This window comes from Sus scrofa, chromosome 8 (assembly GCF_054392235.1).
Source record: "Sus scrofa isolate SSC_HxYL_T2T_F1_AM1 chromosome 8, Sscrofa_HxYL_maternal_Yorkshire_Landrace_v2.0, whole genome shotgun sequence".
In the NCBI taxonomy this organism is placed as follows: domain Eukaryota; kingdom Metazoa; phylum Chordata; class Mammalia; order Artiodactyla; family Suidae; genus Sus; species Sus scrofa.
Window position 1 is genome coordinate 73,502,794 of NC_139390.1, and position 72,089 is coordinate 73,574,882.

At 36.2% G+C, this 72,089-nt stretch overlaps 3 protein-coding genes across 4 annotated transcripts; all 3 read left to right on the forward strand.

The window, feature by feature from the left end:
• Positions 1-1,884: 1,884 nt before the first annotated feature.
• On the forward strand, positions 1,885-11,865 carry CSN3 (casein kappa). Its single transcript, NM_001004026.1, is given in 5 exon segments — positions 1,885-1,951; positions 4,581-4,642; positions 7,825-7,857; positions 9,262-9,772; positions 11,687-11,865. Coding segments are annotated over 3 exon segments (567 nt in total). The 5' UTR covers positions 1,885-1,951; positions 4,581-4,585; the 3' UTR covers positions 9,739-9,772; positions 11,687-11,865.
• A 4,009-nt stretch (positions 11,866-15,874) lies between these two features.
• LOC146400850 (uncharacterized) lies at positions 15,875-20,045 on the forward strand. The gene is made up of 3 exons (XM_084973766.1): positions 15,875-15,963; positions 16,740-16,809; positions 18,141-20,045. The coding sequence occupies exons 2-3, from the start codon at positions 16,756-16,758 to the stop codon at positions 19,815-19,817; spliced, it is 1,731 nt and encodes a 576-aa protein (XP_084829892.1). The 5' UTR covers positions 15,875-15,963; positions 16,740-16,755; the 3' UTR covers positions 19,818-20,045.
• A 44,546-nt stretch (positions 20,046-64,591) lies between these two features.
• On the forward strand, positions 64,592-66,770 carry CABS1 (calcium binding protein, spermatid associated 1). Of its 2 annotated transcripts, none has more exons than XR_014812658.1 (2): positions 64,592-65,975; positions 66,610-66,770. XR_014812658.1 is itself a non-coding variant. In XM_084972444.1 (2 exons), the coding sequence occupies exon 1, from the start codon at positions 64,655-64,657 to the stop codon at positions 65,855-65,857; it is 1,203 nt and encodes a 400-aa protein (XP_084828570.1). In that variant the 5' UTR covers positions 64,596-64,654; the 3' UTR covers positions 65,858-65,903; positions 66,610-66,770. The 2 variants fall into 2 exon arrangements, 1 of the variants encoding a protein (XP_084828570.1); XM_084972444.1 differs by having other exon boundaries at positions 64,596-65,903.
• The last annotated feature ends 5,319 nt before the right edge of the window (positions 66,771-72,089 follow it).

Sequence of the window (72,089 nt, forward strand, 5' to 3'; positions counted from 1 at the left end):
TATATTCCATGGGGCATATTCAGTGTCACTAGTATTCAAGTAAATGTTAGACTAGCAGTTCCACAAGAGCAAAATCTTCACCTGCTTTGGTTACTAGTTTATCTGTAATTCCTGGAACAGTACCTGAAATAATTTAGGGGCCACAAAATAATATCCAGTTTTGCAAAGTTCCCAAGAGACCCAAATTAGTGTTTGAAGTGGACAGGAGACCCCCATTGTAGAAATGTTTTTTTTTTGATATGAAGGATTCCTAGCATTCCAGGTGAAAAATATTATCCTATCAAAACAATGTCATTGAAGATGTCCTGAGTCTCTGTACCTGTGAGTTAAAGAAAGACTTGACTAAAATTAATCTCATTCTACGGCTCTAAATGAATGGCTGAGAAATGACAATGTGGAAGAGAACACCTTTATAATTCAGGGCCTGCCCCTAAACCATAATCTTCCAACAACCACTTGACCCAGAGGATCAAAGGAAAATAATGTGTCTAAACAGTGCGAATAGAATAGGTGGTCTTATTACTTTAGCAGTTGTTTTAGCAGTTTTGAAACTCTGCCATCTTTCTCTGACCGGCAGAAGTCAACTCTTCTGAGAAATAGAAAATCTCAATTTACTCTCTACAAACTGAATAAGTATTTTAGGGTTCTGAACATCATTCCTAACTTTCCAAAACATGAAATGCTTCTAAGAAAAAGAGGACTACAATACAATGCTGTTATTATTTCTTGTTTGTATTCTGGCAGTCCTACATTTGTTCCTGTAAATACCTCAATCTGGCCAGGATTTCACAGCTAATGTGAAGTCACAGTTAACATTTTTTTTTCCCAGAGAAATGTAAGCAAAAGAAAATATTATTTTCTGAATTATCTAGGCAAATTATTTGGTTAATTGTATTTTATCAAAATATTCCCCATATTAGTGGTGTGATAATACATGCTGTAAGTCAGAAGGTGATGACTCTGAAACAGAAAAATTATTCGAATTCAATAATTTAATTTCACACATCCAGAATGGTTCAACTTTATATATCGAAATTTTAAAATGTAAGGGCAAGTTTGGTTACGTAGAAGTTAATCAACCAGCAAGTATATATTGAATGATTGTACCATGAACTTACTGAAGAATAAAATGCAAATGGACTCCTACTTTATATTGATTAAAGTATTTCCTATTTGGATTTGACTTATAAGAAGTAGTTCTTGACATAAAAGAGATAGTCAGTTTTCCAATTTTTAAATATCAAGGGTTGTGATTCTGGAAGGAAGGTGACCAAACACAGCCCATCACATACATAGAATCATTTGATATCTAGGTTCTTAAATTAAAAAGAAATGTTTGAAATATAAATGTCCTGGCTAACTATTTTTCATTTTAATAATAGCTTTAAATCCAAATAGGTGGAACTAGTTGATTGAGTGCAATTATTATTTTTAAAACCCCTATCTTTTCATAAAACATAAAAATTCATTCTTTAAAAAGTGTGAATAGGAGTTCCTGCTGTGGTACAATGGGATTCTCAGCATCTCTGTGACGCAGGTTCGATCCCCATCCCAGCACAGTGGGTTAAGGGTCTGGTGTTGCCACAGCTGTGGCATAGGTTGTAATTGCAGCTCGGATCTGATCCCTGGCCCAGGAACTTCATATGCCGTGGGGCGTTCAAAAAAGAAAAAAAAAAAAGTGTGAATAGTCTCTTTTCAAACTTTATGAATGACAACTCTATTTCCCCTCTGCATTTGATTAACTAAGACTGATGCAAAGATGGCTCTGCTATCGTCAAATCTTTCTTTTCTGTCATCTTCCTATTGGGTTAATTTAGGAGGAAGATAAACCATATGACGCAAGGCACTAATACCCTTTAATTAGTCTCCAGTTATTTACCTTGGGTCTTCTCTACAGTCAAGAGGCCAACTCAACCCACTGCCAAGCAAGAATTGACGGGCACAAGGAAAGGTAATCATCCTGAAATATCCAGAGAGAATGATTTTTTCACAGTAGTTAGTAGTAACATCCCCAAACTTATTTTAGAAGCATACTTTCTCTCTTTTAGCTTTCATTATTAAGCTTGAAAATGCCTTGGCATCATTTTGATACTAGTTTCTACCTTAACTTTAGACTCTATATAATGTTATGGTCAAATTTATTTTTAATTTTACTTTGGGTTAAAGTCAAGGTTTGACACTAGCTAAACTACCGAGGACAATGTAAATGCTAAAGAAAAGGTATTTGAGACAATGAACCTATTCCTACAGACAAATATGTGAGGCAAACATGTCAGGAAGATGAAGTGCATAATAATTTGGATCGATCCCTTAATTAATTAAAAAATTTATTTCTATCTAAAGATTATAATTTTATTTGTTATAGTATGGCTTAAAAAAAGACTTACGTATATTCAGGAAAGCTGAATTCTTCTGATTCGCATTTTTTTTCTGTCTTACTGAAGGATGAAGACAAATTCAAGCATTCATTGGTTTAAGTAATCAATAAATAAAATATGGTTTTATATCTCATTTCTATTTTTGCTAAAAAGATAGGAACTGCTATCATTTTACAGATAGTGTGTGTGTATTATATTATAATTTTGGGTGAATTGAAAAGGAGTCTGTGACTCACCATAGGAATATTATTGTTCAGTCTACAATCCTAAAAGTTAACTAGCAATTACAGTAAAATATTGTTTTCTATATTCACTATACTATATGATAATCCTCAAACTTGCTAAGAGACTAGTCTTAATTATTCCAGCTACCAAGAAGAAATGATAATTGTGACATGACAGAAGTGTTCATTATCACTTAAATGACAATTATAATATATTAAAATATCAAATCAATATGTTGTACACCTTAAATTTACACAATGTTATATTCAAATCTATTTTTTTTTTAGAGCTGCACCTGTGGCATTTGGAGGTTCCCAGGCTAGGGACCTAATTTGAGCTATTGCTGCTGGCCTATTCCAGAGCCACAGCAAAGCCAGATCTGAACCGTGTCTGCAAGTTACACCACAGCTAACAGTAACGCCGGATCTTAACCCACTGAGCAAGGCCTGGGATCCAACCTGCAACCTCATGGTTCCTAGATGGATTCGTTTCCACTGTGCCAGGAAGGGAACTCCTCAAATCTACTTCAATTAAGGAAAAAGTTAATGGCAAGTGAAAAATTAATAAGGAACTACATTCCTCTCAACAAAAATTGAGTTCACTGTAGGTTGTTCAAATTTGATCTTACATGCGTTCTTTTCCATCCAATGATATCCCATCAGAGGTTCTAAAGTAAGTTTAGTAGACTGCCTTTCTAATTATTCTGACCTGAGAATTGAAGGCAAATTGAATCTGGTGTGCTCCTCTCACCAAGCCTGAACTTAAACTCTGTGACCCTTTTTTTATAAAACTCAGTTGGTAGGTCTCAAGTATAAACAGGTATGGCAATAACAATAGCTGCAATAAGATGCAGTTAGCATTTACTTCACAAATACAATATGTGCTTAGATATTAAAAGTCTGAAGTGTTACATGTATCTTTCCAAAGACAATTTATTTTAAAAAGCAAATAAGCTAGTGAGACTACCTATACTCCTTTAGCAAGTTAAGCCTAAGTTATTTCTTTATATTTTTCAGCCCAAGCCCTGAAATTATCATATATATATAATTTTCAAATATATATTTCATTAAAAATGATGAAGTTAATCACATCATTTACGATTAATGAAGGATGTGATTTCATAATACTCGCATCTCCTCCATCTTCTATGTTCCTGTTAGATCAATCCTGAAACTACAGAATTTTAGAAATTTTAGTTCAAACTGTTATTTATAGGTAAGAATAGCAGGGCCCAGATAAAGGAAGTTACTTGGCCAAAGTTACACAAGTAGAGATAGAACTCAGTTTTCCAAAGCAATGTGTAGTCACATGTCTCTAATCTGAAACCACTCAGCCCTTTTCCATCATTTAGAAAGTCATGCCTAATTCTTCAATCTGGCATTTAAGGCCTCTGCTTTCTCTGTCCTAAACTTTCTTTCCAACTTTGTCTTTCCCTTCTCTCCATTCAAATTCCCAGGGATATTCCCAAGGCTTTCTCCTCTACTTGAAGATTCCCTCCATTAACCTCTGCATGGGCAAGTGCCACCTCCATGATATCTCTTACACAAATAATTTTTTGACTTCTTAACTGAAAACCTCTATCTGTAGAAAACACTCTTGTGACATTTTCTACTTTCTTTCCTCAAACAGTGATTTGTATATGTTGCAATTCCCTTTTTACTTGGCAAGACCAATTTACCTTGATAATCTCAACACACAACACAGGGCTTTGTCCCTAGTAGGTTCTTGGTGCATGTTAAATGAATATATGATTAACTTTGTAACGGTACTTTCAGTAATATAACCAAAATTAAATTCATACATTTTATACTGTTTGGTTTTTTAAAGCTTTTAATAAAACAGATTTCCACATGGGCTAAATCTATCCTTAAATCTGGCTTTTTTTTCCCTTAAAGCAAAGAAAACGTTGTTCCAAATCACTCCTAAATTATTAGCAACTTATCCTTTTAATTTAAAGATTTCAATTTTTATTTTTAGGTGCAATGATGAAGAGTTCTTTCCTAATTGTGCCTATCCTGGCATTAACACTGCCTTTTTTGGTAAGTTAATTTTATCTAATCAATTTGCATCAAAATTTTAAGAAAATTTTACATAAGGGCTCTAATTATATAAATTTCTAAATACGGTTATATTTTATAGAACAAAATAGCTACATGCTAACTATACTTCCCTAAATTATAATTTATTTTTACATTTATTTCTCTTATAAAATTAAAGACATGTTCTTATGGATATCCTTCTGATTTCTAGGAATTAAGAAATCACACTTTATTCTGTATAGAAAAACCTTTAAATTCTCATACAACAGAGAAAATACATTTTGGGAGAAACAATCCTGAAAATATTTTTAAATTATAATATGCTCTAAAAATAATTCACAAAAAAATAAATACAGGAATCATAGTCCAGGATCAGAAATGTTTTTAATAAATTCCTGTCTCACACAGATTGCAATCTCTTTAGAGACTTAAGAGATTAGAAGTCTGTTTAAGCTTTTTTTTAACCAATTTCAAATACCTTAACACATCTATCTCTAACAGTCAAACATATCATACCTTTTATTATAATCTTCCCATTATGACTGATTCCTTCCCAGGTATTTTATCTATAAACAACCCTATGATTTTTAGGCATTTTCTTGAATTACATGCTGCATATTAAGGCTAGCAGAATAAGGAAAGGATTTTTTTTAATTGAATGGTTTTCCTTATTGTTTTGGCTATTACTCTGTTTTATTTTCATCCTCATTCGGGATTCTAGGCACTTACTTGCCAGCAGTAAGAACAGCAAGAACGACCTCCTCTTAGACTATAAAATTTGGGAGGGCACTAGTCCTTGTTTCAAAAATTCATTTATTATTAAATTTAGACTTGCTGTTAATGTAATATTCTATTAGGTAAATTCTTGGAGTCAAACTTTTTAAAAATTTGAGTTATATAACTTTCATATTTATTTTCTTTATGCTTTGAAATTTGATTGTGGCCACCTGCACATTTAGAACTTGGGTTTTCACTTTGAGTGAGAGGGATTAAAGTTTAAATCAGAAAATGAGCCACAACTACCTGACCTGGAGTAACCTCTTCTTGAGCTCCTTGAGCCTGTTCTAGCCCCAAACCCTCCTTCCTGTTTTCACAATGCGACAAGCCCCAGAGACATAAATAAATAGTTCAAAAGAAGAATGAAAGTTTATAGATTATCACTCAATCTTATGAGTAGTCAAAATTATACAAATTAAAACAGCCATGTGAGAGAATCTTTTACATGCTGCATGTATCCCTTCTCTCCATAATAAAAATAGTTAAGATAATACTCATCACTAGCAATTAAGAGATGAACTGCACAATCTGATAGCCCATTGGTAGCATAATAAATTGGCATAAATTTTCTGTATATTGGTTTAATAATTTCTATCAAAGAATTTTTGTCCCCCCAAAATCAGTTTTGAAAAACTATCTTGAAAAATCAATGAATACTCTTTAAAATGCCATTGATATCCAGATTTTATTTATCTATTTATAATATTTTTTGAAAAAAGCTTTAATGGTTAACAATAAAGTGAAGAACAAACATTTCATGACATAATCACTGGTTATTTTTCAACTATGAATACACAAGTATAAAAACTATAAGATAATGGAGAAGTGATGTGAGAAATTATGCTTCTTAAAAAAAGCAAAATGCAAGTTACTAAACTATACCAGGAATACATAATATATAGAGACTGATATTCAAATATCTAGATTATCACGAACTTTGGGTGTAGGCAAACTTTATATAATATTCATATAACTTTTAAAAATTTAAACCAGTGACTTAGTAAATTTAGAGAAAAATACATCTTTGTCTCAAAATACTCTGTATTTTATTATTTTTTCAAATTTCTGATTTTCTATACCTACACCTTCCAATAGGTTTATAGAATCTTTTATGTCTAAGAACTATGTGTGAAAAGTCCTAAACTCGAACTATTATTTTTAAATATTTATCATTATGACCTCATCACAAAAGTTTATAAAACTTTTGAGTTTTAAAGTATTATGTATACATGCCTATGGAAATTGCTTTTTCACTCCTGAATTGTGTGCGCGTTGCAACCCAGAATTAAGAAAGAACTATAGGAGTTCCCATCGTGGAGCAGTGGTTAATGAATCCGACTAGGAACCATGAGGTTGCGGGTTTGGTCCCTGGCCTTGCTCAGTGGGTGAAGGATCGGGCATTGCTGTGAGCTGTGGTGTAGGTTGCAGATGTGGCTCAGATCCCGCGTTGCTGTGGCTCTGGCGTTGGCTGGTGGCTACAGCTCCGATTAGACCCCTAGCCTGGGAACCTCCATATGCTGTGGGAGTGGCCCAAAGAAATAACAAAAAGACAAAAAAAAAAAAAAAAAAAAAAAAAAGAAAGAAAGAACTACAAAAACATGAAACTTGAGGAGTTCCCATCGTGGCTCAGTGGTTAACGAATCCAACTAAGAACCATGAGGCTGCAGGTTCAATCCCTAGCCTTGCTCAGTGGGTTAAGGATCTGGCATTGCCGTGAGCTGTGGTGTAGATCAAAGACGCGGCTCCCGCATTGCTATGGCTCTGGCATAGGCCAGCGACTACAGCTCTGATTAGACCCCTAGCCTGGGAACCTGTATGCTATGAGTGTGGCTCTAGAAAAGACAAAACAAAAAAAAAACCAAACGTGAAACTTGACTTTTTTAGAAAAGCTACTATTTATTTAACATTTACATATTGATGTTATGCTAGAGGCAACTTTCTAATCTAAGAAATCCTCAGAAATCATCTTAGTGGTAGAACAGAAAAAGAAAAATATGCTCAATGCTCTTATTTTTAACACTGTACATTTAATACAAACTGAATATAAGTAGTGCCTATTTTTCATTTAAGCAAGCATCATGTATATTTGTTGGCACAGGGGTCAAATGATCATATTTCAACTTTGAATTTTTCTCCCTAGACAATGATTTTTAAAGACAGCTTAACCACGGAGCTTATTATTACTATTTTAGTTATATTTCTGTCACTTCTTGAATGGTTCACAGACTTTATAGACTTGATAGCCATGGGAAATGTTTTATAATAGTTTATCATACTAAAATAAAAACAAAGAAAACATGTTTTGTCTTTAATAAAGAAGATATTTTTAAAATTAAAAAAAAGTCTAGACTCTGCCTTTTTTTTTTTTTTAACTTATTTCTTATTCTTTCTCTGAACATTACCAGGGTGCAGAGGAGCAAAACCAGGAAAAACTAACGGTAAGTTTAATTGTTTCTAGTAGAGATAGGAACTTCAAAGTATAATATTCTACAAAGTTTAACAAGATTAAAATGCTTTCTGTCTAAAAATTAAGTAAATACTTAAACTCCATAAAATAATCTAATAACCTTTGTAAAAAACATCACTTCAGCAGCCAATCATATACATTGACCTCAATGTGCATCTGAAAATCTCAGTATCATTTTGTGTCCCCAGTCATATCTTTTGGGTTTCATGTGTTTAGCAACATGAAAAAACTCAGAATGTGGTACTGGGAAAAAATCAAAACAAGGTAAAGTTTAATATTTCTATTGCCTACTTTTAAAGACTTGGGAAAAGCTCCCTTTTGGATCCATCTTTGAGTACTTCTCACACACTTGTGTTTACTTCCTCCTTTTGTTTCCTGGATCTATTTGAATGAATACTTTTTTTCTTTTTTTTTTTTTTTTTTTTTGCTTTTTAGGGCCACACCCATGGCATATGGAAGTCCCCAGCTTAGGGGTCGAATCAGAGCTACAGCTGCTGTCCTACACCACAGGAAAGCCAGATCGGAGCCACATCTGTGACCTACACCATAGCTCATGCCAATGCCAGATCCTTAACCCACTGAGTGAGACTAGGGATCAAACCCAGGTCCTCATGGATACTAGTTGGGATTGTTACTGCTGAGACATGATAGGAACTCCGAATAAATACGTTTAAAAATATCTCCTTTCATGAAAAAGGCTTGCTTTGCAGTATAATTTTGTGGATTTGTTTCTGTTTATATGGAAAGATCCATCAACATATTTTTATAACTGCACATAATCAACAGAATGGAGGCAAGTAAAAATACAAAACTTCCTAATTTATCTTTAATGGATAAAAACTAAGCTGAAAAAAAATCCAAGCATAAATCCAGGAATCCTCCTGCAGAACTTTTTTTTTTTTAACTATTCTGCTGTAATTAGTCTTGGAAAAAAATGTGTCCTCAGCCCAATCGCTAGATAAATAAAATTTCTAAATTACAAACATGTGAGAATACATATATATAAAAAACATACACTTTTTTTTTCAGTGTGTGCAGTACGTGTGTGTACTCTATGTCAAAGCTTTCTATGAGATTCTTATAGCTGTTTTACTTATATGTGCAATTTTTATATACGCCGAGCTCTGGGCAATGCAGTTTACATTACTGATTATCTCATCTAAGTTTTTTGAAACTAATATTATTTGTAATATTTGATGAAAATCAAGAAATAGAGGGGAAATGTACAAATCCGTGTCTTGTAAAATAATGTGGTTTTCCAATGTTTACTTAATGTCAAATACTGTAACACCGTATTTCAAAAAATTCTGATTTAAGACATCTCTACATTCTAGCCTACAATAATACCATTCTGCATAATTTATTCTTTTTGCAGCGCTGTGAGAGTGATAAAAGATTATTCAATGAAGAAAAAGTCAAATATATCCCAATTTATTACATGCTGAATAGGTTTCCTAGTTATGGATTTTTCTACCAACATAGATCAGCTGTATCACCTAATAGACAATTTATACCTTACCCATATTATGCAAGGCCAGTTGTAGCTGGGCCACATGCTCAAAAACCTCAATGGCAAGACCAGCCAAATGTCTACCCACCTACAGTGGCACGTCGCCCACGCCTACATGCATCATTTATTGCCATTCCCCCAAAGAAAAATCAGGATAAAACGGCCATCCCTGCTATCAATTCCATTGCTACTGTTGAGCCTACAATTGTACCTGCCACTGAACCAATAGTGAACGCTGAACCAATAGTGAACGCTGTAGTAACTCCAGAAGCTTCCTCAGAATTCCTCATCACAAGCGCACCTGAGACCACCACTGTCCAAGTCACTTCACCCGTGGTCTAAAAACTCTAAGGAGACATCGAAGAAGACAATACAGGTAAATGAGCAAAAGACAAAAATGAATAATAGACAACATTCATGGCTTTATCAATACCACCATAAAATCAAGATAGTATAGATGGATAAATTAAGTCTATTACTGGAACAGGCAAAATGGGCCAATTTTAACAAATTTGGTGGTGCCCTCCCATAGATACACTCGATTCTTTTCCAACAGGAAATTTAAAAATAATCTTATTTTACAAAATGAAAAAAATTGAGGATTTCATTATGGAACTTTTTTTCAACAATTGGAACAAATGTTTTTGACAACTGCAACAGTCCTAGAAACTGTTAGTTTTATTTTATTCCTAGTCACACACAAAGACAGTAGAGTAAAGCACTTTGTTAAACTTGTGATTTTTCTTATCTCAAAAATACATTTTCTTAGAATGATTTATATGGGATAGGAATTTAAGTACATTTTAAATGTTTACATGTTCTTGCACTTGAGTTTTGGTTTGAATAGAGTGAAGGGAAATGACATGTTTCCCACAAAGCACTTTATCCCAGACATCATGCCTGAAACAGTCCATGAAGTTAGGCACCCCAAATTTCTCCTATTCTAAGGTAAACCCATGGGAGAATTCTAATTCTTAAGCTACATATTAAAAAGATACTTTCAGAACATTAAATGTGATGTAAATATTTTTATTTATTATTTGGGTCAATGGATAATGGCAGAGTCTAAAAAAATTTAAAACATACAAAGTTAAATAGAGAGATTAATAAAATAGAAAATAACTAAAGAGTGTGAAATAATTTGAGGAGAAAGTGACAAAATTTTGCAAGTATTTTCAGTGCATCACATCGTCTACATGTTTCATGGTCTAAAATCCAACTCAATGATCTCTGATATAGTGGTAATGGCATTAGATCAGAGAAGTCTGCTCTTTCCCTTGTGTGATTAGCAAGTCATTACTCTCTCTGAACTTTCATGTTCTCATAATTTTGGTTACTCTGAGACAAATTAAGAAAGCATATTGTGAACAGGTTGTAAAAAAATGATCAATCTGAGAATTATAATGCTTTGGAAAAGATAAAGTAAAATTTATAAATACTAAAATTTTCTTTCACCCAATATCTCAGGTCTTTACTAAATTATCAAAACTACATAATTATCTCCGATTATTCCTATAGCACCCATATGGAATGGATTATATTACCATCTTGAATTCACACACAAAAAAATAGGCCTGTGGATGTAAGTTACTACAACTAGAAAATTCAAAACTGGGAACCAAACCAAATCTGCTTGATTTCAAATCATAAGCCTTAATTAGTATGTCACCTATTTCCCTATGGGCTAATTTGCAAAAAAAGAAAGAGAAAAAAGAAAGGACAAAACAAACACAAAACAGAAAACACAGTATAATCTGCCAAAATCACCATATATGTAAATTTTATTATTGAATTTGCTATTAATGGTACATCTGGTAAGAAAAAGAAGATAATAAACTGAATAAAATTCAACTTACTAAAATTTTGAAAATAAAATGAGAAAATTAATGAATGGAGACAACATGAAAGCAAGTAACTGAATATGCAGTTTGGACTGTTTTATTAGTCCAAAACACATCATTACCTGATTATGTTTTTAAGTAGAATAATCATTACCTTAATAGTTACTTATGTTCAAAACTCATAAACCTAGATTTCTAAGTTAAAAGCACTGTATAATATCACCCATAAAAAAGAATGTATAGGACTGTGACTTTCTGTAAATATTAGATGAAGTTATTGTCATTTCTCTATATGTCAAATTTAAATATTTAAATTTAGATATTTAATTTGATAAATTCCTTGCACACAGACATGAGGCAAATCACGGAAGCTAAATAAAAGTCTTCATATCATGAGGCCTGTTAACACATTATGAACTAAATTCCTAAATTGTCATCATTTTTTATAGGTCTTGCTGAAACCAAATGACTACTTCAAACTCTCCTTTGGCCAGTTATCTGCCTTCAGTCAAGACAAAATATGATTTTCACGGATTCAGCTCCTTCCTCTTCTCCCCTTATGTTTTACATTCATGCCACATTTAATTTTTTGATCCCTGCATAATAAAGCCAATTGAATGCAAATGGATCTCTTAACTTGAAAAGAGTCTATGAATGCATCTCAGGGAACTTTGAAACTCTGAAATTCCAAGATAAACTTAGTGTGCGTTTGAGTATACACATTTAATTGGAAGCAAAGTTCATAATTTCATCTGATTCTCAGAGTGGTCCATGGTCTAAACACTGATTAAGAATGTCATTTGTAGGAGTTCCTGTCGTGGCGCAGTGGTTAACGAATCCCACTAGGAACCGGGAGGTTGCGGGTTCGGTCCCTGCCCTTGCTCAGTGGGTTGACGATCCGGCGTTGCCATGAGCTGTGGTGTAGGTTGCAGACGCGGCTCGGATCCTGCATTGCTGTGGCTTTGGCGTGGGCCGGTGGCTGCAGCTCTGATTAGACCCCTAGCCTGGGAATATCCATAGAAATGGCAAAAAGACAAAAAAAAAAAAAATGTCATCTGCAGGATGACCCTGGAACATCTCAATTAAAGTCTAAGTCACTGGGGTCAGAGAAGAATGAAGCCATAGTATTCAAATCCAGAGAACCACAAAGTGACTCTTGGGAGTTGTGAGACCTCTCAAGCTAGTTTTAAATTTACTTCCCCAAATGTAATGCTAAAATTGGTCTAGATTATTCCCACAAGCAAATTCTGAACACAGACAGATTATAGATGACTACAACTACAGACACAGATACATGGCAAAATTAACAGGAGTTGACTCTTGATCTGCATGAACAGTTTCCTCTAATCTTGAAGATATAATCTCACACCTGTCAAACTCACATACAAAGGGCTTTGTAAGGGTTGAGTGATTGATATTTTTCCTGGCATGATGTGTTAAAGATGGAGCAAACACATAAATTACCCACTCATTTTCTTCACAATATCTCTTTAAAGAAAAAACTATGTCATATTTTTGGCCTTTAAGTATATTTACCAATTTTTGCAGACTAGAAGACTTCAATTCCAGGAGCTTCCTGGTGTGTATATGTGTGGTATGTGAGTAAAAATGTGAAAGAAATAGAATTTATTTCATTAATTAAAAATATATATATATCACAAAATACTATAAGAATTATTGTGGGATAAAAACAATAATATAATGTAATAATAATAAGCAATCAACAGTTATATGCCACAGACCATAAGCCAATCTTCTCTTTTTTCACATGCATTTAATCATTTAATATGTACTCATGGACAACGTATTATTAGTAGTACTATGAAAAAGAATTGAAGTAATTCTCCTCAAGTGGAGCTAGAATTTGAACCCTGATAATTCTGCTTTAAAATACACATTTTTAATCTTGTGAACACCACTATAAAAGCGTTACCACTCTGGTTGGTGAAATAAAATATGAACCAAAATACTTTGAAACAACAAAAAAAATCTTAAATATTATATTGGTTCTTATTAATAAAATGATATGCCTAACTAAATAACATTAATAAAAGAGTCATTAAAATTAGGATTTTAAATTAAACACTTACCTCCCTGATATGATCTTTGTACTAATTGGAGTACAACCCCAACTAGTTGGAATACAACTAATTGGACTAACAAGTTGGAGTACACTAGGTAACTAATATGGCATGGTAAATCCTTCAACTTCTATTAACATGTTAAGAAAATACACTAATGAGTTGGTTATTTTGGATTTGGATAAATTACTTTCAGATGCAAAGGTCCATCCAAGTGAAGGTAGTTATAATTAATGAGAAATTAGGTCATTAGCATGGAAAAGAAATAGGATCTGGAAGTTGACACCTAATCATTCATTTATCATTATTTGCCAAAAGCCCACTATGTGAATACAGCAAGTTTCCCTCCCACTTCTAGGGCTTCATAGACTAATGAAATTTAGGAAAACATTTTTATTAAATCTTAAAAAAAAGCCTTATCTGAAAACTCTAAGGTCTTCCAAAATGCAGTGGTAATTTATATAATAAGCATTTATACAGCACTTTAAAAATGTATAAAGCACTCCTACATATATAAATAAACCTCTTAATCTTCACTAATAACCTCTTGAAATAATTTATTGATCCTCATTTTGCATATGTGGAAACACCTTTAAAGTAGTTAAATATAAGAGAGTAAAAAGTTACGGGCTTTGGATTTGGATAGAATTTGTAAAATTTTAGCTCAAAATTACTCAACTATGACCTCGGGTAATAAACAGAATGGAAAGTAACATTTTTTGATTTATTGATACGTACGTCTGGTTCTGTAACAAGGATTTTACAAATTTTACTTTATTTCATACAGTATTCTCTCAGAGGGGTACTGTTATGTTCATATGTAAACAAGGAAACTGAGGCTCAAAGACCAAAAAGTCACTAAATGGTAAGGTTTAGTTTTGAACTCTAGCAACTCAATCCATCAGCCTCCCTTGTCTTACTGCTAGGACACACAAACCTTTAATCTGAGACACTCATTATAGTTCCCTATATTGACTGGGCATTCATTATTTCCCTATCCATAAAGGACATTCACTGTCTGCAAGATGAAGTCAACTGTCATGATCTTCCTACTTCATCTCTACCCATTAGGTCCTCTTACTATTCACCCCAGTGACTTAAGAACTTCTATGACAGCTTTAACTGCCCTATCATCATCACCAGCACTTTGTAAAGCTGCTCAAATCCTTTTGATAATTCATATCACATATTCAAAATTTGACTCCTTGGCTTAAACACCACATCCTTAAAAAACACTTTCCTGAACTTCCGAGATCAAGGGCTACACTTATGTGCAACTACAGCATCCTGCCCCTACTGGTTCCTCACCCCTTAAACTCTAAAACTCTGTTATAACTGCCTGACCACCCTCCTGCGGGATTGTAAACCTGTGAGCCCAGGAACTATGTTCTCTCGCCATTGATTCTCCAAGGTAAGACCCACAGAGGAGCTAATAAATATTTTCTATACAAATGAGTAAGTAAAGGAAGAAATGGATTGTTAAGACTGAAATTGAAACACCCGTTTAATAGGATTACATAATCTAGGCTTTTCTTACCAAAATCTGGGCAGGGGGTGGAATGTTGACCTTAGTTTATTACTAATCATAAACCAAACTACCAAAGGAAGTGATACATTGTTAGGCCAATTTTAAACTCAAAATTACTGCAAATCATAATACTAATCACAGTAACATAAAGGTGTAAAGAGAGAATGTTTTTATAACTTAATTTCAGTTTTCACGGAAAGAAAGCTAAATGTCAACAGAATGATAACCAAATTGCTATATCAATATTATGAATTATCTTAACTCAAGGACACTATTTAGAAGAAGGAGATGACAGCATATCCTCTTCCTAATCTTTCTAATGAGATAAACTCTAGTAGTGGCCTAATGCCAGTTATTGGAATAAAGGCTGTAAACTTAATAGTCAAGACTGATGAAAAAAAAAAAAAAACAGACTTGAAAAATCAACTGTGCTCTCTTTATGTGCATATTTTAATAGAATATACTAGGAAATCCAGAACTTATTGAAGGCAAGATTAAAGTCCTAAATATCACTATAAAATTAATACTTGACATCCTTACCATTACTTTTCACATTTAAAAATCATTCCTTTGACTCATTCATCAAAAAATACCTCTAACCATTGATGGGATGTTTAAGACAGAAATCTTAAAGAATAAAACTTTGAAGTCTCTCATGCCACAGAAATAATAAATTTTAAATAATAATTTCAAGAAATAGTACAATAAACATTTTTATAAGAAATAAAATTATTATTTATTTTCCTAAGTAAAGATGGAGCAGTAAAATGTAATTTTTGCTGGAAGAATCCACATAAGCAACTGATTTCGTCAACAGGCTTGACTTTCTTTTAAATTTTCACTAAAAGCAACTGAATCCATGTAAACAACTGATTTCATCAACAGGCTTGACTTTCTTTTAATCAATAATAATCTTTGCCCACAGCAATCATATTAAAGTTTTTTCAAGTCTATCCCCAAAAGGAAATAAGTAGGAGGGACAATCAGGATGAAAGGTTTATTTATTCATAAGGTACTCCCTAGCTTTCAGTTGGAGATGACAACTACCAGAGAGGGGTCAGCTGTGATCAAGAGAAGATAAAATCTGACCAGAACCCAGAGGACGACTCCTTCTAAGGTATCTATGGAGATAAGAGATCAGGACATAGATTTTTCTTTTAGGCTTCAGGCTTTCCACAGTTTGAACATAAATGTAACTGCCAAACAAACTAATAATTGAAACTATCTGCTCAACTAGACAAAGTGAACTTGTTTCTAACGCTATTAAACTAATTGCTGATGGGAAACTGATCACACCCATTCAAAGGCTAGAGTCCTATTGCTTCCAGTGTCTGAAGTTTGATCAAAGCTTATTCCTAAAAATTACTCAAGTTCTATAGCCTGAATAGCAGCCTATGATAAAATGTGATTTAGGTTAAAAGAATCATAAAACAAACTTGTTTGTGGAGTGGAAATTCCTGTAACAGGAATGCTTAATACTGCCTAAGGCACTTCCTGATGATAATGAGAATGCACACTTCACCCTTCCAGGCATCTATAGAAGCATTAGCTTTAATATCCTAAAAGGGTGAATTTCAATTTTTTAATCTAAAAGCTTTTTTAAAACAATTTTGCTTAAATAATGCGTGTATTCTTACATTTAAAGAACCATTAAGTTGGTTCTTTAAATTAAATTAAATTAAATTAAATTCTCAATTACTCTAAATTATGCTTGTATTATTAGAAATTTATAGATGCTACAGAAAGCTCTTGAGTAACCAGCACATTATTTAGTGATAGTGTTACTCCTTGAGAAGTCTTAATATCATAATTTACTGATATAAATATGGATTTGAATAACCTATTTATCACTACACAGTTCAGCATGGGTTATCCTTATTACTTTTCTTGCAGAGTCCATGAAGAAAACATGAAGGTCCTCATCTTCCCTATGATCATCCTGAACCTTACTACATTCTTCTTAGTAAGTTTTCATTGTTCCTCAACAGGTGATTTTTCTTCTCATTTCGAAAAAGATAAAGATGTTCATTTAAATTATATAACACAAAACATCTCAGAGTAAAACATTATTGTGTTTGTAACCAGGATAATTCATGCTCTGTTGCCTTACAAAAAATAAGCTTTAATTATAATAAGCTTTCTTATGTCGCTTTCTATATATTGCCCACAATGGGAATATATATTATATATCACACATAAATATACATGTATATGTATCAAAAATAATGTCCATGCAAAAATGTCCACACAGATGTTTATAGACATTCTACTCATAATTGCCAAAATTTGGAAGCAACCAAGATGTCCTTTGGTGGTGAGTGAATAAACTCTTGTTTATTCATATGAAACCATGAAAGACATGGAAGAACTTTAAATGTATATTACTAAGTGAAAGGAACCAATCAGAAAAAGCTATGTACTATATGATTCCAATTATAACAAATGCTGGAAAAAGCAAAACTATAAAGTCTGTAAAAAGATAATGCTTGCCAGGGGTTAGGAGGGATGAATAAGGAGAACACAGAGGATTTTCTAGGGTAGTGAAACTGTTCTATAAGACATTGTAACAGTGATGAAATTCCCATTGTGGCTCAGGGGTAATGAACCCAACTAGTATCCATGAGGACACAGTTAAATCCCTGGCACCACTCACTGGGTTAAGGATCTGGTATTGCAGTGAGCTGAAGTGTAGGTCTCAGACTCAGCTCGGATTCTGTGTTGCTGTGGCTGTGGTGTAAGCTACAACTCCAGTTTGACCCCTAGCCTGGGGAATTTCCATATGCCATTGGTGCAGCCTTAAAAAGCAAAAAAAAAAAAAAAATATATATATATATATATATATATGTATATATATATATATATACACACACACACACACACACATATATATATATATACTATAATGGTAAATACATGTCATTATATGTTTGTCAAAACCCACAGTCTGTGCAACAACAAGGGGGAATCCTAAATGTAAACTATGGACTTTGAATAATGATATATCACTGTAGCATCACTGACTAACAAATGTATTACCCTCTTGGGATGTCGATAGTGGGAAATCTGAGCATATGTGGAGGCAGGAAGTATATGGGAACTCTGTACCTTCCACTCAATTTTGCCATGACACTAAAACTGCTCCAAAAATGTAATCGTTTTTAAAAAATGGAAATCAAACCTGAAAAAAAAATAAAATGGTAAATTTTAAATTTTCCGTGAATATTTTTAAATGCACCCTATGTGACCTGATGCCATATATATTTAACTCTTTACTTGTAAATTTTTTACGTGCAGTCAAGTGAGAGTCTTCAAACTCATGACCACTCAAGACAAAAGCTATTGAGGCTGAATTTGCCTTCGAAAACCAGAACAGCAACATCCTCTCATGTACAAGCTGCACTAAGAGAAGCCCAAGCCAGGACATCAAAGCAGTCACCAAATCAGGCTTCACTTACTGGGATTCGACCAAAATCATCTCTATCTGTGTTCCCAAATCCAACTGTAGCATCTAAATTTAAAAAATCTTCAACTTCTAAATCTACAGCCAAGAGCTCATTACCTTCCCAAGATGCAGCAAAGAAGTCCACCTCTACCAAAACGCAATTTCTAGCTAACATTGCACAGAAACCGCCTCGGTCAAAAACAACTTCAAAAAAACAGAATTTAGTCCACAGCTCTGCACACCAACTGACCTCAGGTGACAAGTCTAAGTCCGAACAGTCATCTGGTATAAAAAGAAAAGCAATTGCTAAGCCTAAACAGAAACAGGCACAAGTTACCAAGTCTACACGCAAGCAGACATCATCTTCACAAAATACAGGACAAAGGTCTTCAGTTGCCAATGCTACACAGAAATCAACCATAAAGACAAAAAAAGGAAAGACTCTAGCTGCCAAACTTGTACTGAGACAAACATCAACTTCCCAAAGTGCTGTAAGGAGCCGTCCAATTCCTAAGGCTAACAGGACAAAGGCTAAGGTTTCCAGGAGTAACACAAGGAGAGTTGTTTCCAAGCAGTCTCCACCAAATAATTCAGCGGGCCCCAGATTTACTTCAAAAAGAATTACTAAGCTTGCAGCCAAAAAGTCTCAAGGATCCAATTCTGCTGGAAGCCGAAATCTAGCTTCCAAAAGCAAACAAAGGAAGATAAGACCATACCAGTCTTCATCTTACCCAACATTACCACATGCCCACAGCCACCATGTATGCAAACTTCACCTACCACTATCTCGTCCAATAAAATCTCATCCTTCTCAACCTCAAGCTCAGAAATCTAAACCTCATAAGCCTTGCTCACATCAACCAGAAAAACAGTCATCTGAGAATCCTGTAGAAGCAGCTACTGCATCACACACAGCACGAACCACTGCCTTTGCAGTTATTGCCATGACAGCCTCCAGGGATACTCAAATTACACCTACTGCAAAAGCTCTCACTACTACCCTCTCATCTGCTACTACCACCTCTGCATCTCAAATCACCACTCTGTCTGCTGATACCACCACCACCACCAGAACAGAGACCAACACCCTTGAGGATGACACAACTTTTACTATAACCGACACTACTGCTGTTGCCATTGGTGAAACCACTTCTGTAACTGAAACTGCTACTGCTGAAGCCGACACAGCTGTTGAAAAGTCTGCCGTAACTGTGACTAGAACCATGGCTACCGTAGGGAGCAGTAACAGTGCAACTCACACTGCAACCAGCACCACCACCACAACAGAGCCTCTTAAAACCACGACAGCCACTCCAGGAGTGGATACTTCTGTCCTTGGCACTACTCTGCCTGTGATCACAGTCACTTCTGCTCTCCCTAATGCCACCACTGCTTCGGGGAATGCCTCCACTACTACCAGTACAACTGATGACACTGTGTCTGAAGATATCAACAACCTTGAAGAGTATAACTTTTACCCTGTAGGGGACTTGGAATATGAATATGAATCTGGCCCAGAGCTTGCTTAAGATTCCACCACAATTCCAGAATCTAATGCCACAGGCCCAATTCCAGGGAGCACTTCTCCTACACAGAATGCCTCAGGACTTGCAAATGAGTAGAATACTACTCGGAACCTATAGGTGATGGCTACTACACATAGCTTTTGAATACTGATCAAATACCCTAACCAATAATCAAAAGTATGAAATGAAATACTGAAAATTTTAACAATGAAAATATAGCAATTCTCTAAGCATACCGTACTGTGGTTTTTAGTCCTTCTTTATCGCCTATATATCACATCACAAATTTGAAGTACCATAAGAAAAATTATTATTGCATTTTATTATGATAACTAAATTCATCTTACAGCCCTTGATACTTAACATAGAAATGGAATTTGTCTGTCTCACTCTATTCTAAAAACCCCTGATGTCCTAAGACTCCTTAATCCTCTTAATTCTTTAAGTACTGAAGGATAATTAAAGAAATAATTAATCTGATGAATTTCATTATAATGGAAGTAAATAAACACTTAAAGGGGTTTACCTACAGAATAATATGAATACCTTAAATAATACATGAGATTTCTGGATACTGTATAACTGGAAGCGGGAATATTATTTAAAGAATCTGGCAACTGACAATGCCTTCTTCCCTTGAATGAAAATTTGGCCCTGATAAATACCAAGAGTGTACCAGAAGTCCATAAACATCTTTTTATATGGAAAAGACTATTTAAATTATTCCTGAGCTATTAAGCTTTTGGAAGAGCAAAAAATGAGCTACTTAAATCCAGCAAGTCCCTATCTTGTATGGACAATGTCATTAGCATCTTTGGGACTTGCTCCCTCCGCATCATGGTAACCTCAGTCATAGACTGGGACTCAAGGAGAACTAACCTGAGAAATTCTGCCCCTCTCCGTTCTCTCCACAGCCATCACACTTCCTTAAAACCTCTGTGAAACATTGAGGGAAGAGATAAATTGGGAGGTTGGGACTGGCATATACATTACGACATAAAAAATAGATAAGTAACAGGGAGTAACAAGGACCTACTGTATAGCACAGGGAAATCTACTCTATACTTTGCAGTGACCTATGAGTATAGAGGGGAAAGAATCTGAAAAAAGAATAAATATATGTATATGCAAAACTGATTCCCTTTGCTGTACACCTGAAGCTAACACTTCATTGTAAGTCAGCTATACTCCAATAAAAATTTTTAAATAAATAATAAAATATCAATGTTTATAATATGCCAGAAATGACATTTGACATCTTTCACAATTAATTAGTTACAAAATTGAAATATGAAATACTGAAATATGAAAAAAATTTAATGTCAAAAATGTTCTAGGGTATACATAATTAAAAAAATTCATTGGGCTACACTAAAAAAAAAAGAAAGAAAAAAAACCTCTGAGAAAAAAATAGGGGTCTGATCTAATTTTATAGGGCCTGTGTTTATGCCTGTGTATGTGTGTGCACATGTGTGTAAGAGAGAAAAAGAAAGAGACTGGCCCGTCAATCTGATACTTGCAAGCCTGCACTCATATTTATTATTTACATTTCACTTTACAAATTCTTTCCTCCCTTCCACAATGTGGAGTCAACAGCATATATATATAAAACAGTAATTTAGAATCAAAAAAGGAAAAAAAAAAAAAAACAAGGATTATTTGTTTGCTGTGCGATAATGCAAAGAGACCCAATGATTGAGGTGGAAGGGGGCTCATAGTAAAGAGGGAAATATGGTCCACGTATTAATTAATGATGGCATGATCCAAAACAGAAGAGGACTTTTCTTACAGACTGAGAGACCAGGGCCGTGATCACAGGGGAAAGAAAAAGTATCATTTTAAGATTAGATTTATCAAAAAGTTATACTCCTAGTTATACATCCCAGAAATTAACAAAAGAATTTCCAAATAGGGTAGAAGGAATATAAGAAGACTAAGATCTTTTTTCCAACTCTTGAAGTATAATTGAGACAGCTGTATATATATATGTATACATATATAAAGTAGTCAATGTGATGATTTCATATACATTATGACATGATTGTATCAAGTTAATTAACACACCCATCACCTTGAATAGTTACTCTTTTTAGTTATTTGGTGGGGAGGAGATTAATCAAACCTTACTCTCTCAGCAAATTTCAAGTATTATTAGCCATAGTATGATGCTATACTTTATATCCTCAGAATGTATTCATCTTATAACTTGAAGTTTGCACACTTTGACCAATACCTCCACATTTCCCCTAGCCCCAGCCTCTGCCAATCAACATTCTATGAATTTGATTTATTCTTTTTTTTAGATTTAATATATAAACTATACCATACAGGAGTTGTCTTTCTCTGTCTGGCTTATTTCACTTAGCAAAAATCCCTCCCAATATATCCATGTTGTCACAAATGACAGGATTTCCTTCTTCTTTTTCTCTGTTAAAGTTTTATTAAAGTATAGTTGATTTATAATTTTGTGATAATTTCTGCTGTACAGCAAAGTGATTTAGTTATACACATAGACATATCCATTCTTTTTCAGACTCTTTTTCCATACAGATTATCACAGGGTAATAACTAGAGTTCCCTGTACTATGCAAATTTTGAAAGCTCGAAGTTCATATATAGAGACAAAGAGATTTGTGCCTCTAAAAAATACACAAAATATGGAATATATATATACTTGAAATAAAATCTTTTATTTAAAAACTTACAATATATTCCAATAAATTCCAATATATTCCAATTAAATAAAATCAGATTTCAAAATTTATTTTATTTTGTCTTTTTGCCTTTTCTAGGGCCACTTCCACGGCATATGGAGGTTCCCAGGCTAGGGGTCCAATCGGAGCTATAGCCACAGGCCTACACCAGAGACGTTAGCAACACGGGATCTGAGCTGCGTCTGCAACCTACACCACAGCTCACGGCAACACCAGATCCTTAACCCACTGAGAAAGGCCAGGGATCGAACCCGCAACCTCATGGTTCCTAGTTGGATTCATTAACCACTGAGCCACGACGGGAACTCCTTGAAATTTTATTTTAGACCATTGTCAAATTAACCTCTAAGAGAGCTAAATAGTTAAAACAGAGAAATGGAATTTCTAAAAGAATAAAGAGAGTTAATTTTTTAATTTAAAATAGCTGAAGGATGTAGAATAGGCCGTGTAAACTACTTAACTGGCCCTACAAAATGTTACATTCTATGGTCACTTCTCCCGGTCCCAAGGTAAAGATGTATTCATTACTGAGAAAATTACAGTAGAAAAAGTAAATGCTTATCAAATGAGTGTCACTTTTTCTTTCAGGAAGTACTTAGCATTGATACACAAGTAATTCACAAAATTGTTCATTTCTTTCCTCTCTCCTGATAGAATAAAAGTAGGAAGGAGAGAACATATCCTTGGCACTCATTAGATTAAGATTAAGCTCCTGTGTCTCCAATAAAATCAAGACTCACTGATATTCCTAGGACTTTGAAGATCCCCAGCATTATCTGTGTAGTAAACACCACAGTCTTCAGAAATGGCCCCTTTTAATAGATTCCAGGCACATATTAACATATCTGTGAGCTCTTTTTATGTCATCCTTTAAACGTCTACGTTTTGCTACATCTTAGTGTGCACAAAATATCTGAAACAATAAATGTGTAGAGTTTATAAGTAAACTGAGTGGTTTTTTATTAATAAGGATGAATAATAAATATTTGGAATATGATTTTATTCAACGTTGTCATTGTCTTAGAATTCAAATAGGTGGATTCATTTGTTCCTTTCTGTCCTTCAATAAATTATATATCCTTAGTGCTAGAGGTCAGAAATGCTAGATTTCAAATCATCATTTTAAAATATTAAACACGCTTTGTTTGCTTTCCTTTCTCTGAATAGTCATGAGAAAATCACCAGACTCAGAGTTCCCTCTTTAGGTGATTTCAGACAAAATAAACGAGGTTTATTTGAATATACCTCAAAGGTTACAGATTTTTAGATTGTGACAATTCACTTTACATTTATACACAGTTACTTCAACACAAATTACTCAGAAAGGACGCAAAAGAAATAGAAAAAATGATAGTGACATTATAAACTTATGAATAATAAGAATAAAGATAAAATGAAGTAATAATTAAGAATATATTCAGAAAGTTCTAAAGTAGTTACAAATAAAATGGTTCTGATATTCACTTTCAAACAGGTTGATTAGAAAGATGTTTCTTATATTTTTCTGAATAAAATTAGTTAAGAAAATACTTCAGCACATTTTAAGCATTTGGAAGAATTTTAATTTACATTTTCTCCTTGAATTTTTCTTTATGTAAATTTACTTCAACACTGTTGAATTAACAGCACAAATAGTTCCAAAAACTTAATGACTGGAAATACAGTGTTTCAATACTTCAGAAAATTATCATATATAGAGTTAAATTATACGTGTTTGAATTCTGACTTCTTTATTCAGTCAACATTTACTAGTTTAACTTATAAACCATTGTGGGGACTCATATTTGATCAATTCTTGAATAGGCCATAATTTTGAGTTTGATAATGAAAATGTTGAGTCAAATTATGATGACTAAGCAAAGAATCGAAGAAAATTACAAATGCAAAAGATAAAAATTTACACAGAAATTAATTGAAATAAAATTACATTTGTATATAATTTGTATAATTTTATAATTTCTAATAATTTGTGTAATAATTTTCATATGCACATATACAGCAGAATGAAGATATGTTTATTTAATAAACTTCATTATTCCTCAAATGACACCTTAGCTACAAATTCTCACCTATTTCTGAATTGCTACCCATTGCTTGGAGTTAACCTCTAAGACTACAGTTTCTATTTATCCAACCATTCCTATCCTTCCCTCAAAAATATATGATATATCTACTTTCTTTTCAAGTCTTCTACCAAGCAATCATTGTACTTTGCCTGGATTTCCTAAACATTGCATTTTAGAAAGATGCTCAAGTTGGTCTGAAACTCCCTTCTCTGATACAAAAGAATACCTGTCAGCAGTTATTCTCCCACTTTTTTCAAAACAACCTGATAGAAATATGTCTAAGGTCATGTTTATACCCAATAATTTGATAGGAATATGTCCAAGGTTTTTATTATTTTATTTAATCTTGATTAGTATTTAAATGTTAAATGATTAGTAATCTCACTCCTCTATATCAATAATGTATTAATAACTGTGTAATACATCTTACTGATAATCACTGATAATTGGTATACTTTTCTAACATTTCCTGAATATCTTTGCATTCACATTGGAGAAGTCGTCAATATTTTTTACATAAACATAGATCTTATAATGTTATATAATAAAATTTCTCTATAAGAACTTTCCTTACATAATTACTTAATTAATTAAACCCAAATTTAAGGAATACACAGACCAAGGTCATTAGCCTCCAAAGTCCTTTCTACTCTCTTCCAATGCTCAATATAAATGAAAACCATAAATGGGAACACCTAGAATAATATTGACTTCATAAACAAGAGTGTTTTGATTACTGTTCCAAAGTAATGACAAATGTAAAAAAAGAAAGAAGGCAAACTTTACTATGAATCAAATTAGTGTATCAGTCATAAGTATATATAATTTTATTACCTATAAAGTGATTACTTCAATTCTTGGAAAAGTCAATATTGTGTATTGTTATTGCACAACCCTTATTATGATATTGATTATCACGCAGGCACCCAGTCATTCAAGTACTGCCAAACCCTGACTTCTGATCTTCACAAGGTTTTTGGACATAAAGGTGAATGGAGAAAGTTTGTCCAAAAGAAATGGTTGAGTGGAAGCATACTTGCTCTGTTAACCAGATATCAATGGAACAAAGCCACATTTTTCTGTTTGCATTATACCTCTTTCCAATAAATCCTTAGCTTTTCAAGGCAGGAACTGAGTCTTTCCTGTTCCTGTTGAATCCAATAAGAGTGAATGTCCAATAAATACTTGTTGAATGAACAATTAAATCAAAGTTGTTATTTCATATTCAGTAATGCTGATTTAAAGTTATATTAAATATGTCTATAAGTTGCTATAAATTTGATACACAAGTCAAATTGTAAGTAATATTGTCTTGTCACATAGTGCTATAGAGTTCACAAAATAAATGAATACTGTAATTTAATTCTAATGTCAACTCATTCAGATAAATAAAACAGAGATGATTCTCATCTTATAGATAAGAAAATGGCATTTACAAATAAGTTTACCAAGGTAAAACAGTAATACAAAGACAGAGGAGTTAAATCTAGGCCTTCTGATTCCTGGTTCAGTGCTCTTTTTCCATTCTAGAATCACTTTTAAAATATTTTTGCACTTTTTTTCTTAAATATACTGGTGATTTTTCACAGCTATATTTGTTCAGAATTGGCTTATTTCCCATTTGTTCTTGTATGTAGCTCAACATAGATGAATATGTAAAATGGTAAATAAATCTGTATAAAATTAATAAAAACAAGTATGCTGAGTAAAAATTATCTACATTTCTTATTGCATGGTCACAGCAATTGAAAAAGTATTTAGAAAGCAGATTACTGGATAGTTTATTGTGTCTTCTTAACAATTGAGGGATTTTAAGTCATAAGAATTGCATAGGAATGGAAAGGGGTGCAGTGGAGTGGGGCAGACATATTTCATTAATCTCCCTAACATGGGCACTTCCAATTTCCATGCTTAAATGTGCTCTAACTCAATGGAGGGGAGATGATTTCTATCTTCTTACTGTGTTCTTTCACACATTTATCTCTTCATTTCTACATAATTTTAGAACTGAAGCAAATTGCAAAAAAAAAAAATCATACAGATTAAATCCTGAAAATCTGGGAACGTGTGACAATATAGAAATTATTTTATAATTACAAATAAGAAACTGAAGCATAGTTTTCTTAGAATGAGTGATATACATAGAAGCTATGGTGTTCATTTACAAATTTTAATTATCAGATTTTATCATTACCCTTTCCAAGAAAAAGATAAGACAGAGTTCTCAATATTCCTGGGACAAAAAAATCCAAAAGGCAAATGTTTCAAAATTAAACTGAAATGATACCACACATGCAATTTTTTTTTCCCTAGCCCCCACTCCCTACCACAACCAATAAGCGAAAAGTAGGAGGTACAAAGGGAAAGTATGGTTGCCTTATTAGACGGAAGGATCATCAATTAGTTCTCCTTTACATCTGCAGGTTTCGAGTCTTAGAGGCACTGGCTGGATCAAGAAGCAAGCTGTGACCAAGATCCAAAAGAGACACCCCTCTTAAGGTAATTGTGTGGATAGTGCCAATGCTTCTAGGGCACTGTTACTCCAGATTCTTCTTTTCTTTATTAACTAACGCATGGTTTTTATTCAAGAGGCTGGGGGCACTAATGAGTTAGTTCCACTTTGGAAAGGCTGTGTTAAAAGTTGAATGATACTACCAAATGGAGACATTCATGAAAGAGTGGTATATACAAGGTGCAATCAAATTAGAAGTTAGTGTGTCTCAATGGATGCTGTCCCCCAAGTATCTGCAGGAACTCACATAGGGACATTGCTGTAGAATGAGGAAAAACAGGACTGATGGTGGAAACCAAATGAGGGTAGGGAAGAAAGAAAATCCATGGACGAGAACCTAAAAAAGAACTTCAGAGAGGTATGAAGAAAGCCAGGGTAAGTAAAGTGCTTTCACGAAAGCCAAGAGAAGGAAAGACTCACATCAAATGGAATTCTAGACAGAATTCCATCCTGTAAGGTAAGAATTAGATTGACAATGAACACATCATTAGCTAACTTGACTGGAGTTGTTCCAATTTCTAAATGGAATAAAAGGCTTTATTACAGTGGATTGTGTAATAGACTACATAAAGGCTTTCGAGGAAGAAAGGAGTGTCATAAGCAAAACACACACACACAATGTGAGACTAAGAGAGATGTGACCGAAGAATAATAAAGAGGTGCAGTTGCAAAGGACTTTGGAAGCCACTTGAAGTTTTGGGTTTTGTGTGTGTGTGTGTGTGTGTGTGTGTGTGTGTGTGTTTAAAATAGAGAACAATGGGAAACCAGTAAAAGGCTTTAACCGGGGTACTAGAGCAAACAGATCTGTATCTTATAAAAAATTATGATGGCTATAATTAACTAAAAGCAGGACAATGGGTCAGTTAAGAGACTGTTTTCATGATCATGAAAATTCCCATGGGTCAGGGACACTGAACTGCTCTTTCTTAAATCTCCACCTCCCAGAACAGTATCACTATGTAATCAATAACTGCAGTTAGGGTGAGGTGCCAGTAAGGTATGATGCTAACGTGAATAGGATGCTATTGGTGAAGATGAAGACAGGTGAACTGATTCAAAACACTAAGAAGCAAACTAAAGAGAGGAGAGGATTCTGTGATTAATGGACATGGGAGAATGCAAGGGGGAAGTCCAGACTGACTCTGGATTCTGGTTTATCCTAACTTCTGGGTCAATTATGTACCACGTGATGAAATGGGTAACACTTAGATGAGCTTATTTTATTGAGAAAGACAATGATGTAAACTGATTCAGCTCAGACTCAGACCGAAGTACCAAATGGTTTCAGAATCTGATGACAATTCTAAAAGTTGATCTGTTGGCACTGACAGCCAGCAAAGTGGAGGGTCTCACCCTCCTTCTCACAAGCCATGTGCAACTAGAGACCAGCTAATTTATAATGAGGTTCCCTAAGGTAATTCCTAAGACATGTACAGTTTGTCTACATATCTCATTTTCCTTTCACAAAAATCTGGTACCATTTGGTCTTTTTTCCTATATATTCATTTTAATAATCTGGCACTATAGACACTGGGCACCTTCTCCTTCACACAAATGTCTTATATCAGGAAGAACAACACAGTGTTCTTCAAAATTAGAATAATATAGGCCAGAAATAGATTTCAGTATTTAGTACCTTTCATTGTGATATGTACCTCATCTGAGAATCAGTTATCAACTGGCAAAGTACATAATAACATTTTATAAAACATTTTCATAACAAGTGTAAAACCCTATAGACTAAATAGATATATTAGAGAGGGGGAGAGCAAAATTCATACAGCATAATAGAATCTCAGGATTTCCTGGAACCTGTCCTTGATGCATAATAATACATAAAGCACCTTATTCATCAGGCATATGGGAGCTGAGTTCCATAAAGCTGACCCCTCAACCTAATATCATGCCATGTACCTTCCTAGAACTCTCTTTATATCACAATTCCCATAATTTTCTTAAATTATGGGAGTTGAAAGGGAAGGGGAAGTAGGATACGTGTGTGTGAATTCCTGATAGCAAATGAAGCTCTCCTTTCTTTTTTTTTTTTTTTTTTTTGTCTTTTTTCTATTTCTTTGGGCCGCTCCTGCAGCATATGGAGGCTCCCAGGCTAGGGGTCGAATCAGAGCAGTAGCCGCCGGCCTACGCCAGAGCCACAGCAACGCAGGATCTGAGCCGTGTCTGCAACCTACACCACAGGTCACAGCAACACCGGATCGTTAACCCACTGAGCAAGGGCAGGGACCGAACCCACAACCTCATGGTTCCTAGTCGGATTCGTTAACCACTGCGCCACGACGGGAACTCCTGAAGCTCTCCTTTCAACAAACCAAATGGAAAAATAATGATGGTGTCTTCAAAAAACATATACGCATTTTAAAATTTTACATCCACATGTTAAGTTTAATTTTAGGAAAATAATTGTTTTCTTTACTCTTAAAATTGCTACTAAAACTTGAAATTTTTATTACTGGAAAGTTTGATAAAAATATTTTCTCTTATTTCTTTACTTTTAGGGGTTAAAAGGATAAGATGAAGGTTTTAATCCTGACTGGGCTCATCCTGATCTTTGCCATTTGTTTCCCGGTAAGATTCTACACACTTGAAAACTAGGAGAACTACCTCAAATTGAAAGCTCAGTAACACTAAAATGGGGTTCAGAGTAAGATTATGGTATTGTATTTTTTTTTCCTTTTTTTTTTTTTTTTTTTTTTTTTGGCTGCATCTGCAGCATATGGCAATTCCTAGACCAGGGATTGTCTAAGCCCTAGCTCTGACTTATGTCGCAGCTGTGGCAATGCTGAATCCTCGATCCACTGTGCCAGACTGAGGATCAAACTGGACCACCGCAGAGACAACACCGGATCCTTAACCTGTTGCACCACAGCAGGAACTCTGGCATTGCATTTTAAAAAATAGAACAGAGTCACATGAGATAAAACAGGAAAAATTACCTTCTACCCCTAACATCCATGAAAATACATCTATTTAAAATCACCTAGAATGTGAGGAGAAGGGGCAAAGCAAAGGCAAACATGGAAGGGGAAAAGAAAGAGAAGAAAGAGGGAGAGAGTGCAGACGAAGGAGTGACCATTAGTTGAGGAGGATTAAGTATGAAAAAAATCTCCAAATGCATTTGGAGGAATAGAACTAGACTTGCAAAGAAATCACCAAGACTTCCATTTCTCTTTAATGTCCATATACATTCAGCACCAACTTTTAAAGAGCTTCCCTTCTAAAGGTGAAAAATAAGGGTGAGTTCATTCATCCCTCAAGCTTAATTTTCATTTATTCTCTGGGTCTATTATTACATTCTCATGATCAAAATCCATGGAGTTCTCTTGTAGCAACAAGGATCTTGCATTGTCACTGCAGTACCCGGGGTCGCTGTTGTGGTATGAATTCAATCCCTCATTCCCTGGTCCAGGAACTTACATATGCAGTGGACCAGGCCAAAAAAAAAAAAAACAACCTGTAATATGTTCTCCCATGTAAGACATAACTACAATGAAAAGGAAGATTGCAGGATGGTCTCCTCTACTGACATCTAAAATAGAAATTTTTATAGTACACATATTTGAATTATCTAAAACATCTTATTTGAAAATAGGTTTTTAATGTACAAGAGCCTGAGTCTATTGACTTTTATGGCCTTTTGTTTTTTCCTTTTATATCTCTTGAGGGAGGGAAAGACCTCCTTCTGCTCTCCTAATGTAATTATGTGCTATTCACTAATTCCTTACATCTCTCTTTGATCAGAGAGCATAGTATCCACTATTTTTAGAACTGCATGTGCTCTTCAGGTATCTGTTCAATTCTATTTAACCAACAACACTCTGTTCCAAGAATCCCTTACTTTTCTACCATCACTATTATTTCCTTATAAAATTCTTCCCACAGCATTCAGTGCCTCAGACAAAAATTTTATAGGCAAGAAGAACAGCTTTTTGTCACATTTTTAAATATCTAACTTTCTGAACTCAACAGAAAATACTTCTTTAAATAATTTCTTAACTAGGGTTTAGTTGTAAAGCTTTCACTGAGATTCATGAAACATGCTTGCCTATGTGATTTTTCATTAATTCCTAGAGGACATGACAGTGAGTTTTACTCTGCAGTTTTTAAGGGAAAAACAGGTTTTCATTGATTTACAAACAAACTCATTGGATTTCCCCAAATTACATTTCTCTATTTTGCTGGATTTTCTAAGTAAATACAGTAAGCATTGAAAGTAATACCCAAGTACTTTCTCTAATCATACACATATTATACCTTTTTATTTAAACTTATAGTGCAGGAGTTCCCATTGTGGATCAGTGGGTTAAGAATCTGACCTTGCCACAAGCTGTGGCATAGGTCGCAGATGAGGCTCAGATGGCTGTGGCATAAGCCTGAAGCTGCACCTCCAATTTGACTCCTAGCCTTGGAAATTCTATATGCCACAGGTGTGGCCATTAAAAAACAAAAAGAAGAAAAATAAATAAATAAATGTATAGTGCAATTTATTCTAAATTTTTCTAACATTCAAAACCAAAGCACCTCCTAAACCTAAAGAGCAGACAAGTTACTGAAACTAAAATGAGACTACAAGACAATAACTGACTGACTGTTTCATTTGGTAATATCCCCTATTCTTTACCCCACAGGTCAGTGAGAGTCAGCAACCACGGCGCCGGGCAACAGGAAAGACAGTCAAGAGTCGACCAGTGCAGAGTTCCCCTGTCAGGATATTGCAAAGCCGATCTTCATCCACCCAGATCATTAGGAAACCTCAAACCTCTTCTCGTGCCTCTGTCACACCTGTGCTGACTAAAAAAGCAACTAGCCAATTATCTTCAAATCCAAGGCCATCAAGTAAAAAGAAAAAGCCATCACAAAGACAAAATCTACAAGTCAAGCCTAAACAAAGTACATTGACCTCTGCCAAGGGAGGGCTGACTCCTCATTCCTCTAGTCTAACAGGAAGAAATGTTCCACTGAAGGCCAGCAGAACTCTGAAACAGCCAAAAAAAGGTCAAAAGACAACTGCCAAGAAACAGTCAAAATGGACTGCAGCAACACCAAAATCATCTTCACCCATAAAGAAAAGTCTAAATGTATCTGAGAAATCCCTGTCCACCTCCGGTAAGAAGCAGTTGAATTTGTCAAGAACAGCTAAGGCAGCTTCAAAAAGAACTTCAGCTAAAAAGAAAAGTCCACAAAAATCCAAGAAAATCCAGTCTACACCTGCTAAGAAACAGTTAAAACAACCAGCAAGTAGAACAGCTCCAAAAACATCTTTACCTAAGAAGAAATCTAAAGCTTTGTCTGTATTACCCAAAGTACAATCATCTAAGTCCACGGCAATAAAAGATTCCCCCAAAACTTCTTCAACTTCCAGAAAAATACCAACCAAATCTCATAAAACTCTGTCTTCATCCACCAAGAAAAACCAGAAGCAGGCAAAAGCAGTTAAAACCATCCCCCCAAAAAGTGTAGCCAAAAAGAATACTCTGAAGAAACAAAAAAATAAACAGTTAACTCCAGTCCAAAAAAGGTCAGCTAAGACAACAGGAACAATAGCAGCTTCTAAAACCAAAAGAAAAAATCTAACTAAATCTAAAGCACCTACATCTGCCAAGATAAAGCTCAATCAGCCAAAAGATGTTTCAACAAAAAGGAAGACCCCTATAGCCAAAAAAACTTTTACTGCACCTACCAAGAAACAAGTGAATCACCCTACAACACGTAAACCAGTACTAAGAACACCACCATCCTCAAAGAAGAGACCAAATAAATCTAAAAGCTCCTTGTCTAAAACAGCTAGGAAGCATTCAAATCAAGCAAAAGAGGGCAAACCTCCAGCTCTCAAAAAAACTGTGGCCAAAAAGAAAAAACTAAAAAAACCTAAACCTGCTGCCAAAGGTCTGTCTAAGTCTACTCAAGCAGGACCGGAAAGATCTCTCGCTAAGAAGAAAATTCAAAAAACACCTACAGAGAAACAGCTCATGGCAAGTAAAAGAACTGCAAAAAAAGTTCTTACAAAGAGTAAATCTACAAAATCACCTAAAAAAAGACAGTCCAAAACTCTAACAGCAAAGAAAGAGCCTAGTAAATCCGAAAAGATACCATCTAAACCTCTTAAAAAAGGCGCACCTCAGCCTAAATCCCTTCAAGGCATAAAAAGACCACCTCCCTTAGCAGGCAAAATTGTAAAACAATCTAAAAAAGGGAAATCTCCACCTGTCAAAAAAAGGTTGAAGGCATCTAAACTAAAAGGATCTAAATCAGTTCAAGTTGCACGGAAAAAACGTCCACATAAAGTCAGAAAACCACCTCCTCCATCTAAATCTCATCATACTAAACGTCCTCGCCCACAACCGAATCGACCACATAAGTGCCCATTGAAGGTTCATCCAGCCTATCCACCTCCACCAAGACCTTGGCCAAGTGCCCCACATCCCCAGGCACACCAACCTCATTTGCCTCATAAGCCACCCTGTCATAAGCCAAAACCTCCAACAAGACCTGCAGGGCCTGAAAGGATTACAACTAAAGGCCCAATTACTGCAACCAAGGGATCAGATGCAGTCACCAGGACACCTGAAACTCTGTCTTCAATGGCTGCTACCACTGTCCGAGTGACATCAACCATTAACTCAGCAATAGGTGCTGTCTCCACTACAACTGCATCTGTGACATCAGTGGCACCTTCAGTAGAATCTACATCACAAGAATCTACTGCTTCCAGCTCTACAACCTCCATAAACCCAGAAGCTGGCTCTACAACCCTCTTAACCTCTGCCTACACTATTGCACCTAATTTTACCATAGAGAACTCAGAAACTGAAGCAAATACAGCAAATGACAACACTTTTCCATCTACAGTTGATTCCACCATTCAGGTTGCCTCTACAACTTCAGCAAACCTAGGTACCACATCCTCTGCTATGGCTGCCACCACTGCTGCAGCCACAACCTCCACAGGTGTTGTAACCACAAATGTAGGGATTGGTGCCACCAGTGCTGGTGCTACCTCACCATCAGCCAGTGCTGCCACAACTCTTGCTTCTGCTACCACAAAAATACCTGGAACTGCTAGCACAGCTTCTGGTTCTGTCACAACCACAGTTGCACCTGGAGCCACATCCACAGATGTGCCAAGTTCTATAACCACCAGTGCACCTGGTCCTACCACCACAGCTACATCAATTTCTGTTATCACACCAGTGGATGAGACTACCACTGAACCAGTGGTCGACACAACCACTGAAGCTGATGAGACTACCACTGAACCAGTTGTCAACACAACCACTGAAGCTGATGAGACTACCACTGAACCAGTGGTCAACACAACCACTGAAGCTGATGAGACTACCATTGAACAAGTGATGGACACAACCACTGAAGTTACCACTCCAGTGGATGAGGAAACCACAGAATCAGCTGATGACACAACTGTAGCTTCTACAACAAGTTTACCTAATGAGGTCACAACTGGTGCAATGGGCTCCACAACCTTGGAAACAGACCTCACATCCACTGCTACTACAACCACTGGATCCTCAACCCCAACACCTCTGGGAACAATCACCACAACAACAGCAGCCTCTTCAACCCTAAAGCTAGACACGACTACCAGTGGTGTGGTCACAACCTCAGCCATTGGTATTACAGCTGCAGCTCCTGGTACAACTGTAGCAGGTGCTGACACTTCAGCTCCTGTTACTTCTATTACAACTGCTGTTCCTGGCACAACTGTAGCAGGTGCTGACACTTCGGCTCCTGTTACTTCAGTGTTTCCTACTGAACTTGGTGTATTGACTACTCTGAGTGAAACTACCACCCAGGCTTCTGTAGCTACAAGTCCAGGGGAAAAGTCTACCACTGGGCCAGCAGATGACACAACCACTGAAGCTACCACAACTGGACCTGCTAATGCCACAGCCCCATTAGACTCTACATCTCCAGTTGTAAGTACAACTGTTTCAGCTACAACTAGAATATCTGAGGGAGCTGCCACCATAACTACTTCAGCCTCCACAACTCCAGGGGTTGATGCCACCACAAGTGCTACTACTATACCTAGAGTCACTAGTACCACATCTCCTGATGCCACCACATCTGTATCTACTACAGCAACAGCGGCTTCAGCTGCAACCACAGTCCCCATAGCAGCCAGCACTGGAACAACAGCAGCTTCCACAAGTATTGTGACCACACCATCAATCTCAGGAGCCGCAACTATTGCCGGTACAAGTGTACCAGGTATTGCCACTGCCAATACCACCCCAGTTACTACTGCCTCTACTGATGAACCAGATATTTCAACCACTGAAGCTACAACTCTAGAGAATGAGGAAACTACTCAATTTGCATATGACACTACCACTGAAGTTCCCACTACAACTCTATCACTTTCCATCACAGAAGCTGAAATAACTGCCACTGATGGTGAGGTCACTACTGACTCAGCAGATGCTACTACTCTTCCTGCCACAAGTATGGCAGCTACCACAACTCCTGCAGAGTCCACAGAACCTTCTGTAGTTTCCACAGCTGCAACAGATACTACCACTCCACCTCCTGAAGGAACCTCTACTGCCACAGCCATCACAGCAGGAACCACAACCAACACATCTGAAACTGATGCTATCACCACTGCCCCAGTAGCAACCTCTGGTCCTACAACTACAGTGGCCATCAATACAGCCTCCACTGAAACCACTACTGCTGCTGACGGTGGCACAGAAGCACCATCTGTTACCACAACCACAGAAAATTCACCTACAACTGGCGAGAACCCTCCTTTTACACTGTAAAAGCAATATAGCAGCATGTCTCAAGCACCTGGGTAACAGGTAAATTACTGCATGCAAATAACGAAATGAAGAAATTCAGTAGTGTTCTATATATTTCTAAATAGCTTATGTTATGGCTCGTTACTCTTGATCTGCCCCAACTCTTTGCAATTCTATAAAAAAAAAGCAGATATTCTCCCATTTTACAAATAGGATACAGAGTTGTGGGATTTGCTCAAATTCAGAACACATGGTGGTAAAGCCAGGGCTTGAATCCCAATGCTCTAATACTTAGCCAAAAGTAAGAAAGCTTAGAATTCTAGAATAGTGATCCTTGAAGATATTTTAGTAGACAGCTGAATCACAATCACTTGGCTTATTTTTCAAAATAAAGGTTACTGAGCTCTGCCATTCTAGATACTATATATACTTCTCATAAAATATTTGAGGGAAGTGAGGAGTCTGATGAGGTTAAGGGTGTAAAAAAAAAAAGACAGTATTTCAGAAAGGTAAATTGGCAGATATATAAGCTCAAACATGAGAATGAATATCACAGTTAAGAAACCATAAGCACTTGTACTTGACTGAGAAAAAGTGAAACCTCCATTAAGTTCTGATAGAAATGAGAGCATAATACTACTATTAAGAAAGAAAGTCCTTGGAGAAGAAAATATAGAAAATTTGTAGTCATAAAGATACAATATAACAAAAAACTAGTCTGGATTACGGCACCATGATATAAAATTCTTAAAATAGAAGGAGCAGATCTGGGACTATTTCAGAGAAAAGATTGCTGGAATGTTAATCTATCAACATTTTATAAAGGTTTTTTTTTTTAACAAAACATAGATAAAAACATTCTATGTAGTAGTAATGATGGTTTAGGCCTTAAACACAGCTAGTTAGTTCCCTATACTTTACTCTAAACATAAAACGTCTAACTAGATATGTTTTACTCTAAAATAGAATTATGAGCTGTCAGGAAAATAAGAAGAGTGGTGCTGGGAGCAGGGGCAGGTGAGCCATGTAGAACAGCCCATTAGAATGACCCATTTCACTTTAGAAATAGAAACTAGCGATTTTAAATCAAATAGGTGATATTTATAGGACAATAGGAATTAATTTTATATTTCTCAACCTTTTTTTCGAGGTAATACTCTACCTAAATACTATGTTTCTCACCTTAACTTTTGCCAATATTGCCTCGAGAGTTGACTATCATCGTACTTCAGAAATGAGACCAATCTAGAAATTTTTCTTTTTTTAACTCTCTTATCTCTAAATGTGTTCATTTTTACTTCTTCAGCTTTTGTTCAATAAATCATTTTGAAAAGCATGTATCCTTTGTTGGGTTGGCATCTGTGTCAGTTTCATACATTTGGAAATTAAAGAACAATATGCTTGTCCCACTAAAAAGCTCCCAATAATGAGTAATATTTAAATAAAAGGTAGACCAAGACCTTGATGTTCCCCTCAGCTTTGCCTAAATTTAGACAGGTTTGTTCCCGACTCTAGGCCCCCGGAATCTTAACAGATTTCCTTAGAAAAAAACTTTAAATTGTAAATTCTTTCTCTGCCCCTTTGAGATATAAATCCTTTTAAAGACTCTTTCCAACTTTCCAACTGAGGAATGTCTTTCTTAAGGCCCTAGGAGCGAAGGGACAGTGCCTCTATCTCTCAACCTCTGTAGCAGGGTACCATCAATGAACAAACACAGATAGTCCAATCACAGAGGAAAACATCTGCAGACTCAAGAATTACACTACATGCTCCATACATCCCACTGATCCACGTCTCCATAATATCCTCCAGAACTTTTCTGCTAGCTCACCCCCGGTGCTTAAAAACCTCTCATCTTCTGTTTCAGCAGAGTTGACAACTGCAATAGTCTTGAATGAAGTCTCCCTTTCTTATTTTAACTATGTTCCGTAGTTTTTTTATTTCACAAGGAATGCATAAACTATGAACAAATAAAATGTGGGTTAAGCCAAGCCCCACAAGAAGACATCGAAAGAATGAAAGCAGAGGGTCATGCCATTAACATACTCTGAAATATCCTTGCCATTTTGCCTACTTTGAAGGCCATGGAAATTATAAAGCTTTTGAGACAGAAATTCTGAATTAAATAAATATGCCTTTTTTTTTTTTAAAGGCCACACCTGTGGCATATGGATGTTGCCGGGCTAGGAGTCGAACAAGAGCTGCAGCTGTTGGCCTACAGCCACACTGGATCTCAGTCCACATCTTCGACCTACACCACAGCCCACAGCAATGCTGGATCCTTAACCCACTGAGTGAGGCCAGGGATCAAACCTACATCCTCATGGATACTAGTCGGGTTCTTAACCTGCTGAACCACAATGGAAATGCCAATAAATAGGCTTTTAAATGTGTAGATGACTTCTGAAGAAAATAACAGTAAGGGAAATCCCTACAACATAAAAACAAAATGGAAATGAAACAGGGATGAGAAGCTGTGTGTGGACTCTGAGGCTGTGCTGAAGGACATGGTTTATCTTGGTAAACTAGGAGCTGAAATTTTAAAACCTAGATGACAACAAACAAATGGGCATTGAACCCATTCCAGAAAAATAGTTGGTACTGAGTTTCTCCACATAAATCTCAGACTCTTGGAGAGCTACCTCCATTTCTCAAATGGATTCAAAAATTTTGGTCACCAGTAAAGGGGAGTGATAAGCAATGTGCTGTGCTCACTTGAATCTGAAAAATTAAAGGGAATTAAAGAGACAGGGCGCAGACAACGAGAATGAATGATTCCTTTCCAATAATACCATAAAAACAAAGAAACAGAAGCAATATTCAAATAAGGGCTGAGAAACAGATTATTCACATTTTCATTAAAATAAAAAACATGTAGACATTTTTTATAAAACAAACCAAAACCTGCATGAATCTTGGCCATATCATTCCCTGGAGCAAGATCTATTATTTATTTATTTATTTATTTATTTTTTGTCTTTTTGCTATTTCTTTGGGCCGCTCCTGCGGCATATGGAGGCTCCCAGGCTAGGGGTCGAATCGGAGATGTAGCCACTGGCCTACGCCAGAGCCACAGCAACGTGGGATCCGAGCCGCGTCTGCAAACTACACCACAGCTCACGGCAACGCCGGATCGTTAACCCACTGAGCAAGGGCAGGGACCGAACCCGCAACCTCATGGTTCCTAGTCGGATTCGTTAACCACCGCACCACGACGGGAACTCCTGGAGCAAGGTCTAAGTATTAATCACACTAATGGATTCATCAGACCAGGCCTGACTCAGGGGGATCCTCTTTGCAAATAAATCAACATTAGGAAAATAATATGGCCATCCTGAAGGTTCAAGTATTGCCCAGCTTGTCTAGATATCTAAAGTACTTTCAAGGTTACCATTTAATTTCCAGAACACTAACAATAATAATAGCTGACAATTACTGAATGCTAATATGAACTTTACATGTTCATTGACTCTAACTGAATTTGAGTTACAGTTTGTGAGGTTGATTCTATTAGGCACTTTTTAAAGATGAGAAAAAATGAGGCTTTGGAGAGGTTGTTTTGCTCAAAGAGCTAGGAGGTGGTAGATGTATCATTTATAAAATTATGTCTAAGGTAAAATAAATGAAAAGTTAACACACAACTAATTTAATTGCAGATAACATCTTCAGCATAGAAATCTTGCTCAAAACACATGAGAAGGTGAAATTCCCCTGAAAGAAATGGGCATATAAACTAAGGTATTTTAAAACATGATCCATGTCAAGATGGCTCAGAGAGCTATACTACTACACTGGACACTCAGGATACTTACTATCTTCATTCTAACAAAGGTCTTAAAAAAGAAATAGTATAAGGAAAATTTTATTTAGAATTTTGATTTCCTGATAATCTGACAAATTTAGATGACTATCTTTGAGATAATCAATATCAACACCCAAAACAGAATTACCATATGATCCAGCAATCCCACTCCTGGGCACCTATCCAGAAAAAAACAGGACTCAAAAAAATACATGTACCCCAACGTTCATTGTAGCACTATATACAATAGCCAAGACATGGAAACAACCTAAATGTCCATCAACAGAGGAGTGGATAAAGAAGATGTGGTACATATACACAATGGAATATTACTCAGCCATTAAAAGGAAAGAAATAATGGCATTTGCAGCAACATAGATGGACCTAGAAATTATCATGCTAAGTGAAGTTAGTCAGAGACACAAATACCATATGCTATCACTTGTGTGGAATCCTAAAAAAGGTTACAATGAACGTATTTACAAAACAGAAACTGACTCACAGATTTTGAAAAACTTATGGTTACCAAAGGAAATAGGTTTGTGGGGGTGGGGAGGGATGGGATAAGGGTTTGGGATGGAAATGTTCTAAATTAGGTTGTTATGATGGTTGTACAACTAAAAATATAATAAAATTCATTGAATTAAAAAAATAAGATAAAATAAAATAAAATAGAAGAATTAAAAAAAAAATCAATACCCAGGGTACTGAGGAAAGGGCATCTGACACCATGACAATTCAATATAACAGGAGGCAGACCATACCCCTTTTCTAGGGTTTAAACACAAAAGAATTGTTTGTATTAAATTGCAATTTTAAAATGTACATGAAAAGAAATTTAAAAAACAAAAAGAGAAAACAGAGTAAATGAATCCAAAAAAAATTAAAATAAATAAAATACACATGAAAAGAAGTATGTTGTATTTATTTCTGAATTATAGAAATTCACATCTAGTCCTTGTTAGCACAGACAATAAAAAAAAAACAAAAGGCACAATCACAAGTGCACAATCCACTTAGTTTTTCCAAGGGAGCATACCATGTAACCAGCCACTGCCCAGATGAAGAAATAGAGCATGATAAGCACAGAAGTCTTTCATATGTTCCCTCCCAGTCATTATCCTTGACCAAAGTAACTCCCCTTCTGACATTCACCACTTCATTTTTGAGCTCCAGATCCCTACTCCAATTGCTCTATGAAATGAAAAGATCCATCCAGCTACCAGGGAAGCATCTCAAATGCTGCCATGTTTGAAAAGGGATGTGTTGTCTTTGCCTCCTGTAACCTTCTGTCCCTCCGGTCTCCATCTCTACCATCATCTATTATCCATCCCGTGTCCAAACTACACATCTCAGTACTGTCCTCAACTCTTCCAATCCTCACTCTGTATTCTATTGATTCTCTCCCAATTATTTTGTTTTCTTTTCTTCAATGATATTTTCTTTTCACACAACCTTATTTTTTATAGAGACTTATGACCTCTGATCTAGATTGGGGTTAAGAGTCTGCAAACTATCCTCCCTGCCTCTAACTACTCTCATCCCTCTTCCTCAAGATGACTGAAATATTCAAGGTATCACAACAGTGTAACATTGCTGGGGCAAAGTGAGCCTTAGAAAAGCTGGAAGGTAGGTAGGTAGGAGGTAATGGGGAACAATATTCTGCAGAGCCTTTAAGACTTTAGCTTTGTTTTTAGCAAGTGAACAGTCACTGGAGGCCTTGAGCAAAAGAGTAGCATGATCTGACTAATATTTAAAAGGAACACTATAACCGCCTCTAATGATAATAAAAACTTGAAATAGGAAACCAGTTAAAATATTAAAATAGTAACTAAGGTAAGTGTTGGTGGAAGCTTGGATCAAGATGGTAGTGGAGGAACTAGTAAAAAATCATCAGGGTCTGGATATATTTTGAAGGCAGAGCCATTAATAATTCCTTAAGATACCACAGCTTCCTTATCCCTTCATCTGTCAATGGACATTTAAGTGGCTTCCATGTATTGGCTATTGTAAATAGTGCTAAAATGAACATTGGGGTGCATGTATCTTTTTAAATTACGGTTTTCTTCAGAAATATGCCCAGGATTGTGAAATAATGACATTTGCAGTAACATGGATGGACCTAAAAATTATCATACTAAGTAAAGTAAGCCAGACAGAGAAAGACATTATATGCTATCACTTATATATGGAATCCAAAAAAACTGATACAGGAGTTCCCGTGGTAGTGCTGCGGAAACAAATCCAACTAGGAACCATGAGGTTGAAAGTTCGATCCCTGGCCCTACTCAGAGGGTTAAGGCTCCGGCATTGCCGTGAGCTGTGGTGTAGGTCACAAATGTGGCTCGGATATCGCATTGCTGTGGCTCTGGCGTAGGCTGGCGGCTACAGCTCCGATTAGACCTCTAGCCTGGGAACCTCCATATGCCACGGGTGCAGCCCTAAAAAAGGACAAAAGACAAAAATAAAATTAAATTAAAATTTAAAAATTGATACAAATAAACTTGTACACAAAACAGAAATATACACACGGACATAGAAAATGAACTTATGGTTGCCAAAGGGGAAGGGGAAGCAGGGGGCAGGGGAAGGGATGAATTGGGAGTTTGGGATTAACATATATATATACTACTATATATAAAATAGATAACCAACAAAGACCTATTGTATAGCACAGGGAATTATGCTCAAAATTAGTAATAACCTATAAGGGAAAAGAATCTGAACATATATATACACATACATACATACACACACACACAAATATATCACATTGTTGTACATCTGAAACTAATACAACATTGTAAATCAACTATGCTTCAATTAAAAATAATAATTTCTTAAGAATTGGATGATGGGTATAAAATAGATATCAAAGATGACTTTAAAAATTTTTGGCCAAAGGAATTGGAAAGATGAAGTTTACCCTATTAGTCTGCTCAGGCTGCTGTAACAGAAGCTGGGTAGCTGTAACAAAAGCTCAGGTTCTGCAGAATATTATTCCCCATTACCTCCTACCTACCTACCTTCCAGTTAACAGAAATTTATTTCTCATGGCTCTAAAAGCTAGAAGTCCAAGATCAAGGGACCAGCCAATTCTATTCCTGGCTTGCAGATGCCTTTACATGGCCTTACTTCTGAATATGCTCATGGAGAGAAAAAGATTTCTCTTTTTTTAATAAGTCCACCAGACCTATCAAATTAAGGCCTTGCCCTTATGTCCTAATTTAACCATAATTATCTCTTAAATACAATCACACTGGAGGTTAGGGCTTTATCACACAAATTTTGTCAGGGAGACAATTTAGTCCAAAACATTTGTTAACAAACAAGATGGGAAAAACTATGGGAGCTATTTCTTTGTGGAGGTTATTTGGAGTATATCGAAAGCTTTGTCTAAACATGACATGTCTATTGACATCTGATGGGCTCTATTAAAGCAAAAATCAGATACAATTGTATGCAACATAGTCTAAGTATCTGAGCTGGATATATTAACTTGATAATTGTTATCATTTTGATGGCATTTAGAGACATGGGACTAAATAAAATCACCAAAGGAGTAAATAGAAGTGGAAGTAAATACATTCACAGACTGAGCCATGGAATACTCCAAATGCTTGGAGAGATGTGGAGGAATGAATGAAAAAAATATGAGGAGAGACTAGTGAAATAGAAGAAAGAACAAGAGCATGCTGTACATTGGAAATCAAATCAAGAAAATATTTCATTGAGGAAAGCATGAATGAGGAAAGCATGATCGACTGTGTCAAATGCATTGTTAAGTCAAATGAAATAAGGTCTTAAAATGAAGAGCTTGATTTGACAACATGAAGGCATGAGCAATTTGAAGTTCTCAGCTACCAGAGAAGTTTAGGCAGTGGAGGCAAAAGCTCTTTGAAGTAGGTTGAAAAGAACAAAGGAACTGAAAAGAAGGGGGTGGTTTTAGTGATTTCTTTATAAGAACAGAGGAATGGGTTAGTATCTGGAGAGGAATGTGAAGGCAAGAGAAAAATGGCTTTTTTTTGTTTGTTTTACGATGGAGGAAAGAATATCATGTCTATATATTGATGATAATGAGCCATCAAAGAAGTGAAAATAATAATACAGGAGAGAGGATTACTGAAACAAAGTCTTTGAATAGGCAAGAAGGGTGAGGTCTAGTCTAAGTCAGAGGAGCTGGCCTTAGGCCTAGCTTTGCAGAACTCAAACACAGTAACTAGAAGGAACACAGACTGTATGAATTCAAATTATAGGGGACAAGGAAATGTGGTGGGAGAACTTGTAAATGTTCTCTTTTCATTTCATCTATTTATTTTTCATGAATCAAAGAACAAGATCATCAACTAAGAGTCAAGATTAGCAAGATATGTTAGAAATGTGAAGGGGAAGGAAACGCCATCATAAGAAGAAGAGGATTCAGAAAGTGATGGATTAAAAACTTAACTGTGATTACCATTCAGCATTAAAAGGCACCTAGAAGTCATAATCAAGTATGGTTTTCTCTGAGTGCCTCTAAGTGCAAGAACAAAGTAGATGGAGTGGTATATTTACTGTGAATTGATGCTTTTCCAAGCAAGTACAATAAAGCAAGAGTAGGGATTAAATGGTACATAAAAGGAGGGAATATACTTATTGTTCACAGAATGTGAGTTAAATGAAGAGGACAGTAAGGACTCATAGGGAGGAAGCAAGAGTTAAAAGTTGGTAGTATCAGTGGACTGTAGGTGTTTATGAGGGTAAAGAATTATGAGAATCAGGGTAGCAGAGGAAGTTGCTTGTAATAGGAATTATAAGTAATGCTACTTTTCATTATAGCCACAGGAATAAATGGCTAAAACAGAGTAAAGGATAAGCATATAGGAAAAAGGAGTCAAGGAACTGAGAAAAAATAAAACATTGAAAATGTCTTCTATGTGAATACTGCAATCACCGCGAATTGAAAAAAGAGTGGTATGAAACCAGTTACAGTGAGCTAGAAGATAAAATCTGCGATGGTTAATTTTATGTGCCAGTTTGACTGGGCCAAGGAGTGCCAAGATTAAACATTATTTCTGGGTGTGTCTGTGAGGCTGTTTCTGGATGAGATTAGCATTTAAATTGGTGAATTCTGTAAAGCAGATCACCCTCCCCAATGTGGGTGTCCATCATCCAATCCTTTGGGGATCTGAACAAAAGAAAAAGATGGAGGAAGGAGGAATTTGCCCCCTTTCACTTCTTACCTTTCCTGCTTGAGTTCAGACGTCAATCTTCTGCTTTTGCACCCAAATATACAGCATTAGCTACCTTTGTTCTCAGACCTTGAGCTAGAGTTGGCTTGGAATTACACCAGCAGTTTTCTTGGATCTCCAGCTTGCAGATGGCCCATTGTGAGACTTCACAGCCTCCATAACCATGTAAACCAGTTCATCATAATAAATCTCTGTGTGTGTGTGTGTGTGTGTGTGTGTGTGTGTGTGTGTGTGTGTACTGTTCCTCTGGAGAACTCTGATACAAAATCTTTATAAGATTTAGGGGAGTGATTTGAGGGCCACTCAATGACTAGAGGCATTGGACAGGCAGTGGGAGGTATATAACAACACAAGAGTCCAAGCTGGTGAAAATTTGAAGAGAGGCACAGAGTGGTCTGAAGCATCAGTAAATATCTAACCCACCTCCAGATTCAAAGATACAAGAGGTATAGAAAACAAAGAGGGATGGTTTAAAATAATTACAGGCAAATCCATTCCTTCAGGTTGGGGGAGCTAGGTTTCAGATATTTGGATATCATAAGGAACAAAGGGCATAATAAGATTAGTCTCAAGACAGATAATGGTGTTGAATTTGGGGCTTGGAAGGGATTAAAGTCTTGGGGCCTTTACATAGGACTAACTCCTGTATACTGAGACTTGAATACCCAAAAAGGGACAGTCTTACTCCAAGTGTATGGGATTCTACCTTGACCCAAGTGAGTATAGTGACATGAAAAAGGGAGGATTTACTCACTTCAGAGTTCCCAGGGCTTCCTCTATATGTCTACTGATCTTACTCTTGTCCCAGGATATTGATACTAGGGAGACGTGTCAAGGTCAGACATTTTCTCTTAGCACAATCAGCCCCCAGAACCCATTTCTGTGTCATTGTTCACTCCTTCTCCTACATCTACATCTAACAAATCTCCTTAACCCAATTCCAGTCTCAAAACTTACCCAAACATCAAAGCCAAGAAGTTTTCCAAAGAGATTTCTCCTCTGCTTAGCCCCTAAAATTATAGTCCTTTTGTTGTGTAACTCATCAGGCAGATTTTGCCTATCTTGCTCCCTATTATGTCACTCAGGGCCTGGAGCTAAACCTTAAAGTTATCAGGTACTCAATTAATACTTGAATAAATAAATGAATAAATAAATGGCAATGAGCATGGTTATCATGTATATTCCTTTCCTCCTGAATGAATTATAAATTATTTAGAAGGAAGTAGTACATCTTCTACTTCTGTTTTTCTACCAGGTGTTGAATTGATATGTTTTCTCATACATTAACTATGTAATACTAATAAGCTTCAAGATTCAATAAAACCAAACAAACATTCTGTGAAAATCGATTAGGGCTATCCTATAGGCTTCACTTTTGCCATGTGAGCATCATAACTACATGTGAATACCAATAATCCATTTTTCAAATGTAGATCCTTCTCAAATATGATTATTTTGGTATATGGAAAAGCACCGGTGCTGACCTACTTATAGAAATATTGAGTAGATCATAAACTGGAAAGCATGTGGAAAAATAAACTTTTCACTTGGATATATGGAGGCAATGGATTAGGACTTCTTAGACTAGAAAAAAAAATTCAAAGATGAAGTTTCTTAACAAAAGCTTAATTCTATTGTCCTAGGGTCCTAGGTTGAACTTTGGAAACCTTGAAGTAGAAATCTTAGCTATTTTAGATCTTACAAAGGTGAATTAGTGCCAGCCAGGGATTCTGAGTCTGAGTCTGGCGGCTTAGATGAAACAGAAAGACCTGCAGCTATAATCTCTAACTGAATGAACATTTCATCCTTAATACCTGCACTAGCTTTCCAACAATTTAATTCACTTAAAGATCAATACTCAGTATCATGGGAATGGTATTTCCAAGGTACTAAAGTGATAAGATTATAATCGTTCAATTCATGACACATTGGTTTTGATCTGAAGATTATTATGTACATAGATGCTTAGTACATCAACATTCTGCCTGACCGAAAGAACAATCCAGTGACAGTCTTGGACATAACTTTGGGGATTCAGTATTTGTTCCAAACCGTAATAAAAGAACTCCAACTACAAAAAAAAAAGTATTAAGATGAGCCAGAGGGTAGAGAAAATTGAGGAAGCCTAAAGGAAAAAAAAAATGACAACAAGTTTGACTTTCTCTTTCTACCTAATTAGACCTATATGTCACAATCATTATTGAATTTTAGGATTAATAATATGAAAGTATGCAGATAAACAAAAAGAAATTGTAATTACCATTGAAAAAAAATTTTAGGTGTCTTCAAATGAGAAGATAAAGCAAGCCAACTAAGTTGAGATTGAGTGTCTCTACTGTCTGATAAAAGTACTCTTAGATCATCTTGCATAGCATAAACTGAAAGTCAATAACAATTTGATTTCAGAATACTTAAGGTGGTCTTAGAATGTATACAATGAATCGCCTCAATGTGTGACACAATAGGGATAATGTACTTTGGTGGATTTCAGGTAAATAGACAATTAGCTTCAGAAACTGAAGTTAACAGTCATATTGGCCCGTGTTGAGTATACTGAAGGAAGTGGATGTCTGAAAGATCAGAATAATATCTATATAAGTTATATAGAAAATGAATTCACATAGAATAACATCTATATGTCATACAGAAAATTTAAAATGACTGTAATAGGAATGCTATTTCTTAAAATTTTTCTTCTATATTATAAACATTATTTTCCAGTGCTCAACCAAACAGAATTGTCTTTATGAAAACCATAGCCTTATAAGGTGAATCCCAATATAAGTTAATAAATGGTAATACATGCTAAATGCTATTGTAGTGAATCAAACTTTTGCTGTGTAAGCAGAGGAAGGAACAATTGGGGGGGGGGGACGAGAGATTAGGGAAGAAATGGCACTAGAAACTACACAGTCAAGTTTTTAAAGGTTTCATAATTTTTAAAATATGAGCCTTACCCCTTTCAATTTGAAGATAAGCTAATAGGTTCACTCTGTGCCTGAGAAATGCATGCACAAAAGCTAATAGACATTTCCTCTCCTTTCTTTTGTTTGGGGATTAGCTCAGAAGCAATCCCTTATATGTGGAGCCTTTTCTGTCTCCCACTGAAATAAAGGAGGGAGAACGAGGAGCTTGTGTTTCTTAGACTTTCTCAGCATGGATTTCATCCGCATGCATATCTGAACCAGGCTGCTTTGGTCAAGAGTTAAAGCTAGAAGGCGGCTGAAAGGAAAGATTCCTTTGCAAGGTAAATGCCTGAATAAATCAGAAGGCTTGGATCCATTCTGTCTCCAATATTTTCTTTCTTATGATGCTTTTGTATAAGGAATCTACTTAGATATATTTTAAACTGTTTGAATATAGATTCAGTAAACTAACTTTTGTCTAAATAGTCCGCAAAAAAATGCAACAAATATATTACGCGCATGTTATTAAAATGGGAATAAGGATCAATTTTTATGGAGTCCTCACTAAAGTACTCTGTCCAAATGTAATTGCTAGAATCCTTGATTCTCTATAAGCTATAGAAAATAGCCAAAATTTTTCCTATTTTCATTAATTGGTTAAAATGGTATTGACCTTAGCAAACAGAGTAGTCTATCTCACATAGCATCATTTCTAATAATGCACTAGAATGGCTTTGGCACTGTCTTTATCTTATTAAGTAGGTATTTTAGTTAAAGTCAATAATGTTAAACTATAGTAAAGATTATTTCTGATTTTTAAATAGTCATTTAAATTGTTAAGGAGTTAACATAACATAGTACAATCTTACACCTTAGTTGCCTGGAATAGCAAGACAAAATGAAGATTCTAGTCCTGACATTGACCATCTTGAATTTTGCTGCTTACTTCCCGGTAAGTTTCAGTATTTTGGATACTGCTATCTTTATGAAACTAAAAATTATATGAAGGGGAAAAATGGATTTAGACCTTCAGTTTATATTTAATGCAAGGAAAGAATATTTTTCTAAACAAAGCATCATTGTATTGTTAATACTCTATTTTCTATTTATAAATTTCCTTATTTTAAAATTGATCACATACATAATGAAGTAAAGATAACAGAAGTTATAATGCATAGTAGCATAGGATTTGAAGGAGCTTCTCTGTACTTTTTATACTGCAAGAGTTTCCTTACTGAAATTTTGCCATGGGATACCTGGATTTATATTTACAGAGGGTACATAACCCTAACATATTAGCTGTTGCTTTTCACATTGATAGTACATATTTCTATCTTGATTAACTTAACCAATGGCTAAAAAGGAAAGCAAAGACTTTTAAAATGATGCTTTATTTTGTCAATTTAATGCTGCTGTGACAACTGATTTCAGGTTTTTAGTAAAATATAATCTGCAAGAAAAACCTCACAAAAATATTGTACTTCTTTCCCTTTAGTACAATGGGAGTCAGGAAATAAACAATCAGACAAATCAACATTTGTCTGCCAATCTTCCTTGGTCCTCATCAGACAGCCACTCAGCAAGTCCATTCTCATCCATTCTAAGAACAAAAGAAAATTCTGTACCAACAGGCAATTCAAACAGCTACTCTGAGTCTATTAATAGAGGAACAAGGCTCTCTGGATCTCTTTCAAAGGGAAATGACAAAGAGACTTTTCAAGCTAGCATATATGACTTTCTCCCACTTGGGAATGATGCACCATGTAACCCTTCAACTGGCCAGCCTTCAGCTAGCTTTGTTTATGTTGAAGATACAGTAGAGAACTCTCCTCTGGCAGAGGATCCAAAGAGCAATGTTTCATCTGTTGCTATGCAGGATACTTCTGCTGTCAGTACACTTTCCAGATTTTTACCCAACTCCAGAATAACACAGAGCAAGATGGAAAATAGCATCTCAGCTCCTGTATCCATGACCACTCACCAGTATAAGTCTGATTCTACTGTTATGCCCTACTTTCAGACAGATGCCAACACAATTCAGAATCCTGTACCTTTCTTCCAATCCACCAGAAGATCTAAACCATTCTTTGCCACTAATCCTGTTGCATATACCCAAAATGCTAAGAATGAGTTCAGTTCCTCTGCAGATGGGAGTACCACTGTCATGTCAAGTGCAAATAACCTCCCCATGAAAGAAGCAGGACCAGACAATATATATTTTATTGATACCTCAAATCCTATAAAAGAAGGCAATACAGCAAAAATATATGCCACAGACATTCCAGGAGATTACACAACTCTGTTTGATGTTCCTGACATGGAGGACAAAGACATAATTATAACTGATGCTAGTAACTTGAAAAGATATGGCAAAACTGTGAGCAATGCTCTTGAAATTCCACAGAAGGATAATTCTATTATAATTGATGCCACGGACTTGAAGAATAACGGTAGAACTACAGTTAATGTGCAAACACCTAGCATTTTGTCTGCAAACAATGGCAATGATTTTGAATCAGTCCCTATTCTGAGTAATTACAAGGCTGATACCAAATCCGTCATGATTGGCACTGACAGTGATGAAGCTATTTCCAATATCAATCCAGTTAATACTAAAAATTATTTTCTTAATTATAGAATGTATGAGAAAAGTAATAATGTTAATAATTCTAATGACACCAAAACAATGTTGGACAAGACAAAAAATACTATGCATGTGGGAGACTTAATAATTTCCAAAACAAATGGTATCACTTCTACAAAGCATTATGCTAATCCTAATCCCACAGAACCAATGACTAACACCAACATGAACATTAGAAAAACTTGGCCTTTAATGGAAGGTATGATAATAGAAGGCAGACAGCCTGTTCAGATGGAAAATACCATAACACCTTACAATAACAATATTGCTAAAACAATGGGATCTAAAGTAGATGATTCAATAATTAAGTACCATTCTAATATCCCTGCCAAGGTACATCTCAAAACTGACAGGAACAATTTTAAGTCTGCAAACACTGATGAAATCAAGGATAAAATTCCTGTAGTCCAAGAAATTATAAATATAGACCAAGATGATGAAGTTGTAGAGGAAATCATCTTCATTCCCCCAGGTATTTCCACAACAGAAATTAGAAGGAAAGGATACTATCACAACCCAGATGCAGATTATGCCCAAACAGCAGGAAGCAAAATCATCATCCCTTCTGACGTCACCAATATGTTCAATCCCCTATTCAGATATAAGATAGAGCCCTTTACAATGGACGGTAAAAACCTCATTAACAACAGAGGTGACCATAGAACCTCCACCACAATTACTGCAAATGATGCTAAAGCCAACATGGATATTGAAAGATCTACTGTGTTTAAAACAGTCAATTCCAAGAATAACATCACTCCTGCGGTTTTCATCACTCACCCTGGAAATTCTGGGTTTGTTTATTTTAGTAAAGACAGTGTGGCTGACATGACCTCAACGTCAAAAGTCAGTACCACTCTTTCAGATAAGTCTACTGATTCTGTGGATGAAGTCATTAATCTCTCCAATAATTACAATCATGCTGATGGTGTCACAGGTCCCAACCCTGAAACAGACTTTCCTATGTACAAAGGATACACTCTTCTGTCAGTAGCTGAGTCATCTACCTCAATGCCCAATGTCCAAAATAATCAAGCTCAAAACTCTCTGCTAATTAAAGACAATCCTTTGACTGGTGCTTGGATAGCAGATCCTGTGAATGAAAATCCTCATCTCATTAATAATGCCATTATACAAAAATGGAAAATCAATAAAGTATCAGCAGACCCTATGAACATTCCATTGGAGTCCACTTTCCTCACAGCTGATTTCTCCTCTCCCAATGATGAATACAGTGCCACTGCCAGTGCAGGTAAGAGGACCACAAATATGACTGACAGCTCTGAACTGATGATAAATAAGGCCACAATGCCCAAAGGAAGGCCCACTGTGGCCATGACCTTCCTGCCTGCAAAAAAAAGTGGTATTCTTACACCAAGAAAAAGATTTGGAAGTTTCATAGACAATGAGATAGCTAATGAAGAAGAGTCAACTCCCTATGTGGAAGCAAAGTCTGTAGTGGAAGGAGATGCTGTTTTTCAGAAAAAAGAAGACCTTCCACCTACACATAATTTCAAGTACTTTGAGTCAGGAGAGAGTGGCTTTGAAAGGAATGGGTTTTTGTCTGTTGATACCTCAAAGTCTCTTTCCCAATTAAGTAGTAACACACCTGCTACTGAAATAACAATAAGTGACAGATACTTTCCTACTCTTGGAGAAGAAAATCATATTCTACATGATGTCACAAAACCTGAAGATGACACAATACATTTTCAGACATTAAGCACCAAAACAATAGCTCATGGTTTGGGTAAAACTCCAGCTGTGAAACAGAATGCAGAAGCAGCAGGTGGCACTGAATTCCTTCCACCTAGCAATCCTATCTCTCAAACTGAAAGAACGGATAACCCCATATTCCATCACTTATACTATAACATAATCACTGATAACCCACTTACTAACACTCAAGAGAACCTAAATACTGTTCAGAACATCATGAAACATAAACTATCACTCTCCACAATGGATAATGCAGACATTATTGATTACAGAGATGGCTATCAAACACCTGTTGCCAGCGCTTCAAGCAATGCTAAGAGACTGGTCAATAAAGGCAAAATGGCTGGGACTGAAACAACAAATATTCCTCTTGGCATGACTACTATATCTGATGATATTTCCTATGTGAATAAAAACACTGAAGTTATAACAGACTTGACTTCAATAGCTGCCACTTCACCAATAAAGAAAGGTTTTCCTAACATGAACAAAGTTAATATTCTTAATCATAAACCTAATAAACTAGGAGATGACTTAAACATTCCCAGAAAAGATCCCAAGGTGACTAGAGATAATGGTACTCTGTTAGTAGCTGATTCCTCCACCTCTATGAAGTCTGCTGCCCCTTTCAATCATTTTCAAGCAACAAACCCTATAAAAAAGACCTCTTTGGCAGATATTATAATACCAAAACCTTTTCTTAGGTCTACCCCAGCTTCTCTGATGATCACCACTGATGCTCTAGGAGGTGTTGATACCATGTTTTATACCCCAAGGTATGAATCTGAAAACGCTTTCAAGGAAGATATAACTTTAAACAATGAAGCAGATCCCCCAAAAGGCATAGGAATTATGGCAGAGGGAGAAGATACACTTAAAGAAGAAAATGTGGGGGATCATGTTTATGTTATACCTATTGCAGATAATAATATTCCTAAAGGCAAAAACTTGGAAGATAAACATCATTCTCTTAACTCTGATGTATATAGTTCCACCAGATTCAAAGGAACAACCAAAACCACAGCTGATCAACCTGAATTTGAGACCCCTGCATCAACTTATATAACTGAAGTCTCAAAACCTCTACATGGAAATTTTACTTCTGAGTTTCAAGGAAAAGTGATTGTAACAAATAGTAATAGCGGTGCTGAAAATGATGACTTTTTTGGTGGTGATATTCTTTATCCAATGATGGGAGAAGATGCCCCAAAAGGATATGCCTTTTCCCCTGAAAGAATATCTACGTTTATAACTCCAAATTTTAGGATTCCAATGAAAAATAATATAAACCCTGCTCTGGGAGGCATCATCTTATTAGATAAAGGAACTTCCAGAAAAAATTTTGTATCCTATACTGATAAGCAAACTGATCCAGAAACAGAAAAAGACCAAATTATACCTGTCACTCTTTCCACTCCTGTTTCCTCTGAAAACGTAAGTGTAGGAAATTATTACCATATGTCTAGAATGGGTACACCTCTATCACTGGGATATGCAAATAAATTAAGAGACAATTCCTTTATTCTTCAGTCTGGGAATACTCTGCCAAAGAAAAATAATCTAGATGCTATGGATTTGATCGTCACTGAACCTGATAAAAATAATCCTGAATATATTTCAAATAAGCGTGCTTTTGAACTAGAGAAGGAAGAAAATAGCCCTGTTAAAATATATACTCAGTTTATAAGTGGACCAAATGAATTTGTATCTCAAACACCATCCTCTACTGGTGAGACTTCAAAGAGTCTTCTGTACAGAAAAATTAACCCTGAGTTTGAATCTGAAGATAAATACCAAACTATCATTCTCAAAGAAGAAAATACCAACTCTGATATCGTTGCCACTTCTTTGAAGGATTACACCAAAAACTTCAACACCCAGCATCTGAAAATCATGATGCCCTCCCATACTGATGCAAGAGAGACTTTCTCCCCTGAGTTTCTAAAAGGATCATCTGTGGAAAAGGGCACTCTACGTGAAGATGATGATGTTATCATTCTCCCCAAAGTTTCTGGTTTGGGAAACAAAAAAATTAAGTATTTCTTTTCACCACACACAGAAATAACCAGTGCCATGGGAGAGAACAGAACATTTGGCACTGACCCAATTGATCATGCTGTGATCACCACACCCATAAAAAGTCAAGATAATTTCTACAGGAAAGGCATATCATCCAACGTTAGTAACACAGCTGCTCCAGAGTTGGCAGACACCCTCACGTCAGAAAACTCTAAAGTCAATGAAAACAAAATGAACTTAGCTGAAGTAAGGCCTTCAGAGGACCACATTAACCCCTTGGCTCAAGATATTGCCTCTCAAGCTGAGAAAATCTCCTCTGAGGGTGAAGCAACTAAGAGTATGATCAAAACAACGTCAATAGCTTCTCTTAATCCTGTTAATGCTGGGGAAATGCTAACAAATGCCACCACCATTTCACACTATGTCTCTACCTTTGACTCTAAGGACAGCAATGGAAAGGGTGACCCCACCATGCCTGAGGTAGATGGTGTCTTGCCTGTAGAATTAAATTTTCTATTCATTCCCAATCAGAAAAAACCTAGAACTGCAGTTGCTCTTAGTGAAAATGATGATTCTTTATCAAATAAATTTGTGACAGTAAAGGCATCGGAGCCATTGGCTGAATATTCTGCTATCATGGACCAAGACTGGAAACCCACCAAAGTGCAAAGTGACCCTCATCCCCTCTCTGTGCTCAGTGCTCTCTCCAAAAGCAATAATAACAAAGAGGAGGAAATCATTTTTTCTGAGGTGGACAATTTTGTCTTAGGGGATTCAAGGACATTGAAAGATAATCCTTTTATTGGTAAATTTAATATTTCTGCTAGACCTCAGGCTCCTCCCAGTTTAAAAAGAATACTTTCAGCTAATTCAACCATGTCTCTGGAAAAGCCTTTAAAGCTTAAAGACAAAAACTCTGCTCTTCCTAATGAAGATGCAGGCACAGCAGGTTTGCTTCCTACTGCTACCATTGAATCTTATGAACTACAGTGGAAATCAACTCTTTCCCCTTTTGATTTCACAGCTTCTATGAGTTCATCTAAACATTCTGAACTTGATCCAGTTGTAAAAATGAAAAAAAATACTACAGCAAAGACTAATAATAATACTCCATTTGAAGAAAGAAATTCTACACCTCACAAAAACATCATTTCTCCTAATACCAATACTCCAACAAAAGACATGTTAAACACTATTTTTAATAAAAGATTTTTGCAAAGAAACTTTGTAGAGAAAGATATAAAGACTGAAAATAAAGCAGTTCTTATTACAGAAAACATTTCAGATACTACTTTAGATGGTGAAAATATCCCAAACAATGAGGATATAATAAGCATTGTACTTGATGACACAGCTCTTGAATATGCTACAAATGAGTATGTCCTTGAACCACAGGAAAAGAAAAACAATTCAATTATTAAAAAAACTGCTCTCATTTATGACCCCCAAGCAGTGCAGTCTCATCTAGTCTACTCCAGTGCTGATGCATATAAGCATTTATTTCAAGGATCTCCAATGGAAACCAAAACTAAGAAAATGCTTCAAAATTTGATACCTAGAGAGGAACATATCAGTTCCAACATTGATGCTATCCTCAAAAGTTCCACTGAGAATTTGAATTCTAAGGCTCCCAGATCCATGACTTACCCATCAATTCACACAAGTGAGAATTTTCAAAAGTTTCTAGGTAAAACATCTCTGAAAAGGGACAGTCTAAGAGATGATGACACCATCATTACTTTCCCTGAAGACAAAAGAATGGAATATAACCTCGTTCCAGACCCAGAAATAACAGTAACCATGGGAGAGGGAAGGATGTTCCCAGATGAATCCATTGATCCCATGGTAATCACCTCACCATTAAAAAATAAGATTAAATTTTATGGTAAAGTCTCTCCATCTGCTGCTTATAATATTGATGGCCAACGTAAAGCAGAAAACATTTTATCATCCAGAGTGGACAATGTTAAAGACAAAACTAACACAGCAGAAACGCCATACTCACAGCATAACAACATTCCTCTGGCTGAGTTCAGAGTCATCCCTGATGGTAAACTTTCTTTTATCAATGAAGATACTAAAACTTTAAACAACAGAGTTTCAATTTCTTCCTCACCTATGAACACAGATCACACTGTGGATGATCTCTCTACTCTCTCTACTGAAAGTAATTATGACAGAGGTGTTTCCATGGCTCCAGAAGACAATATTAGGTCTAGAGGATTCCTAACTCTACAAACCCCAGAAAAGACCAAGTACATTCCAAATGCTTCAGCTGAAAATCTTAAAGTCTCTGATCCAGTGACATATAATGCTTTGGCTAATTCTTCAGTTGCATGGTCAAATATGGTTGAGACAATGATTGAATACCCTAATTCTACGAAGGATGGTGATGATCCCATTAAAAATAACACTGATCTCAAGCCCTACTCCTTGACCTCAACTAAACTTCTCACTGGTTCTACTTCTTTTGCAGACAACCCCACAAATAATGAGTTTGACTCACTTGTCTTAGTAAATAGAGGAACTAGTGGCATTTCTACAACTAAGACAGATGAAAAATATTCTGAACCTCATAGAAAAACGAAAGTCATTTTTCCTACAAAAGTCTCTCAATATAGAGTCTATGAAGAAGAAAAGATAGCTAATTTTTCTCATCAAGAAGATCCAGCTGATAACTTTAATTTAAGACACATTACAAATCCAACTGTTCTTAGTCCAGCTTGGAAGAAAATCCTTCCCTCGGTAACTGAGTCTAATACTCTGTCCAAAAGTGACAACAATGTAGAAGTCACTATTTCTGATGCAGACAATTTTTTCCCAAAAGATGCAAATACATTAAAAGAGAATTCTTTCACTGTTGAATTTGATGGTATTTCAACTAAATCACAAGTGTCTTCCAACTTAAAAGGAATATCTTCAGGTGGTTCTACATTAACTCTTCCAGAAGCATCTAGGCCTAATGATCAAAGCTCTTCTCCTGAAGTCGCTATTGGTGAAGGGACCATTGTAAACACTCCCACTGGAACATACCACCTACCATCATGGAAACCAAGTCCTCTTCCTTCTGATTTCACAACTCTTATGAGTTCATCTAAGTATTACAAATTTGGTCCAGTTGTAAAAATGAAAAGAGGCATCACAACAAAGACTAGGAATAATATTCTACCTGAAGAAAGTAATGCTCCATCTGTCAAAGTCAATATTTCCCCTAATTCCATTATTTCAACAAAACCCATGAAAAACACTATTGCTAACAAATTTGGAGAAAAAACACTTACAGAAAATGAAGCATCCATGGAAGTATTTCCTTTTATAGAAAACATTTCTGAAGAGGAACATGACACCCTTTTGGCAAGTCAAAATATTCCAAATAATAAGGATTTAGTAACTACTACACTTGTTGACAATGCCCTTGAAAATGCTGCAGATAACTATATCTTTGAATTAATAAAAGAAGGAAATGGTTCCCTCACAGGAAAGTCCACACATACTAATGACTTCAATGGATCTGAGTCTCATGCACCTTATGCCAGTGCTGCAGTCTCTGAACATTTATCCCAGGAATCTCCAGTTGATATCAAAACTAACAAAAAACACCAAAACATGGTCCCCAAAGAGAAAATTCCTAATTCTGACAACAATCCTACTATTCTCAAAAGTTCTACTGTCACTTTTGATACTAAAACTCCCAGGTCCATGATTTATTCTCTAACTGATTCAAGGTGGAGTGCATCACCTGGGTTTCTAGATGAAACAATTATAGAAAAGAATTCTCCAGTTGAAGATAACACAATCATCAATCTCCCTAAAGGCAAAATGATGGAATACCCATTTGTTCCAGACCCAGAACTCATGACAAGAATGAGAGAGAGCAGAATATTCACAACTGATTCTACTGATCCTCCTGTGATCATCAATCCTGTAGCATATAAAGACCAGTTCAATAGGAAAGGTGCCTCATCCGTTTTGTATAATAATGCTGCCCCAGGTGGTGCAAAATCCACCATACCAGCCAGATTCAAAGTAAATAAGCATAAATCAAACTTGGAATATGTGCCCCCTTCGCTGAACTTTATTCCTTTAGCTGAACTCAGTGTCACTCCTGATAATGATCTTCCTTTCATCAATAGAAATAGTGAGGAAGAAAACAACAGAGCTTCACTCTTTTCCTCACCTATGAATAAAGCAGCCAGCACTGTGGTGGATCCCATTGTTCTTTCCACTGAAGGTAGTTATGAAAGAAGTGACTCTATGTTACCTGGAGAAGATAATGCTAAGTCTAAAGGATTCTCATCTCTATTAACATCTGCCATGTTCATTCCTAATTCCCTAACTGAAAATCCTGACAAGACTGGCCTAATGACAGATAACTCCTTATCTGAATCTTTGGTACCCAGGTTAGAGATGTTAGAGAGAGCAACTGAATTCAGTGACATCATTAATGAAGGTGATGCTCCAGAGGAGGTCATAATAACACAAGCTGACATTCATTCCTATCCATTGGCCTCAAATGTTCCTCTCGCTCAATCACCTACTTTTTCAGACATTCCTGCATATGGTGAAATTGACTCATTTTTTTCTCTGAACAGAGATACTCCTAACAATTATAACAGTAAGGCCGGCGAAATATATTCCAAGTCTCAGAGAACAATGATGAAAGTCTTTCCCCTGAGAGAAGGCTCTCAAAATAGTGTCCATAAGAGAAGGAAAACAGCTAGTCTCTTTGATCAAGAAGATCCAGCTGCTCAGTCTGAATTAAGTCACTTCGTAAATGCAGCAGTCCTCAGCCCATCTATGGGGAAAACCCTTCCACCAGGAACTGAGCCCAATCCTCTCTTCAAGACAGACAACAGTAAGGATGCTCCTTTCGGTGTTAATTTTGATGCTACTTCCTTCAAACCTCAAACACCATCTAATTTTAAAGAAATATTTTTAGCCGATTCTACATTAACTCTTCCAAAAACTTCTAGGCCTGCCTCTCCTGATAAAGTCATTAACACAAGAGGACCCATTGCAAACACTCTAACTGAATTAGATGGCCTACACCATAGGTTAACCTTTCTTCCTTCTGATCTCACAACATTCCCGGGAACTTCCGAATATTCGAAACTTGTTCCTGTTACTATTACAGGAGAAGATACCATCAAAAAGGTTGATTATAACATTCCACCTGATGAAATAATTATTCCATTTAAAAAAGTTATTTTTCCTAATACCATTACCTCTGAAAAAGACACAGCAAATACTCTTAAAGGTAATATATTTGAGAATGAAGATTTTAGAGAGAGAGAGACAGCTGCTGAATATGAAATCATTTATCTTACAGAAGACACTTCAGAAAGGATGGATGACATTTCTTCCACAGGTAAAATTACCCCAGCATATATGGACTATTTAACTATTATACCCGGTGACAGTGGTTCTGAATATGTCTCAGATAAGCAAAACTTTGAATTAGAGGACAGAGCAAATAATTCTCCTATAAAAACAAGTATATTCATACATGTTCCAAAGACACATGGGACTCATGTACCATATACCACAGTTGCTTCTTTAAACAGCCTATCTAAAGCAACATCTCCAGAGCTCAAAGCTAAAGAAAATTACCAAACTATTATTGCTAAGCAGGAAAACAACAACTTTGACACTGGTGCCATTGCTCACAGAGAGTCTAATGCCAATGTCAATCCCAACAGGCCCACAACTGGTTTCCTAATTGACGCAAGTAAAAATTTTCCTTCTAGTTTTTCTGACAAAATATCTTTGCAGAAAGCAGCATAAATGGTGATGATGACACCATAATTCTCTCTGAAGTCTTCAACTTTTTAAGAAATCAAATAATTGATTCCCCCCTTTTTCTAGACACAAAACCCATAATTGACAGCAGAACATTCACAACTGATAATACTAATCATGCTTTACAAACCAGTGATAATTTCTTCAGGAAAAACATGTCACCTACCATTTATAAGACATTTGCACTTGGGAGGGCAGACACTACCACATCTGGAATACCTGATTTTACTGAAGGTGAAACAGGTACAACTGCAGTATCAGAGTCAAGGTTTAATAATTTCCCTTTAGCTCAGCATTCCAGTGATATCTCCAATGTGAATGCAAACGCAGAAGGTACAATCAACACACCTCTTGTTTTCTTTTATCATTTGAAAAAGATGTCCACCAATATGGAAAATGCTCCTGCTCTCTCTACTAAGAATACAAATAACATTGGCCATTATAGCCTTCCATCATCAGAAAGTGTCATGTTGCTAAGATTTCCATCTATAGTATTACCTGAAACTCTAACGCTAACTTCTGATGCTCATATTAAAGAAACCGTAGCCCCCAGAATTGCAAAAGGTACACATTTTTATGACCCCACAGTATTAACATCAGAGAGGTTTGAGCCTGTGTATACAGACTCAGCTTACTTTAATGAAGGCTTTGTCTCAACGGGGCAAAATCTTAAAAGTCAAATGGTCCAAAAGGCTTTCCCCTTGGTCTATACTGTTCTCCAAGCTAATTCCATTGGTTTTTCTGACAATATGGTAAATGGCAAACCAAACACGTTTGCTACTATTGACACCAAGAACAAAATTTTTGATATCAATGCCCCTGGTAATCAGAAATTTGAACACAAGGAAACAACCACCAAGTTTTCTACTTTTTCACCTAATGAATATAGTAAACCAAATTTCTATTACACAAGGGAAATAACTAAACCTTCCTCAGGGAAAGATGCAGCTACTGAATTTGAAGAAAAACATCTTACAGATGTAAATATAATAGGAAATGATCCAGTTATCCAGGTGGGAACAAACTTTATAAAAGATGCTGACCTAAAGCCTTATCTCATGAATAAAAATGTCATTGCTGGGAGTTCCCGTCATGGCTCAGCAGTAAAGAATCTGACTAGTATCCATGAGGACACTGGTTCGATCCCTGGCCTCACTCAGTGGGTTAAGAATCCAGTATTGCTGTGAGCTATGATATAGGTTGCAGACATAGCTTGGAACTGGCATTGCTGTGGCTGTGGCATAGGTCAGTGGCTACAGCTCCGATTTCACCCTTAGCCTGGAAACTTCTATATGCTGAGGTGCACCCCTAAAAAGACAAAAAAAAGTCATTGCTTACAATAAATTAGTCAGTAAGGAGTATGACAGTGCCACTGTAGTAGCTTACTAAAGCTTTCACATCCCCAAGGATTCCCTCCCAGATGTATCTGTTACTAGGGTAATCACTTTCATGAATGGGAACTCAAACTTGCTCACAGAAGTTAATTACCACTATTCCTAGTGATGAAAAATCTTCATCTAACATAGAGATCATTTCCATGGTAGAAGGAAAGTCTCAGTTGGAATTTAATGTACCCAATCTTACAGCAATATATACTGAATTTCAAATTGCAGAAAGCACAAAATGCTATGCATGAGTCCATTGTTGAGAGGGCAAAAACATTACCTCGAATGGAAGGAATTTCTTTTGTACCACAAGCCAACAAGGAGGCTGAAGCAGATATTCTCTTTAGGACCAATATTCCTCAGTCACAGACAGAAACGATTTCTCCAAAGGAAATCCCAGAGGAACCTACACACAATAAAGCAGATATGAGAGTCGTGACTGATCCTGTTGTAAATACCATCCTTCTTGGAAACCAAGAAACTGACCCCACAGGCCAAGGTGTCTTTCAATTACAACTTCCTTCCTCAAGTGCCCAACATTCCAGTTGCTGGAGGGGATGATGACAAAAATGGATATTGATGGAACAAAATCTCAAAACGTAATTGTTCCTTTCACTTCCTCCACTGTTTCTGAAGGTGGGAATTCTTCTGTGAATGAATATATTGAACCTGAAACTTCCTCAGCAACTGCATTCTAGTAATGATTACAATCACTTCAATCAAGGTTAAGAACTCTAGTTTCTCCAATAAATTTTTAAAATCTGAAGACAGACTGTTTCTGAGATCAATGGTATAAAAAATATGTAATAATAAAATTATTCTCTATAGAAGAGAAAGCCTTATTATGCTCCAATGTGATTCCACTTCACAGCGATATTAGAAGAGCTGATGTGATCACAGAAGTAATCTTTGAAATTAAAGACTATTTGACAATTATTAACTGTGAATGTGATATCATTTTACCTGAAATTTCTAACTGGGGATTAAGGGTTTGTAAAAATTAGTATTTTGCCTTTTATTTTTACTCTATTCAGCCTAACAAATACCAGTTACTCCAAGGTAACTTGTAGCAATTATACACCCAACAACTCTATCTTTCTCCCTTTTTGTACACACACACACACACACACACACATACACACACACACACAATTCCCCCAAAGAAACACCAAGTCTTCCATTTATAGCATGCTTTATCCTAAATTAAGCTTCAAAAACACCAAATGATGACAAAGAAAAAAAAAAAAAGCGGTAGTTAAAAAACCTCCCATTAAGTTAGCCAGCCCCAAGAATGGCTTTACCCTGTGATTTCCTTTACTGCTACAAGAACTGGCAGTATTTCTACTCAGAAAAACCTGTGCCTGTCACCTGGGACTTCCTTCTCTGTCCCTGACGTTGACAGCATTCCCTGTATCAATAAAGACACTGGCACCCTCAACAGTGACATCCCTTTGAAGCAAAAACATTTCAGAGATGCTGCCCATATCTTTAAAGTGAAAATGGTGGAATTCCCATTGTGGCTCAGTGGTTAACAAATCTGACTAAGAACCATGAGGTTGCAGGTTCGATCCCTGGCCTTGCTCAGTAGGTTAAGGATCTGGCATTGCCATGAGCTGTGGTGTAGGTCGCAGACCGGCTTGGATTCTGCATTGCTGTGGCTCTGGCGTAGGCTGGTGGCTACAGCTCTGATTAGACCCCTAGCCTGGGAACCTCCATAAGCCATGGGAGTGGCTCTAGAAAAGGCAAAAGACAAAAAATAAATAAATAAATAAAAGTGAAAATGGTGCATCTTAAAACCTATTTGATATTTCTACCAAGAGTGGTAATATATCTATTCCAGACCAATCAACTAAGGGAAAACACTGTTAACTTTGAGGTTGAGTCCATATCTGGTAAAGAACAAGCATTTGCCTTTGAGATGGAAACCACTATGCTGGCTGATGCTACTGCTCTTTTTCAGATTTAATTCTGCCTGAGTCCGAAAATTCTCTTTTTTCCAACAACACTGGGAAAAGATTAACACCAGGCTAGCAATCCTCTTTCATCTAGTTAGCTAAAACTTAAGAATGAAAAGTAATGATGACTGATACGATTAAAATCATTACAGAAAATGCTCTCTCTGAAATTAAGGATATAATTCTCAAGGCTAATACAGTTACTCCATACCCTGATCTTGTTTCTGGGAGAATTTGTCATACAATGCCAAATACCTGCCAGAAAATTTCTTCTGGGGTTGAAATAATACTCTCTGCAGAAAAACATTCTTAAAGAAACTAAAACTACAAAACCTGAAAAACTGCTATTCAAGTTAATTCAAGAAAAAATTAGAATTAAAAAAAAATGAGAGTTCCTGTTATGACTCAGCAGAAACGAATCCAACTAGGAACCATGAGGTTTCAGGTTTGATCCCTGGCCTCTCTCAGTGGGTTAAGGATCCGACACTGCTGTGAGCTGTGGTGTAGGTTGCAGACGTGGCTCAGATCCCACGTTGCTGTGGCTCTGGTGTAGGCCAGCGGCTACAGCTCTGATTAGATCCCTAGCCTGGGAACCTCCATATGCCATGGGTGCAGCCCTAAAAAGACAAAAGACAAAAAGAAAAAAAAAGAAAAAGAATTAGAATGAAGAAAACTGCCAAGATTCTAATAAGCTGGGAATTTTTTTTATTATCCCTACTGAAAAAGTGAGAATTTCCTCTCAGAAAAAAAGGACTTACTGATATCTCTGCTACCTAATTACTTCCTATAGCTACATGCACTGCTAAAATTGCCATTAATTTGTTTTAGACATTTAAATGCTATGAATCTCAAAAGAAGATGCTTCATATCAAAAAGACAATGTTACCTACTTGAGAGACAGGCAAGTTGAATCCGATTCTAATAACCTGAGGCTCCTGGATCTGCCCCCAGTGATACTAAACCGATAAAGTACGAGGCAGACATTACTATGTCTGTTTCAAGTGACACTAGCTAAATCTTGGAAGGCACATCTTTTGTAAACAAAACATGGTAAATCCTAAGTTCCTTGCAACTGAAATAATTGGCTGTGAATGTTGGTTTCATAATCAATGAAGACTCTATTGTCTTTTCATCTATTATCAATCCTATAACTTGGTGCCTAATCAGAGCATAGAAACAATCTCCAAGGAGAGCCAGTGACAGTGGCCCTGTGGTTGATGCAACAATCACCATGATGACCAATGCTTCAATCACTATAATGAACACCACTCTCCTGCCCAGGGATACCACTGGGCCCAAGAAACACCTTAGATGTGCATGGTGCCACTTTGTCCCATGGCTGAAGATGGTTTTCAGAAAATTTATTCTCAACCTCCAACAGAAAGCACTAAGACAACAACTGAAACAACCATTTTCTTTGGGGCTGACAACACTATTCCTAAATCAGAATCAACTATTACTTCAGAAGGAGACCACATTACTTCGGTAAATGACTATATGCTAGAAAGTGATTTTTCAACAACTACAAGCAATAAGCTTACATCTCCAAAGGAAAGACTAACATCAGAAGATGATGTTGAATCCCATCTGGAGAAAGAACTTGCCACTCTGATGGACACTAAAAACCCAATGGCTAATGAGTCTATTACTGAAAACTTCATGCCAGTGAAAACTGGTAACATCTCACCACCAGCTGAGGTTTCTTTAATAGATTTTTCCACTGATGTGGCAAAAGAAGCTATTCTCGTGGATACCACTGAGCCAGGGGATGAAGATGTTTCACTGACTTTTGAAGTCTCTGGCACACTGAAGGAAAGCACGGCCAGCATTGCCGACACCCCTGCCCTTCCAGCTAAAATGGGTGAACCTGATGGTAACAATTATAGTTCCCTGGTTAAGTCCAATGTCACTGCTGATGACACTGTCCAGATCACTGAATCCTCTATCCCTGAGGCTAAAATCTCTCCAGCTACTGAAAAAAACTCCACTATTCCAGATATAATCGCCCTTCCAGAAGAGACAATAACTGAAATTGATTTAATTCTTCCAGAGGATGGCCCCAATGCCAGGGCTGATTCTGATGAGGAAAAGTTCATCACTGTGTTTGAACTCACTACCACCATTGAAAGAGACAATGATAACCCAGAAGATATTCTGCTAACTGATGAAGAGTCTACAGATGGAGTCAATACTTGGATGGGGAGAGATAAGGCAAAGGAAGCAGAAAACCATCCTGTTTTACTTACTGCTGTTGAATCCAGATATGACTTCGTTGTCCCTGTATCAGTAGCTATGAATCTCATGGATTCTCATGAATTCATAGCAGATTCAGCTGCTATGACAAAAGATGATTTGTCTGAAAATAATAGAATGGAATCTGTAAGTAAGGACACCGAAGCATTGTCAGGAACTACCCCTGATCCAGATACCCTAAACCATAAGGAAGATGCCTTCACAACTGAAATGGGTGTCTTTAAACTACTGAAAGAAGAACCAGATGAGTTCCTGATTTGAAAGCAACAGAAGGAATACCACAGGATCTGTGCAATAGCCTAGACAGGTAGTTTTAACAACTAAGATGGTTGTCCAGCAAGCAAAAATCTTAATAAATTAAAGAATGTGAGCATTTAAGGCAAGTACGAAACTTACAAAATGCAGATGTTTAAGAATAGTGGTCATGCAGCAGAATATACTTATGGAAACTTTAAAAATTCAGCAATACAAGAATTCCCCGTCACAAGTTTAACTGAGTTATCTGGTGGTTCCTTATTCTAATACAAAATCTTTAATCCAAGCCTTCAGGGACATTCAGAGAGACCTATAAAGAAATCTCACTCCCTGCTGCATTTAATCACATATGTCATTTTAGTTAATCCTTAATAGCATATAATTTAGTGTGAATTAAAGAGACAAAGAGAATCAAATTAACAACATATCTCAAAAACAATTGTAGTGTTAAAAGACCATAACTGATTATTCTAAACCTATTTTATTAGTATGCAACCAATGATTCTCTTCTATTAAAAAATATATTTACAATCTTCACTCATAGAAGACAAGGCTATTTAGTAATTGTTTAGCATTCATATGTAAGTAATGTAGGAAATATTACAGAGTTCTAGGCTCATGTTGGATGAAAACCAAGGCAAATGATATTTTACAAATGTGTACATGTGTTGAAAACAATATTGTATATAAACATGTGAATCAATTTAATTTTTCTTTCTTTAAAATCGCTTTCCTGAACTTTTGTCCATTTTTTTCAGGTCTTAAGCACTGATACCAGACTCTTCTTATGATTTTGGTTAGCAGTTCATGGTTAGCAGTTCAAGGACATATATCTTCATTCTTTTCTGACACAGACTTTTTAAATGGGTCTGTTTTCACTTTGATGATTTTCCTTCAATAAATCTTTTTGACAGCAACATTTATTGTGTGTAAATGTGATTGATATTCTGGTACAGAATTCTCAAATTAGGAGAAATGAGTAAAATGAAAACCAATTTTTTGTTTAAAGAATAACTTAGTTCTAGGAGTTCCTGTCATGGCTCAGTGGTTAACAAACCTGACTAGTATCCATGAGGATGTGGGATCAATCCCTGGCCTCGCTCAGTGGGTTAAGGATCTGGCGTTGCTGTGAGCTGTGGGGTAGGCTGAAGACGAAGCTCAGATCTGGTGTTGCTGTTGCTGTGGTGTAGGCTGGAAGCTACAGCTCTGCTGGATTCCTAGCCTGGGAAATTCCATATGCCACAAGTATGGCCCTAAAAAGAAAAAAAAAAAAAAGGGAGTTCCCATCGTGGCGCAGTGGTAACGAACCCGACTAGGAACCATGAGGTTTCGGGTTCGATCCCAGGCCTTGCTCAGTGGGTTGAGGATCCGGCGTTGCCGTGAGCTGTGGTGTGGGTTGCAGATGCAGCTTGGATCCCGCGTTGCTGTGGCTCTGGTGTAGGCCGGCGGCTACAGCTCTGATTAGACCCCTGGCCTGGGAACCTCCATATGCCACGAGAGTGGCCCTAGCAAAATACAAAAAGACAAAAAAAAAAAAAAAAAAAAAAGAATAACTTAGCTCTAGATACTAAGAATAGAACTATTCCATAAAGACTCAGAATTTTATTATATTTAAAAAAGAAAAACAAATATTAGTTGAAAGTTAATGGTGCATATATGGGAGGCAGATGGGGAAAGATAGGAATTTACACTATCTTACTATGGACTAGAATAATGTTAAACTAACAAATGCCTAACTACAGATTGTGTTGGGTACACAAACAAGATAAGAGATTATAGCTGCAAATTTAACACAAATTTAAGTCCAGAGAAGCTCTGTCTGAGAAAGTTAGATTCAGGCTAAAGAATGAAAAATGTGGAGAACTGAGGACACAACATGCACAAAGCCCTGAGGCTAGAAATGTCTCAAATTTTTCAAGAAAAACACACCATTTATTTGGAACAAGTCATCAGTTGGAAAAGGAGACAGGAGACAAATTATGTGATGTTTGCTGAAAATTCTGGATTTATTCAAAACATATTTGAAAGCTACTAAAAGTTTTAATAGTTTTATCTGCAATCAACCTTAGTTGAAACAGGAAGCAAGCTAAAGATATCACTATTTTATAAACCCCAACTCTCATTCCTTCCAGGAACTTTGTTTGGGGTGGGGGAGCAGGGGCTTCCCTTGCTTCTTTCTAGCTCTTGGTGTTTGCTGGCAATTGTTGACGTTCTTTGGCTTGTAGACAAATCACAACAATCTCTGCCTCCTTCATCACATGATGTTTATACCTCTGTGTCCACATTTCTCATAGTTATGGGACACCAGTCATTGGATTAGTCCACTTAATGCAGCATGACCTCATCTTAACTGGTTACATCCACACAGATCTCAGTCTGAAAAAGGTCACATTCACAGGTTTTGGAAGTTAGGACTCCAACATATTGGGAGTGGGAAGAAAGACATAATTCAACCTATAACACCTGTTTGTTTAATGTTTATCTTACCTACTAGTTTATGTTTGATAATTAAGACAATCGCAGAATTTATCATCAAATGCAGAACACTTTGAGACTGAAAGAAGGTACTAACAATAATGACTCCAGGAGTTCCTATTGCGGCTCAGCAGGTTATGAACACACTAGTATCCGTGAGGATGAGGGATCGATCCCTAGTTTTGCTCAGTGGGTTAAAAATCTGGAGTTGCCACAAGCTGTGGTACTGGTCACAGATGCAGCTCAGATCTGGCATTGCTATGGCTGTGGCGTGGGCTGGCAGCTACAGGTCCAATTTGACCCCTAGCCTGGGAACTTCTGAATGCTGCAAGTACAGACCTTAAGGAAAAAAAAAAAAAAAAAAAGACTCCAAAACAACAGGCATAAACTGGAGTGCTCTGAGAAACAGAGCTGATCACCCCATCCTAATGGAAAAGATCACATCCCCCTTAGCCACTGCTCAATTCGGAGAGGTTTGAACATGGTAAGTGCTCAATAAACATATGTTAAATCAATGAATTAAATGAAATAGAGAATAACAATTTCATTTATGAGGCTATGAGTGCTTTCAGAGGAAGGATGGTATTAACTGGATACTTATAGATGAATATGAGTTTACCAGGACAGGAAAGGTATTACTGCTTTCAAGCTGAGAGGGACAAAGATCCAAAAGCATAAAAGTACTTGCATCCTCCACAATACTGAAGAAAGGTTAGAGTACGGCAGGTCTGAGAGAGAATGGTAACAGATATATCAAACTGTGGCTGATACAGCCTTATAAAAGAAAACAATCAAATTGTCAGATCGTATGTATAAGTCAGGGTTCTCGGAAGAACAGAACCAATGATAGATAGATGATAGAGAGATAGTGAGAGAGAGAGAGAGGTATATTTGAAGAAATTGGCTTATTATAATTGTGGAGAGTGGCAAGTTTGAAATCTACAGCACAGGTTGATAGGATAAAAATTCAGTTGAGTTGATATTATGGTTTTGAGTCCAAAATCCACGGGGCAAGTCAGTAAGCTAGAAACTCAGACAAGATTTCTATGTTGCAGTCTCAAGGCAGAATGTCTTCTTTTTAAGGAAATTTCAGTCTTTTCTTTTAAGGCCTTTAACTGATTAGATGAGGCTCATTCGTGTTGTGAAAGGCAATGTGCATCACTTCAAGTCAACTGATTGTGTTAATCACATCTATAAAATACTTTCTTTCACAGAAACATTGAGACTAGTACATGACCACACAAGAAGGCATCATACCTTAGCCAAGTTAACACATAAAATAAAACATCACACTATGTGTACAGCAATTTAGGGTTAAAATTTCACATAACTAACAGCTTAGATTTCATGAGCTAGTTTCACTGAAACTAACAGTGTTTTTTACAGAAGCTAAAAAGATCGTCATGGTAAAATGCACTGATAATGTTGGGGTGAATTTTCTGAATGAAGCCTTTAAATGAGAATGAAGTAAACCTCTCTAGCAACCAATGTTCTGTGTAACAAGGTTTCAAATTTCTGACATGGAAACAAGAAGCATCAAGTTTTAAGCAAGGAATTAACATGTTAATGTTTTTCTTTTGACTGTCACACTTGAGGCATATGGAGGTTCCCAGAATAGGGGTCGAATTGAAGCTGCAGCTGAGGCCCACACCACAGCCATGGCAGCACTGGATCTAAGCTGCATCCATGACCTATGCCACAGCTTGCAGCAACGCTTGATCCTTAACATACTGAGCAAGACCAGAGATCGAAATATGTTCATGGACACTATGTTGGGTTCTTAACCCACTGGGCCACAACAGGAACTCCTAACAAGTTGTGTTTTAGAAAGATTATTTTGATAAAAAAATAAAGGTTAGATTGGGGATGGCAGAAGAAGCAAGAGGTGGAGAGACAAGAAACTGTAGCAGAAACCAAGAATATATATTCCCATATTCAGTACATTCCAATATTTATTTAAATGGTGCATTCCACTTTCTTTATTAACCAGAATGATAATAAAATAAGTATAAGCCTACCTGCATAGATTGCTTGACATGAAAATTTTACATAGAAGTCTGAAAGCTCTAGTATCACCCCCCCCTTGGTAATTGTTTTAGCCACATTGGCTGCTTCTCTTTAATGAGAACAAGCATCTTGTGAGTTGGAATTCTCATACCTCCTTTCGTTCTATAGAACAAAATCAGAAAAGGAAAGGAAGTTCATACATATTAACTTGGTAATGCATTATTTATCACCTAAATTTATTCTAGGAAATCAATTAGTTGATAGACACCCAAAAAAGCCTAAGACAGAATCTCTCTGTCAACGGCTTACTCACTATAAGAACTAATCAAAAAAAATTTTTTTGGCTGCAGCTGGGGCAGCAGAAGTTGTCACACCAGGGATCCATCCCACACCATGCAGTAACAATGTCGGATCTTTAACCCGATAAGCCACTAGGAAACTCCTCAAAAATTTTCTTAACAGAAGTTAAACATACTTTAAAATATCTTGGTGGAGAGGAAAGACAAAGCTGTAGAGAGAGACAAAGTTGGGTTAAAACACTTAGGGCATGAAACTATGAGCTACCTATTTTCTCCAGTTTTAATCTCTTTGTGTACAGAGTTACTCTCTATGTAAAAACACACAGATCTAGGACCGCATCTTGATTTAGATTTTAGGTTGCTCTCACTGCGGTAAGTTATCCTAAAAAGATTTTTTTAAGAGATGAACAAATTGAAAAAAACAATAGCCAAGGAGACATTGTGCCCAGTGCCCTCAAGTTCGTCTTTAGGATAAAAAGTCTAGAAGTCCTCTGATCGTCAATTCATCAGTGGGGAATCACTGATGAATTCACCATTGTTAACAGCTAACTTGAAAGAAAAGCATCACAAATTCAACTATCCACCAAAGGACTTCCCAACTGTAAGTACATGATGTTTTTCCATCTTTCTGGTGACGAATGACATTTTTATGGAAAGCAAAACTTACTGACATCAAAGTAAATGTCAAATGACTACAATGCTCACTTTTTAAATTGTGCTCAATTACTGGCACATTTCTTCTAAGCAAGATAATTATTGTGGTGTACACAACAAAGAATTCTTAATCTAGGGGTAAAAAGCATATTAAGTGGTGTCAAACAATTCATTACTCATCCTTTTCTCATTTTTATGTCCAGAAAAGGTAAGAAAAGAATGCAACATTCGCAGCCACCCTCCAATTACTACTGCTTAAGTTGTGCTAACTTCATAATCTCTGAAAATTAACTTTCAGGAATAAAGCACTTTATTTTAAAAAGCTAAAGATAAATACACACAAAAAGCTACCATTTTCTAATATTTTCTGCCTGCTCAGAGTCTGTAACATTAGACATAATATCAAGACAAATACTATAAACAGCAATCTTAATTATGAAAACAATTCATTAGACCGAGGGTTTGTAGTTGTTTCAATAATTATTGCTTTGTTAGTAAAACACTAAGCTATTTAAGAGAACATCCAAAATAAAAGACAGAAATTGACACAAAATATTATTTTTAAATCATAAAGAATAAGCCTTCACTTTTTCTGATGCATAGATAATTAGCCATGATGTTTTCTCAGGAAAAATGAAAAGGACAAATGTCAAATTTGAAGAGTATAACACTTCTTTTTTGCTTCAGGAAATAGTTGGGATTAGCCCATAAGCAAATGCTAAAATAATAATATCTTGCTTAGCCATAGGAAAAAAATAGAAAGGATGAAACACAGGGGGGGAAAAAACCCTTTAAAAGGCATG

Excerpts from the sequence above, each read along its gene's own strand:
- CABS1 (XM_084972444.1), top strand. The coding sequence starts at position 64,655 with ATGTGCATGGTGCCACTTTGTCCCATGGCTGAAGATGGTTTTCAGAAA.
- LOC146400850 (XM_084973766.1), top strand. The coding sequence starts at position 16,756 with ATGAAGGTCCTCATCTTCCCTATGATCATCCTGAACCTTACTACATTC. Across the intron at positions 16,810-18,140 it reads ACCTTACTACATTCTTCTTA|TCAAGTGAGAGTCTTCAAAC; the intron begins GTAAGTTTTCAT and ends TTTTACGTGCAG.